The sequence below is a fragment of the Anomaloglossus baeobatrachus genome, chromosome 1, assembly GCF_048569485.1.
Source record: "Anomaloglossus baeobatrachus isolate aAnoBae1 chromosome 1, aAnoBae1.hap1, whole genome shotgun sequence".
Classification (NCBI taxonomy): Eukaryota; Metazoa; Chordata; class Amphibia; order Anura; family Aromobatidae; genus Anomaloglossus; species Anomaloglossus baeobatrachus.
The window spans coordinates 842,511,626-842,583,714 of NC_134353.1; the positions used below are offsets into that span (position 1 = coordinate 842,511,626).

Consider the following 72,089-nt stretch of genomic DNA (forward strand, 5'->3'; position numbering starts at 1 on the left):
GAGCCTTGGAGAAGGTGTTGAAAAGCTTGCAGGGCTCGTAGGACTGCTCTGATCTCCAAAACATTGATCGGGAGCCGGCTTTCCTGGTAGGACCACTGACCGTGAGCCGTGTGGTGCTGGAAGACCGCTCCCCAGCCTAGAAGGCTGGCATCGGTGGTGACCGTCTTCCAGTGCACTGGTAAGAACGACGTTCCTTTGACAAGATTCTGGCTGTTGGTCCACCAGCGCAGCGAGTGGCGGACTTTCGGGGACAAACGTATCTTGCGATCCAAGGTGAATAGAGACTTGTCCCAATTGTGTAGCAGGAATAGCTGAAGAGGGCGAAGGTGGAAGCGGGCAAACGGAACCGCCTCTATTGCCGCCACCATCCGACCTAGGGCCCTCATACCAAATCGTATGGACACCGCCCTGGAGTGGTGGAGCGTCTGGACGTCTTTCCGGAGGGAGACAATCTTTTCCTGTGGAAGGAACACGCGTCCTTGGATGGTATTGAACTCCATGCCTAGGAAGGTAATCCAGCGAGCCGGGGTCAACGAGGACTTCTTCCGATTGATGAGCCAACCGAGACGGGATAGAGTGTCGATGGTGACCTGGACACTTAGACGACAGTCGTTGAAAGAGGACCCTTTGATCAGTAAGTCGTCCAGGTATGGAATTACCAAAACACCTCTGGAGTGCAGGATCGACATGGCAGCGGCCATGACTTTCGTGAACACTCGAGGCGCGGAAGCAAGACCAAACGGTAGGGCAGTGAACTGATAATGATCGTGTGCTACGGCAAAGCGTAGGAATCTTTGGTGCTGGTGTGCAATTGGGATATGCAGATATGCGTCCTGTATGTCCAGAGAAGCGAGGAATTCGCCGACCTCCATGGAGGCAATCACCGATCGGAGGGACTCCATGCGAAATCTTCGGGTTCTGACGTACCTGTTGAGGATCTTGAGGTCGAGAACAGGGCGCACAGTGCCATCCTTCTTGGGGACAACGAAGAGGTTGGAGTAAACTCCTCTGAACCGCTCCGCATCTGGAACCGGAATCACGACCCCTGAGCGGTGCAGAGATTTGATGGCGCGAAAAAAGGGGCGAGCTCGCGCGTCCGACTCGAGAGGATGGGAAAGAAAGAAGCGGCTTGGAGGAATTGACGTAAATTCTATCTTGTAACCCGAGACTAGGATTTCTCTGACCCAAGCGTTTGTGATCAAAGGGAGCCAGACGTGTTGAAACAGAGAAAGGCGCCCCCCCACCTGGTCTGCGTTGACGCGCGAAGACCAGGAGTCATTTGGAGGAGTATCACTGAGATCTAGATGCTGGTTTGGCAGGCTGGCATGGTCTGGAACGCCAGGAGGGATTTGTTTTGAAAGACGGGTTCTTCCTGCTTCTCTGCGGGGATCTGTTCCTCTTAGGCTGTGCCGGAGAACTGAAGCTGCGAAAGGGGCGAAAACCTGAGGTCGGCTGGCGGCGTGGGAAATGCCTTGGTCTCAGCTGTGGAAGGGAGGTGCTCTTTCCTCCCGTAGCCTCGGCGATAATCTGATCGAGCCTGTCCCCAAACAGTCGGCCTCCTGCAAACGGCGGTAAGTGATTTCTTTGAAGCCGCGTCTGCATTCCAGGCTCTGAGCCAGACTGCCCGTCGGATTGCCACCGTGTTGCTGGCCGCTTGTGCTGCGCAATTGGCTGTAGACCGAGATGCGTTAATGATGTACTCACCCGCCAGGGCAATCTGTGCAGCCATGTTGACAAGCTCGGGATCGCCCGACTGCGAGCGAAGCCCTCTGCGGAGGGTGTCGGCCCAGGTCACCATGGCCTTAGCTACCCAGACGGTGGCGAAGGCCGGAGACAGTGCCGCGCCTGCCGCCTCAAAAGCCGAACGGGCGAATCTCTCGATGTTACGGTCTGTGGCATCACCGAGCGATGTTCCCTGCGGCAGAGATAGAACTGTATGCGAGGCCAGACGGGAGACCGGAGGGTTGACCACCGGTGAGCCCGCCCATTCCTTCCTGAGATCTTCGGGGAAGGGATAGTGTAAATCAATCGACTTACCGTTGTTGAACGTCTTGTCCGGTTGCTGTCTGTGCTTGCGTAAGATCTCAGCGAACTCCGGATGATCGCAGAAATACCTGTGAACACGCTTAAGTCGTTTGAAAGATACCTGTGAGCTCTGGGTGGTGGCAGAGTCAGGCTGTAGCTTCAGCGTCGTATTCACCGCGTCGACCAGGCTGTCCACCATACGCCTGACGTCGGCTGCCTGATCCGAGTCCATAAGGGAGGCTGCATCCGACTCTTCCTCTGGATCATCACACAGTCTCGGAGATGAGTGGCTCTCGGGCCTTGGAGGGGAGAGAGACCTCTGGGAGGAATCGGAAGACGAGACCGTGCGGGTCCGCTTCCGCGCTCCAGTAGTCGGTTCTGGGTCAGACCAACTGTCATCCTGCGACGGCTGGACCTGCGGGGCATGGCTGAGCGTAGGAAGCGACTGCAAAGCCTGCGCAATGGTCTGAGACGCCCTCGACAGGGAATCCACCGACTGGGAGAGAGAAGTCAGCCACTCCGGGGGAGGGAGCGCATTGGGGCTCGGTGCATCCTGTACTGCTGCAGTAGCGAGTGGGATGGGGGTGTCGGCGGCGTCTGGGGCAATCTGCGTGGACTGTGGGTCAGGGACGCAAGCTGCGCAGAGGGGGGTAGCCTGGCCTTGGGAGAATTTTTCGTTGCAGGACGAGCACGCAAAATGCATTATGAACGGGACCTGTTTGGATCGGGAAGACTTAGAGTTAGGCATGGCTGCTCAGGGGGCTCCTACTAGAGACACTAGGGAGGAGACAGGAGATAGGCAGGAAAAAAGTGAGAAGAAAAAAAGTTTAAGAAAAGTTGCTGGTCCTAATCAGAACCAGCACTCACCCAGGCCTGTGTCCTCCCCGGGTCAGCAGGAGGCTCAGAGTAGTGGGGACAGCCACCGGAAAATAGATGCTGCTGCTCAGTGGCCTGCCTGTGCTGAGGTGGGCCGTTTGCAAGAAAACGCGGGCTTTTGCCTCTTTTTTTTTTTTTACTGAGGGGGCGTGCTATGGATGATCTCTGCTGTTGCTGGGCAGAAAAGGCGGGGGGCGGGCCCGGAAGACGCGCGCGCAAACGGGGGGCGGAGAGCTCCGGCCTAATGGTAGGCCCGAAGCCAGAGACTAAATTTGTGTTCGGCGGCCGCCGGCAGCGCAGCGCTGCTCGCGGAGCAGGGCTTACCTGCGTCCCTGCGCGGTGTCCAGGTCCCTGGGTCCCATCCTGGCTGCTGAAGGCCCCCGGTGAGTGCAGGCTTGTGCTGGCAAGTGCCAGGGGAGGCTGCTGGGGGGGCTGTGTGGAAGACTGCAGAGCGCTCCTGCGCTGCAGTGTGTGATCCTTTGCCTGGGCCCAGTGAAACAGGGGAGAACGCTGGGGGAGGCCTGGTGCTGTGAGCGCTCCTGCGCTTGCGATGTTTCCTCGCCGTCTCCATCCGAAACACCCCTTGGGACGGTACCATAGGGGTCGACGGGGAGTGAGCCCATAAAAACATAGATGCGTGGGACCCCAATCAGCCCCTGGGGTGGTACCATGGGGCCGGAGGGGGATAAGGGCTGTGTCTCGAGTGGGGACGATACCCTGTCTGGAAAGAGCAGGCGAGGATACTCTCTGATGCAGGATCTTTAACCCTGCAGAAGAGATAAAAAGCGTAAAAAGGATGAGAACGCTGAGCGGCGCCGTATAGTTGAAAAAAAACAGAAAAAAAGAAATAGCCTAGGCTGAGGTTGGCCCACAGAGATATGGGCCCACATCAGCCTCCTACGACATTAAGCAAAAAAACTGGCATAGTACCGCCTCCGGCTCGGGGTGTACACTGCCAGGGAGGAGCTAACTTTTTTTATGCTCACTTAGTGTCAGCCTCCTAGTCACAGCAGCATACACCCATGGTCCTGTGTCCCCCAATGAAGGCGATAGAGAAAATGAGTTTATTGAGTATTTAATATACCGTATTTTTCGGACTATAAGACGCACCTGACCATAAGACGCACCCTGGTTTTAAAGGAGGAAAATAGGAAAATAAAATTTTAACCAAAAAATATGGTCATGACACACTGTTATGGGGCGAGGATCTGCTGCTGACACTGTTATGGGGGTAATGTCCCCAAATTCTCTACTAAGGTACCCCATTCTGATAAGGATCCTCCTGCCTTGTATATGATCCTGCTCATATACCCCCCATCCTGCTAATAATATACCCCCCATCCATCCTGCTAATAATATACCTTCCATCCATCCTGCTCATGATATACCCCCATCCATCCTGCTCATGATATGCCCCCATCCATCCTGCTCATGATATGCCCCCATCCATCCTGCTCATGATATGCCCCCATCCATCCTGCTCATGAAATGCCCCCATCCATCCTGCTCATGAAATGCCCCCATCCATCCTGCTCATGAAATGCCCCCATCCATCCTGCTCATGATATGCCCCCATCCATCCTGCTCATGATATGCCCCCATCCATCCTGCTCATGAAATACCCCCATCCTGGTAAATGGCGTGTATCCTGTGGCACAGGAAAAAAAAAATAAACGTTTATACTTACCCTTCCTCACTCCCTGAAGCACCGATCTCTGTCTCAGCTGCAGCGCCGCTGTGTGGAGCCGTCACCGTTGTCTGCAGCATCGCGTCTTCCTGTCTGTGCCGGCGGTAAGCTGATCGATTCTGGTGGATACTAGCGGCGCGCACAGCGATGACGTTATCGCGGTGCGCGCCGCTAGTGTCCAGATCAGCTGACCGCCGGCACAGACAGGAAGACGCGATGCTGCAGGGGGGCGGCTCCACACACGGTGACGGGTGAGTACACTGATTCACTGCACCCCGCGCTGATAATGATGCACGCGGGGCAGTGAATACAGCCGCACATGATCACTCCAGGCTGTAGTTGCCAGGGGTGATCACGGCCGGCTGCTAATTATGCACACCCCCCCTTCCCGCCCATCACCCCGCCCACCTGTCAGCGCCGGTTTCGCTGAGAGATGATGGGCGGGAGGATGGGCGTGCATATGTAATGAGCGGGCCCACGTGGTCACGGCAGGCTGCTATAGCCTGCTGGTGCCGCCGATGATCCGCTCCACCGCGGCACCCTCATTCCCCGCACCCGCAACCTTATAGTCAGATCATAAGACGCATCCCCCACTTTCCCCCAACATTTGGGGGGAAAAAAGTGCGTCTTATGGTCCGAAAAATACGGTAAACAGGAAAATTGCATAAAAGGATTAAAAGAGACTTTGGTGAGAGGACCAGCAGGTGGCGTACTCACTCCACAGCTCAGTAGTATTGTAAGAAGAAATAGAGTGAGACATAAAATTGCAGCTAGACAAAAGCACCATACAAAAATGTCCACCAGCCACCACTTACAAAGTTAAATGTAAAAGTCTACTGCCACATACCATAGAGATTAGGTATCCAAGGTAAAAAATTGTGGTATTTGGAGGACATGAAGCAGGTGCAATTGAAAGAAGAAAATAAAACTCAAATTCAGTAATACCGGTAATATAACATATACCTGAGTCGTGGAGTGAGAATCCAGGAAACCCCGACCTATAGGTTTCGATCCAATGCCTTCTTCCATTCTTAAGGAAGCTATGCACCACCAAATTAAGTACATGCGCCATGCAAGAGATGTGTGTCAAACCAGCTACACCCAGAGCTGCTACTAGATTTCGCCTATTATTGCACACCACCAGACCGGGCTTCAGGTTCAGTGTCAACAACCATTCGTCTGTCTTCTGTTTGATCCCTGGGATCCCTTTGATCCCTGGGATCCTCCTGAGATAATGACTTTTGGGTTTTCATTGGCTGTAAGCCATAATCATCAACATTAACAGAAATAAACACTTGAAATAGATCACTCTGTGTGTAATGACTCTATATAATATATAGGAATAGATCCCTCTGTGTGTAATGACTCTATATAATATATAGGAATAGATCCATCTGTGTGTAATGACTCTATATAATATATAGGAATAGATCCCTCTGTGTGTAATGACTATATAATATGTTTTCCTTTTTTGGACTGAATTACCTAAATAAATTAACTTTTCGGTGATATTCTAATTTATTGAGATGCACTAGGAATTTGAAAATTTCTTCATATATGGTGACTGCTTGTTTTTTTGCTTTTTTTGGTGTGGAGGGAGGATTGTGATTTCTATGTTTAACAGGCTTAGTTCAGGCTCCTGCTTAAAGCAATATTTTAGAACTAGCTCCCAAATTTTTACAAACTGTTTTGAACAAGAGTGTCATATTTTTAACCCCTTCACGACCCATGACGGATCTATCCGTCATGGATCGTGTGAGGTTAATCCCCGCCCCCTGCCGTGGGCAGGTCGCGGTGATCCGCGCACATATTAGCTGTTTTCAACAGCTGACATGTGTGCCTGCATGTTACGAGTGGAATCCCATTCCACCCGCAACATTTAACCCCTTACACCTTGCTGGCAAAGTCTGACAGCGAGATGTATATGCACGCAGCCATTATTTTCACTTACCGCCGCCCCAACCGGAAGTCACGTGCGTGATCACGTGACTTTCGGTGGTTGCCATGGTAGCACTGGGTCATGTGATGATGCCTGTAGCTATCATGAGTCACTTTCGGTTTCACTCGGCCCGGAGCCGAGTGAATCAGAAAGTGAACATATCTGCTGTTTACAGCTGTGTAGCTGTGATCAGCAGATAGGGCAGAGCGATCGCATTGCTGATCGCTATAGCCCCCTAGGGGGACTAGTAAAATAAAATAAAAAAAAAGTAAAAAAAAAAAGTTTTAAAAACAAAAAAAATAAAAAGTTCAAATCACCCCCCTTTCACCCCCATTAAAAATTAAAGGGTTAAAAAAATAAAAAATATACACATATTTGGTATCGCCGCGTTCAGAAATGCCCAGTCTATCAAAATATAAAATCAATTAATCCGATTGGTAAATGGCGTAGCGGCAAAACAATTCCAAACGCCAAAATTACGTCTTTTGGGCGCCGCAAGTTTTACGCAAAATCCAATAACAGGCGATCAAAACGTAGCATCTGCACAAAAATGGTACCATTTAAAAGGTCAGCTAGAGATGCAAAAAATAAGCCATCACTGAGCCATAGATCCCAAAAAATGAAAACGCTATGGGTTTCGGAAAATGGCGCAAAACGTACGCCACTTATTGGACAAGCTTGTGATTTTTTTTAAACCCCTTAGATAAAAGTAAACCTATTCATGTTTAATAAAGATGTATGAATCCAGCGCAGACTTATATTGAATAAAAAATAAAAAAGTTTTTTCTTTCTTTATTGGAATAATAGAATGAATAAAACATCCAGGGACATGCAAAAGTAAATTCTAGCCCCAGTTCAGAGCGACGCGTTTCAACAAGTTGTCTTAATCATGGTCTGAACCATGACTGAACAGATCCTTCTTAAAGAAGGCAGTCCACCCACTAATAAAGAAAGAAAAAAACTTTTTTATTCAATATAAGTCTGCGCTGGATTCATACATCTTTATTGCTATTGCTTGGTATTCCTAACCATCCGTGCGCTGGATCTCCACTGCGGGACTGCAATATTGGTGAGCTGAACAATTTATTTTGTTCCTATTCATGTTTGGTGTGTACAAACTCGCACCGACCTCAGGCATCACACTGACATCAGTTTTACCATAAAGTTAACACGGTGACAAAAACATCCCAAAAACCATTATGCGATCACACTTTTTTTTGCAGTTTTTCCACACTTGGAATTTTTTTTTGCTGTTTTCCAGTACACTATATGGTAAAACTTATGGTTTCATTTAAAAGTACAACTCATCCCGCAAAAAAACAAGCCCTCATATGGCAAGATTTACAGAAAAATAAAAGTTACGGCTCTCGGAAAAAGGGGAGCAAAAAGCAAAAACGGAAAGTGCCCGGGGACTGAAGGGGTTAAAATTATATCTTGCCCTCACTGCATAGCTGGTTTAGTTTTACAGAACAAACAAGACAGGTTTGTGTCTTCCACAGCTCGCATCTCCCAACCAGACTGTTTTGACATATTGCTGCAATCTAGCAGAGCTCAGCTCATGTGATATGAGGCATACAGGTGTGATTGTTCGCAACAGGCTCTAATTTGTATGGCAATATTAAAGAAAACCAACCCTTCGGTTTTTCTTATATAAAATAAAGCCATTGCTATAATGGCACTAGGATGCTGAATCTAAGCACGGGTTGCACCTGTCAATCAAATAGCAGTGCATTGCTGGAACTTTACTTGCATATACACTACAGTTCAAAAGTTTAGGGTCACCCAGACAATGTTATTTCCATAAAAATCATACTTTAATTTATCAATTGAGTTGCATAATGAATAGAAAATATAGTCCAGACATTGACGAGGTTAGAAATAAGAATTATTCTTACCGTTAATTTGGTTTCTAGGACCTTCCACGACAGCATAGGAGGTTGTCTCTCCACGCCCTAATTGGGACAGGAAGTACAAGAGGTTTAAAAGGACCCTCCCACCTCCCATAGCCAGTGTCTTACAAAGAACCCATAGCATATGAGAAGTACAACATATCCATGAATATATGAATACAAAGGGGAGGGAATTACCTGCTGTCGTGGAAGGTCCTAGAAACCGAATTAACGGTAAGAATAATTCTTATTTCTCTAGTCCCTTCCACGACAGCATAGGAGGAATACCAAAGAATTGATACCTAGGGGGGGGACCACAGCCTGCAGGACCTTCCTGCCAAAAGCCAAATCCCTGTTGGAATCCAGATCCAAACGATAATGCTTCGTGAAAGTATGGAGGGAAGACCACGTAGCCGCCTTGCATATCTGCTCAGGAGAAGCCCCTGCCCGTTCAGCCCAGGAGACAGAGGTAGCCCTGGTGGAGTGCGCCGTAAATCCGGTAGGCGGAGAGAGATGCTGAGCGAGGTAGGCGTCTCTAATTGCCCGCACAATCCAGTTGGCGACAGTACTCTTAGCCACCTTCCTGCCCTTATTGCGACCAAAGGGCTGGATAAACAGGTTATGATCAAGACGCCAAGAAGCAGTATCCTCCAGGTAGTGCAACACTGTCCGACGAACGTCCAAAGAATGAAACACTTCCTCACCCGGAGTCCGAGGATGCTGACAGAAGGAAGGTAGGATGATGGACTGAGAACGGTGAAAATCCGAAACCACCTTGGGAAGGAAGGAAGGATCCAGCTGAAAAACAATGCTGTCATCTCTGACGGTCAGGTAAGGTTCCCGAATAGACAAAGCCTGAAGTTCCCCGACTCTACGAGCAGACGTAATAGCCACAAGAAAGGCAGTCTTGTGAGAAAGAGAACGAATGTTACAAGAGGACAGTGGCTCAAAGGGTGACTGAGAAAGTCCGGTAAGGACCACATTGAGATCCCAGCGAGGCGTCAGGACCCTCTGACATGAACAGAGCCTACTAGCGGACACAAAGAACCGGCGGATCCAGCGATGATCTGCCAGAGCCGTGTCAAAGACTGCACTGAGTGCTGATACCTGAACCTTCAGGGTGCTAGGCCGAAGGCCTAAGTCCAATCCACTCTGGAGGAAGTCTAGAATCTGCGCAACATTAGGCCGGAGTGGGTCAGGAGGCCGAGAACCACACCAGGAGGAAAATCTCTTCCAGATTTTGTTGTAAATACTATTAGTCACTGGTTTACGGTTCTTCTGTAGGGTAGCCACAACTTTGTCAGATAGTCCCTGGGCCTTTAGTGCCCGGGCCTCAGAAGCCAGGCAGCCAATTTGAGATTCTGGGGATCCGGATGGAAAATCGGACCCTGGGATAGTAAACTGGGGTCTGAACCCAAGAGGACCGGAGCGTCTATCCCGAGAGTCATGATCAGGCTGTACCAACTCCTCCGAGGCCACAGCGGGGCTACCAGGATAGTTGTGACCCCATAGTCTCTGATCTTCCTCAGGGTCCGTGCGAGAAGAGGAAGAGGGGGGAAAGCGTAGGCGAGGCAAAAGGACCAATCGTGGCAGAAGGCGTCCACCCCCAACGCCTTGTCCCGAGGGTTCAGGGAGAAATATGTTGCGACCTTGCGATTTCCTGCTGAAGCAAAGAGGTCCACTTCTGGAGCACCCCACCTTGCCACCAGAGAGCAGAACACCGCCTGATTCAGACTCCATTCCCCCGGATGAACATCCCGACGACTCAGAAAATCTGCCTGAAGATTTAGTGAGCCCTTTAGATGGACTGCAGAAAGGGATAGCAGTGATTGTTCCGCCCATTGAAAGATCCGGGAGGACACCGACTTCAGGGCGCCTGATCGTGTACTGCCCTGATGGCGGAGATGTGCCACTGTTGTGACATTGTCTGAGTATACCAGGACGTGAGAGTCCCGGACGAGATCCTGAGCCGCAAGGAGGGCTTGCCTGACTGCCCTGAGCTCCCGGTAGTTGGAGGATTGGGAGCTGACATAAGAACTCCAGACCCCCTGAAATGGGGAGTTTGCCACCATAGCACCCCATCCCCGCAGGTTGGCATCTGTGGTCAGTGTAACCAGGGGTGCCTGAGTCCAGGCAACCCCCACCTGCAGGTTGTTGGGCCGCAGCCACCAGAGAAGGGATGAGGAGACGGGCCCCGAGAGGCGAAACCGTCTGTTTAGGGATGACGGGAGTCTGTCCCAATGCGCCAGGATATGATCCTGGAGACACCGAGAATGGGCCTGAGCCCACCTGACTGAGGGAATGCAGGATGTCATAGAACCCAGAGTCGACATAGCCGCTCGAAGCGTCGGGCGAGCCTGACTGCGAAGCTTTGATATTTTGGCTAACAGAGCTACCCTGTGGCCCTCCGGGAGAAAAGATGCCTGTCGGTCGGAGTCCAGCAGCACTCCGAGAAACTGCCGATTGGAGGAGGGGTTTAACTGTGATTTTTTGAGATTGGGAATCCATCCCAGGGACCGAAGGATTCCTAAAGACTTTTCCACATGGCTCCGGAGGGTCGGAGCAGAGGGAGCCATGAGAAGAAAGTCGTCCAAATATGGAACCAGACAGATACCTTGCAATCGTATGAAGGCGACCACCGCTGCCATGATCTTTGAAAAGATCCTTGGAGCCGAGGAGATCCCGAAGGGAAGTACATTGAATTGGAAATGAAGCACTTCCTCCCCGTGTAGAACTGCAAACCTGAGGTATTGCCTGTGACCCGGATGGACGGGCACATGGAAGTAGGCGTCCTTCAAGTCTATAGAGGCCATCTGGTGGTGTAGACCTATCAGGGGGATAGCCGATTTTACTGACTCCATCTTGAACCGCCGGTACCTGACCTGTCGGTTGAGACGCTTTAAATTGATTATTATCCGGACGTCGCCAGACGGCTTCTTGACAAGGAAGAGGCGAGAGTAGTGTCCAATCCCTTCTTCCTGACTCGGGACTGGGGAAACGACCCCCGAGTGCATTAGCTCTAGAATCTTTGCGTACAACAGAGCCTGTGAAACCTGCGACGCCAGAGCTGTGACTCGGAGACCCGGAAGAGGGGGGGAGATGAATTCTATTAGGAGACCCTCTGAGACGATCTTCAGAACCCATTGGCAGGAGGTTATGGACCGCCACTGGGGAAGAAACGCCGAGAGTCGTCCCCCCACCCGAGCCGAGTCAATGTTTGTCCTGCTGAGGACGTTGTTGATGTGGAGGGATGAGGATGTTTCTCCCTCTACCCTTAGGATAGCTCCACCGGCCCGCCTTCCCTTTTCCCCTGGGTTGGGAGGCCGGAGGCAGTGAGGGACGAAAGGACCGCTTCCTGGTGGGTCTAGGATCAGGTAAGGCCTTACGATCAGTCGCCTTGTCCAGAATATCATCCAGGGCACGCCCAAACACCAAATCCCCTTTAAACGGAAGGGAGCAAAGCCTCATTTTGGAGGTGGTCTCCACTCCAGGCCTTAAGCCAGAGGGCACGTCTGGCAGAGTTAGATAGAACCGAGGTCCTGGCCGCCAGGCGGACTGATTCCACCGAGGTATCTGCCAAAAAACTGGTAGCCTTCCTAAGTAAGGGAAGGGATTCCAGCAACTCCTCCCGAGGGGTACCTTGGGAAATATGAGCCTCCAACTGGTCTAACCACCTAAGTAGGGACCTGGATACACAAGTGGAGGCAATGTTAGCTTGAATGGAAGAAGACGATGCCTCCCAGGATCGCTTCATTAGGCCTTCTACCTTCCTATCCATCTGATCCTTAAGTTGGGAACTATCTTCAAAGGGAAGCGCCGTTTGTTTAGCTACCCTAGCCACCTGTACATCTACTTTTGGGACCTCCCAATGTAATCCAGAAGGTTCTAGAGGAAACCGGCATCTAGGGTCACTCCGTACCCGCCTCTCAGGAAATTCCCATTCCTGAGAGACAATATCCAGAATATTGGCATGAACTGGAAACCCTAATTGTTTGACTGTTTTCAGGCCAGCAAACATATCATCCTGGATAGAGGGAAGAGACTGTACTTCCTCTAACCCCATAGTACTCCGAACCGCCCCAATAAGATCCCCCAAATCTTTTGAGGGAAAAAGAAAGGACTGGTCAGACCTCCCAGAGGGAAATCCTTCAACAGGACCCTCTGAGGCGGAATCAGCGTCCTCCTGATCAGACGGGGCTGACTGGAGTTTCCTTTTCTTTGGAGAAGAGGGGCCAGGAGCAGGGAGGGAGGCTAGTGAGGCCTGAATCTCCTGCTTCATCATGGACCGCAACTTGTCTACCAGGGACGGTTGTTCGGCCCTAACCATCTGGTCCGTACACTGTTGGCAAAGCTTCTTATCCCAGACTGCAGGGAGCTTCCTTATACAGACTGGACATTTTTTAATCTTTTCATATCTGTCAGGTCTATCCGGTTTATCGGACTTCTCAGACTTCTCTGACTTTTCATTTTTGTCAAGTTTCTTAGTGGCCTTGTCCTCCTGGAAAACACAGACCAGAAAGCCATAAAATATCCGCCTGAGACCTATGCCTGAGGGACCATCCCCCTCCGTACTTACTGTGGCAGGGGGTACACTGGGCTCTGCAGATGCAGCTGCAGGGGAAGACATGACAGGGAGCACGGCCGAATCTCTTACCATGAATCTGACGTCTTCACGGCAGCCCTTATGCAGAAGGGCCTGCCCCCCCAGTGACAGCTAACGTTCCCCGCCTCCTGCATCCGGTCCCGGACAGGCCGAGTCAGTGTCGGCGTGTCCTCCACGCTGCCTCCGCGACCGGAAGTGCTCAAACCGGAAGTTCGCTAGACCGGAAGTCCCGCCCGCGGTAGCACTTCCGGATCGCTCCAGCAGCGTGCATGCAGGAAGCGGCCGGTGGCTCAGGGAGGACGCCGGCCGGGGAGCTCCACAGCCTGCATCACCCCAGAGGAGGTCCGGAAGGCTGGAGCAGCGGTCCCCCACAGCGTGAGGGAACAGCAAGGGAGGAGCGGCGAAGGCCCGACCGATACTGTCCGGCTTAAGGTAAGAGGGGAAAAAAAAAAAATTTTTTACTGTAGTTCGCCGGCCACCACAGCATAGGAGAAAAAGAAAAACCTCTCCATGCCCCATGGGGACAGGAAAGACACTGGCTATGGGAGGTGGGAGGGTCCTTTTAAACCTCTTGTACTTCCTGTCCCAATTAGGGCGTGGAGAGACAACCTCCTATGCTGTCGTGGAAGGGACTAGAGAAATAATGATTTTTACTTGATATAATAATTTTCTCCTTCAAACTTTGCTTTCGGCACAGAGTGCTCCTTTGCAGCAATTCCAGCTTTGCAGACCTTTGGCATTCTAGCTGTTAAATTGCAGAGGTAATCTGGAGATATTTCACCCCATGCTGCCCCCCTCCTACAAGTTGGATTGGCTTGATGGGCACTTTTTGCGTACCATACGGTCCAGCTACTCCCACAACAGCTCAATAGGGTTGAGATCTGGTGACTGGACTGGCCACTCCATTACAGTTAGGGAAGAAGCAGGCAGCTGGTATTCTAAGTAGTTCAGGCATAATTTGGAGGTGTGCTTTGGGTCATTGTCCTGTTGTAGAATGAAATTGGCTCCAATCTAGCGCTGTCCACAGGGTATGGCATGGCGTTGCAAAATGGAGTGATAGCCTTCCTTATTCAAAATCCCTTTTACCTTGTACAAATCTCCCACTTTACCAGCACTAAAGCAACCCCAGACCATCACATTACGTCCACCATGCTTGACAGATGGCGTCAGGCACTCTTCCAGCATCTTTTCAGTAGTTCTATGTCTCACAAATGGTCTTCTGTGTGATCGAAACACCTCAAACTTCGATTCGTCTGTCCATAACACTTTTTTCTAATCTTCCTCTGTTCAATGTCTGTGTTCTTTTGCCCATATGAAGCTTTTCCTTTTATTAGCCAGTCTCAGATATGGCTTTTTCTTTGCCACTCTGCCCTGAAGTCCAACATTCCGGAGTCGCCTCTTTACTATAAACGTTGACACTGGCGTTTTGCGGGTGCTATTTAATGAAGCTGCCAGTTGAGGACCTGTGAGGCGTCAATTCCTCAAACTAGAGACTCTAATGTACTTGTCTTGTTGCTCAGTTGTACAGCGCAGCCTCCCACTTCTCTTTCTACTCTGGTTAGAGCCTGTTTGTGCTCTCCTCTGAAGGGAGTAGTACACACAGTTGTAGGAAATCTTCAGTTTCTTGGCAATTTCTCCCATGAAATATCCTTCATTTGTAAGCACATGAAAGTTCTCTTTTGCTGGCCATTTTTGGAGTTTAATGGAACCAGCACATGTAATATTCCAAATTCTCAACTAGCTAAATTTTTAGCTCACATAATAAACATGAGTCCGGAAGTTTGGTTTGTACATTTTTAAGCATAAAGTGATATGTTCGAATTGAAACTTAAGTAATAAAGTAATTTGTTTCTCTTTTCCATTTCAGTACTGACTCAAACCTGCACAAGCAGAATAATGCTTCATAGTCAGATGTTGTCATTGACCCTCTGGGCAGAAGATAAGGATGAGGCCGGCCCATCAAATGCACCCCCAAGTGCCGAACGCTCAGTATCCGGCACTACTTAATAGGCCACAGCATCAAAACGCTACCCTGAACCTGCAGCATCTGACCAACCAACTTGTGAGGATGAAGGGGTGCCCCAAGAGGCTTTCATTTCGTTGAGGAGCTAACACAGAAGGGAACTCCCCAACATAAGCTCACAGCGCATGGTAGACACTGGCATTTTACAGTATCTTGCGTTCACCGTGAATGATAGGGAAGAAGCATTTGCACATAGTCTGGCTTGCTACTTAGAAGCAATCTCACGCAGTCAGGCTGTGTGCAAGTAACTGTATCCAAATTCTCCTGTACAGCCCCCAATAATCTTCATATAGTATTTAATTTTCTAGAGAGGTGGCAACTAAAGTGAAAACCAAGCTCCGCATGCCCAACACTGATGCGAAACAAACAGCCAAAAAGATACCTACTTCCCCAATTCCAGAATACCCAAAGCATAATCTTGGACCTCAGTCATCCACTGCTTACCAGATGCAACCATCTGGACCATGTGTTCAACCTCCTGTTGATCAGGGAAGTAATGGGTACAGGCACAGCACCATACAAGAGGAGGGCTCACAGCACGGCTGTTTTCGGCAGGGTTGCTTTGGATCTTGCCCAGCCAATTTTGGGGTGATGAGACTTTGGAGGGGAATTACCCCTATTCTTTGTTCCAATACCATGTGGCCCAGCAGCCACAACCAGCTTACCCTTACAACCCTCTTCCTAATGCCTTCTCCAGTTAAACTCCCATCCAAGCCCCCAGAAAAAGTCAGGGCCCCAGAGTCTCTGATCGTTTTTCTACCCCGCACCTACCTTTTTAAATATATAATGTTTATTATCTGTTTGCCTATTTTTGAGTTACGGGTACTGTTTAGAATTTAACTGTTTTTGGAAATTTGTTAAGTCCTAAAAACACAAAGACATATGGCAAAAATGTGTTTAATTAATAGGCAGTGGATTTAAAGTGTTTTCTTTAAAAATGTGGGGGTTTTTTTACACTTAAAAAAAGAATGGTTTACAACAACACATTACTGGTCCAACAGATAATGTACAATATTAGCATAACAAACTATGGTAAAACAACGGCAGCATCTTGCCAGGGAAAAGACTCCTCAGGTGAAACAAAACAAAAATTACAGAACTGGGTCCTAACTTAGTCCTGATGGCGGGAGACCTGACCTGGCCACAGGTGGTGCTGCAAGAAGGTCAGGTTCCTGTAAAGAATCTTGGGCTAGCATATCCGAACATTACCGTGTGTGGATGAGATTATGCAGGATGACAACAGCTTTGATAACCTAAACAACATTATCCTTACTTCGCTGGATATTTGAAAAAAAAAATCACCCTCCACTTTGCACACATTATGCCACATGCACATTGGGCCACTTGCCTTGCACGTATGAGATGGTAGCTGAATATGTGCCTGGCATAATTTAATGTGTGCCGTGGAAAGGGCCACTTTATATTTGTTTGCAACTGGAAGACATCATCCGCAACTATGACAAAAGGAACAGCATCACCACGGGTACCTGGGAGTGGCTGGGTATTGGGGACAAAGTATTATTTTGCATCCGCCAACCCATGACAGAGTGGTTGTACACTTCCGAGTCTCCAACTCCTCCACAGACCCCAGGGGAGGGCCCTTGGGTTGCTAATATGCTGCTTAAATGAAACTTTAATATGCCTTTAAATTGATGCGAGAAAAATCGCATCACATACGGATTCTATAGATTGCTCATGGAACACATTTTCTTGCGCTCGTCTGACTCTCCTGCATGAGAATCAGACCGAGCTTTCATATGCCAGTGTGACTCTAGCCTTAAAGAAAACCATAGCAGTTGGCAAGTGTTCTTCATCATTAGACAGACGAGAGGTGCTGCAGTGGACCGCTGACCATGTGAACCAGCCCTACCACGTCCTCAAGCTCTGGCATAAGTGGTTAGGCATCACTGCACTGTCTCTTCCACTTCTGGGCAAGGACAGGTGGATGGCCCATAAAAGCCCAACTAACAGAGTCATCAAAAATCAGAAGCGACTGCTGGGGCTCAGACCGCTTGGCCAATTTGCTTTGCTAAGGAACAGGCAGAGATGGAGGACGACCTCTTCTTCTAGCTGATACTCCAGCACCAATATATGCATCACTGCCACGAATATGTCCTCTCTTCACGCTTATTGGCAATGTTCACCAGGCTGCAATATAGCAAGCAAGTGGGGCTAAAATCACATTCCCTTCGGGCAGGTCTAAGCAGGGTGTTCCGACACTCCAAGTCCTCAACCACTTAAAATGGCAGTCAGTGTAACACTAATCCGGCCTTTATAAATGGCGGGTCACAGTCGTCCCAATACTTGGGATAGCTGTGATATGACAGGAAGTGATACAGTCATAAAGATTTGCGATTGGCTGCACTGCAGCTTTTCCACTGGTTACAGAGCAGCTGATCAAGACTATGAATATGCAGTGCCCACCATTGCTGACAGTGTCTGTGATTGGTTTCCATCACAGTAGCATCTGTGTGCCTATGGTACTGTAAAAATAAATTGCCGTGCAGTACCCCCATATTATGATACCCAGCACAGATAATACATACGTCTACAGGCTGCAGCCCCCAGCCATGCGCTTATCTTGGCTGTGTATCAAATTAAGAAGAAACACATGCAGCTTTTAAAATTTATTTCAAAAAATGAATATGGTGCAAAACTTTCATCACCAAATTTGCATTTCTAAGCCCAAAACTGCATAAAAACCAAAACCAAAACATATCTGCCAGGATGTGAAAGCATTTCAGCGCCAGATTTGCACCTCCTGGCAGAAAACTGCACTGAAATGGCATCAAAACCTTTTTTTATTTGCAGTTTTTGGACCAAGAGATGCAAATTTGGTGTTTAAATTTTTACACCATATTCATGTACCCAATCTACATCTCCTGGCAAAAAAAAAGGTTTGATACGGTAGTGATGCGATTTTTTTTTTGCCAGAGGATGTAGAATGGGTGCGAGAATATGGTATAAAAATTTCAGCACCAAATCTGCATCTCTTGGCAAAAAAAAAAAAATGCGGTTTTCTGCCAGGAAATGTAGGTGAACCTGCGTTTACAGAGGTCAGCTGACAGGTTACCTGAGATCACAAGTGGAGGACCGGAAGAACCTCCCGCTGCAACCGCAAATAACCTGAGTGACGTCACCGCTGATTGAGCGGTTCATTCCCTGCTGGAACCTCAGTATTTGGTCATGTACTATGATCGCACGCTGAGACTTCAGATATGTAACAGAGCTGGAATAGTCGTGGGACCTCATATGGATTACGTCAGACCTGCAGGGGTGTTTTGGGGGTTAATAAAGTGGTGAAATAGGGTGTTTTTTGTATTTTATTTCAAATAAAGGATTTTTTCGGTGTGTTTATTTCACAGATTAGTAATTGGGGGGGGGGGGGGTTCATAGAAGCCTCCCATCACTAATCTAATCTAGGGCTTAGGTGGCAGCTGTGGGCTGTTAAGTAAGCCATTATTACCCCAATTCCCACCGGACAAGTGAAAATCCTGGCTCTTCCCAAATTGCCCATCTAATGGATGCAACAATCTTGGGCGGCTACTATTTTAAGGCTGATGGTAGCGCAATAAGCATGAGCCTCCCTGGCCTGAGAATACCAGCCCCCAGATGTCAGGCTTTATCATGGCTGGGTATCAAAATTTATTGAGGGTGGGGGGGACGGATGGACTGCACAGTTTTTAAAAATTATGTAAATATTTTTTTTAAATTTTTTAAAGCCGCTTGCAGTACCTACTTTGATACACAGTCAAGATAAGCGCATGGCGGGACCCTACACCAAATATTTTATTTATTTATATACCACGATACTGACCCACACACAGCGGCTGTGGTTGGTTGCAGTAAAGCACTGTCACACAGGCCAGGAAGCGCGTCTGACTGAAACCAATCACAGATGCCAGGACGGCCGGTGGGTGGGGAAAGCAGTGCATATGGATGAGCAATAATGTGCTGCCCAGGAAATGAAGGAGAGGCTGCGGGAGCAGTTACAGCCACGCCAGTGCCTCTAAGTATGATGCGCTTGCTTTATTCTTAAATTATTTTCCCATGTTCCAGATCAATACCCAGAATTTAAGAAGGGAATTTTGTTTACTTACCGTAAATTCCTTTTCTTCTAGCTCCAATTGGGAGACCCAGACAATTGGGTGTATAGCTATTGCCTCCGGAGGCCACACAAAGTATTACACTTAAAAGTGTAAGGCCCCTCCCCTTCTGGCTATACACCCCCAGTGGGATCACTGGCTCACCAGTTTTAGTGCCAAAGCAAGAAGGAGGAAAGCCAATAACTGGTTTAAAGACCAATTCAATCCGAGGAAACATCGGAAAACTGAACCATACCACATGAACAACATGTGTACCCGAAAAAACAGAAAAACCCCGAGAAAACAGGGCGGGTGCTGGGTCTCCCAATTGGAGCTAGAAGAAAAGGAATTTACGGTAAGTAAACAAAATTCCCTTCTTTTTCGCTCCTAATTGGGAGACCCAGACAATTGGGACGTCCAAAAGCAGTCCCTGGGTGGGTAAAAGAATACCTCGTGATAGGGCCGTCAAACAGCCCTTTCCTACAGGTGGGCAATCGCCGCCTGAAGGACTTATCTACCTAGGCTGGCGTCTGCCGAAGCGTAGGTATGCACCTGAAAATGCTTGGTAAAAGTATGCAGACTCAATCAGGTAGGTGCCTGACACACCTGCTGAGCCGTATCCTGGTGCCGTAATGCCCAGGATGCACCCACGGCTCTGGTAGAATGGGCCTTCAGCCTTGAGAGAACCAGAAGCCCAGTAGAACTGTAGGTTTCAAGAATTGGTTCCTCGATCCCCCGAGCCAGGGTGGATTCAGAAGCTTGCGACTGTTTACGCCGACCAGCGACAAGGACAAAGAGTGCATCCGGGTGGCGCAGGAGCGCCATGCGGGAAGTAGAACCTGAGTGCTCTCACCAGAACCAACAGATGCAAATCCTTCTGAAATTGATGGACTGGACGAGGACACAAAGAAGGTGAGGTGATATCCTGATTGATATGAAAGTGGGATACCACCTTAGGGAGAAATTCCGGAATCGGACGCAGAACTACCCTGTCCTGGTGAAGGACCAGGAAGGGAGATTTGTATGAGAGCGTTGCTAGCTCGGAAACTCTCCTAAGAGACGAGACCGTTACTAGAAGGCCACGTCCCGAGAAAAGCGGGAAGGGAGACCTCTTTCAAAGGCTCGAAAGGCGGCATCTGGAGAGCAATTAGAACCTTGTTCAGATCCCAGGGCTCTAACGGCCGCTTGTACGGAGTGCTGAGACGACAAACTCCCCGTAGGAACGTGCGTACCTGAGGAAGTCGTTTCTGAAAAAATACAGATAGCGCTGAGACTTGTCCCTAAAGGGAACTGAGCGACAACCCTTTTTCCAACCTAGATTGCAGGAAGGAAGGAAACATAGACGATGCAACCGGCCAGGGAGAAACACCCTGCGCCGAGCACCGAGATAAGAATATCTTCCACGTCCTGTGGTCAATCTTGGCGGACGTTGGTATGCTAGCCTGTCTCATGGTGGCAACCACGTCCTGAGGTAATCCTGACGACACTAGGTTCCAGGACTCAATGCCACACCATCAGGTTGAGGGCCGTAGAATTCAAATGGAAGAATGGCCCTTGAGGCAGCCAGTCTGATTGGTCTGGTAGTGCCCCCGGTTAGCCTACCGTGAGGCACCACAGAACCGGGAACCACAACATCCTCGGCCAATCTGTAGCGACGAGGATGGCGCGGCCGCAGTCGGTCCTGATCTAGCGCAGCACTCTGGGCAACAATGCCAGAGGTGGCACATAAGGTAGCTGGAACTGCGACCAATGCTGAACTAAGGCGTCTGCCGCCAGAGCTCGATGATTGTGAAACCGTGCCATGAAGCTGGCACATTGTTGTTGTGCCGTGACGCCATTAGATCGACGTCCGGCCTCTGTCAGCGGCGCCAGATGTCCTGAAACCCGTCCGGGTGAAGAGACCATACCCTTTCGGCCACACCCCGGCGACTTAGGAAGTCAGCTTCCTAGTTTTCCACGCCTGGGATGTGAACTGTGGATATGGTGGATGCCGTGTCTTCCACCCACATCAGAACCTGCCGGACTTCCTGGAAGGCTTGCCGGTTGCGCGTTCTTCCTTGGTGGTTGATGTATGCCACCGCTGTGGAGTTGTCCGACTGAAGTCGGATTTGCTTGCTGTCCAGCTGCTGTTGGAAGGTTTGTAGGGCAAGATACACTGCTCTGTGTTCAAGAACATTGATCTGAAGGGTGGACTCTTGCTGAGTCCACGTACCCTGAGCGCTGTGGTGGAGAAAAACTGCTCCCCACCCTGATAGACTCGCGTCTGTCGTAACTATCGCCCAGGATGGGGATAGGAAGGACCTTCTTTTTGACCATGAGGTGGGAAGAAGCCACCACCGTAGAGATTCCTTGGCCGCCTGAGAAAGAAAGACGACTCTGTTGAGGGAGGTCGACTCCCCGTCCCATTGGCGGAGAATGTCACATTGTAGTGGACGCAGATGAAACTGCGCGAAAGAACTGCCTCCATTGCTACCATCTTACGTAGGAAGTGCATGAGGCGTCTCAATGTGTGCGACTGGTTCTTAAAGAAGAGATTGCAGCCCGTAGTGAATGCTGTTTGTCTAGCGGAAGCTTCACTATCGCTGAGAGAGTATGAAACTCCATGCCTAGATATGTTAGCGATAGGGTCGGGGTCGGATCTGACTTCAAAAAGTTGATGATCCACCCAAAACTCTAGAGAGTCTCCAGCGCAACGTTCGGGCAGTGTCGGCATGTTTCCTAAGAGAGTGCCTTGACAAGTAGATCGTCTAAATATGGGATCACAGAGTGACCCTGAGAGTGCAGGACTGTGACTACTGCTGCCCTGACCTTGGCGAAGACCAGTGGGACTGTCGCTAGCCGGAAGGTAGAGCTACGAACAGAAGGTGTTCGTCTGCTATAACGAAGCGTAGAAACGCTAGTGCTCTGGATCAATCGGCACGTGTGGATAAGCATCCTTGAAGCCTAATGATGCTAGGAAATCTCCTTGGGACATTGAGGCGATGACATGGCGGAGGGATTCCATCCGGAACCGCCTGGTGTCCACGAGCTTGCTGAGCAGTTTTAGATCCAGAACGGGACGGAACGGCCCGTTCTTATAGGCACCGCAAATAATTTGGGGTAAAAACCGTGACCTTGTTCCTGAAGAGGAACGGGGGTCATCACTCTTTCTGCCTATAGAGTGCACCCTGTTTGCAGAAGAGCAGCGGCTCGGCCGGGAGGTGGAGAAGTTCTGAAGAATCGAGTTGGAGGACGAGAAGTGAGCTCTATCCTGTACCCGTGAGACAGAATGTCCCACACCCAACGGTCATTGACCTATGGCAGCTAAATATCGCCAAGGCGGGTGAGCCTGCTACCGACCGAGGATGCGGAGAGAGGAGGCCGCAAGTCATGAGGAAGCCGCCTTGGAAGCGGGTTTTCAGACTGTCTCTTTTTTGGGCGTGACTGAGCCCGCCAAGAATCTGAGCTCCTCTGATCCTTTTGAGTCCACATTGGACGAGGAAAAATGGGACCTGCCCGAGCCTCGAAAAGACCGAAACCACGACTGCCTCCTGCTCTGTTGGGGTTTGTTGTGTCCGGGCTGAGGAAAGGATGAATCCTTACCCCTGGACTGTTTAATGGTTACATCCAAACGCTCACCAAACAGTCGGTCAGCAGAAAAAGGCAACTGGTTAAGCAACCTTTTTTGGAAGCAGAATCCGCCTTCCATTCACTTAACGAGCAGACCAGGCTCTGCTTAAAAACACGGAGCAGCGTAGGCTACTGCCGTACGGTTCGCAGAGTCTAGGGCAACCTGAATCGCGTAAGAAACAAATGCAGACATTTGAGAGGTTAAGGATGCCACCTGCGGCACAGATGTACGTGTAACCGTGTCAATCTGTGTAAGACAAGCTGAAATAGCTTGGAGTGCCCCAAGGGTGAATGCTGGGGCCAACGGTGCGCCGACAGTCTCATAGATGGATTTAGACCAGAGATCCATCTGTCTGTCAGTGGCATCTTTAAGTGCAGCTCCATCTCCCACTGCAACTATGGATCTAGCTACAAGCCTGGAGATTGGAGGATGCCGCTTGGGACACTGGGTCCAGTCCTTGACCACGTCAGGGGGCAGGGATAACGTGTATCCTAAGCCGTTTGGAGAAGCGCATATCTGGATAAGTGTGGTGTTCCTGGACTGCCTCTCTGAAGGCAGAGTGGTCCAGAAAAATACGTGAAGCTGACTCCTCCACTGGAGGAGCTGGGTGAGAAATAACCAACATTCTATTGATGGACGCTATAAGATTATTCACTATGGCGTCACCATTAGGTGTATCCAGATTGAGAGCGGTCTCAGGATCAGAATCCTGAGCCGCTACTTCCGCCTCATTACACAGAGAGTCCTTCTGCTAGGACCCTGATGAAACCGAGGGCCGCTCATAGTGAGCCCGCTTAGGCTGTCTGGGACTGACGTCTGTGCAGAGCCGTGACTCTGGGATGCGTGTGACATTCCCGGAGCTGTTAGTTGTTCACACTGAGGGGGGCCATGGATCAATGATTCAACAGTGCCCATGTTGTGAGAGACATGTCCGGACTGCTAGGCTTCTAGTATCATAGCCATAGTCTCAGAAAATCTGTCAGTAAATACTGCAGACACCGTCCTCATCCTCTGGCCATTAGCAGAGACTCCGGCTGAGTTAGACATAATGGGGGTCTATGTAACCTGCCGGCCGTATAGCCGTACAAGCTGTACCGGCTGCATAGAAAAACATGTGGTTCTGCACCTTTGTTTTACACAGAGAATATGCTGATAACTCCTCCGCACAATCCAGGAGGGTATATACAACGTGCGACCAAACAGTGCAATGTATATAGTACAAGCATATCTATAAGTGCACTTCTGCACTAGTGGGGTTAGCACCACAGGTGCTGCTTAACGCCTGTTGCAGCGATTGTGTGACTATCAGAATGCCAGGGTCTTCCACACTTGTCTCTGTATCGTACAGAAACTGACACTAATGGCTGCCGGTGTCCTTGTAGAGAAGGAAGCCGTGGGCGTGCCTGAGAAAGTGCGGGAATCCGGTTTCACAGTGCACACAGTGAGAGGGGTGGAGTATGCAAAACATACTCCAGCTCTCAGCGCTGCTGTGCTATGCAGCGTCACGCCCCTACCATGACTGTCAGGCCTGTGGGCGGTAACGAAGGGAGACTAGGCCCAGAAGCCGGGGACTCGAGTTAATAAGCGCGGCCGGCATATCAGTGCTGGCCGGCGCGGAAGTCCCCGGCGCACCACAAAACCCAGCGGCGCCTTAAATAAAAGTGGCAGCGGCGGTTAGCGCAGTAGTCACCCAAAACACTAACACACCCAGCAACGCTGTGGTGTGCGATGGCACTAGTGCGGACAGCGCCGCTGTCCCTGGCGCACTAACACACCCAGCAGTGCTGCCGTGTGTCTGCGCGGTCCCCACAGGGACACAGAGTACCTCCATGTAGCAGGGCCATGTCCCTGAAGATACTCCGCTCCATGTCCAGCAGATACCAGGGGCTGTGGATGGAGCACGGTCTCAGTGCCTGGAGACCGATAGAATCCCACTTCACCCAGAGCCCTGTAAAAAGGGATGGGGAAGGAAGCAGCATGTGGGCTCCAGCCTCCGTACCCGCAATGGGTACCTCAACCTTAACAAACACCTCCGACATGAAGTGGGGTGAGAAGGGAGCATGCTGGGAGCCCTGTATGGGCCCTCTTTTCTTCCATCCGACATAGTCAGCAGCTGCTGCTGACTAAACAGTGGAGCTATGCGTGGATGTGTTGCCTCCTTCGCACAAAGCACAAAACTGGTGAGCCAGTGATCCCACTGGGGGTGTATAGCCAGAAGGGGAGGGGCCTTACACTTTTAAGTGTAATACTTTGTGTGGCCTCCGGAGGCAATAGCTATACACCCAATTGTCTGGGTCTCCCAATTAGGAGCGAAAAAGAAAAGTTCATTGTCTGTATAAACCATTTATACTTGCATAGATCTCTGCTTGACACTTGTGTGTAGCCAGTCATCAAGGTGCTGTAAACTGGTGATATTGACATGGCACTTGCATATTACATAGTGGTGTACACAGATCTTTAGACCACGTCAGGTGTTGCCTTGTCCCTCGGGGAACATACTCAATGACCTATATCACACACATACTTTTAGACCGATACTGATGTGTTTGGAGAATCCCACGGACAACTGTCCTGACAATTATACAGATGTCACAAAAATCCATATTTAGTCTTCAGGTCTGAGTTTCATTCTCCAGTTCACTTGTAATTCAAATTTCAAGAATGAAGACAGTATCAGAAAGTGACAACTTTGGGCACTTTAGTTGGTACTCTCTTCACTTTTGTCTGTACTGGAACATCTTCATGATCTGCACTCATACCGCTGGACCACCGGCTGACTGTCATTTGGGCTAAAGAAAAGAAAAAAAAAAAACAACATTAAGTTAAATTGGCACAGAAAACACCAGCGCCATCAAAGCTATTTAATGGATGGAGACAAGTTGGATTCACACATTGTTGCAGCATGTTTTTTTTTGCTGGAATTTTCTGAAACGCAGTTTTGCAATAATTTTGGAATTTACAAAATCTTGCCTCACCTCTTTTGCAAAAAAAACAAACAAAAAAAAAAGTCTGACACTAATAGGGGTATTGGAACAATATATGGAATTACACCAGTGTATCTTATCTAAACGCTATGCAGTGCTCCCTAGCAGGTGACTCACAACGTGATGTTTATTATTGTGTTATATGGTGTTTTGCTCAAACACAATCTTAATGGATAGGACGGCAGTACGATTAGTTTATGTAATATTTTTCATATAGTCTGCATTCCTCTAAATATGCCTTTTTATTACACTTTTGCTGTTACTAATAGGCTTTGTCCCTTAGGTTTTTTTTTTTTTTTACAATTCTCCATGATTGTAAGGCTCAGTTGTAATGTAAGTGACAGAGGACGGCTTCTACTTCGATCTACAATTGTATATAAGTTTAAGGGAACCTGTCACATGGAAGACTCTGCCTGGCACCTGCACATTGAACGCCACTGCTGGGAGGAAATGAACCTTAATCCTCCCGGCAGCAATCAGATTTCAGTCATCGGGCTGGAGCAGGTTCAGACATCTTTGTGTATGGAGAGCGGCGGCAGTAACCTCGCCCCCTGAACTGACTGACCGCCTCTATACTTTAGAACAGACCATCAGTCAAGTGCAGGGGGCGAGGTTACAGCCAAGCCTCTCCATATACAAAGATTACTGAACCAGTGTCAGCCCGATAACTGAAATCAGAACGCTGCCAGGAAGATTCAGGTTCATTTCCTCCTGACAGCGGGGTTTAATGTGCAGGCACCAGGCAGGTTCAGAACACTATTAACCTGCAGATTAACCCCATATCTGCAGGTTAGTAGTATTTTTCCACATGACCGGTTTCCTTTAATACACTGGACATTGGTCAGTGCACTATTAATCATGAGTGAGTGCAGCACCAATTACTGCATGTATTTGTCAGGACTACTGAATAATTTCTCATTCTTACCACGGCTATTGTACTGACACTGTTTCAACAGCACGGTTTTACTTCCAATATTAGGACTCCCTGCGCCACTGCTCAACACCGAATTAATCACTGACTCACTTTACAGATTTCCCCTCCTAGAGCCCATGAGAGATACGTACGAACACAGAGCGGCCTGTAGGCTCCATATACAACCTTCATCCCTCCCTGCTGCTATCTCTAACACTGAGAGAAAGGAGGGAGAGCAGAGTGCTGTAAGATCTACATCAAAAGCAGCAGGTCAAACCGCTGCGGCTTATGACGGAGCGATAAAAATACTGCAGCTGCTAAATGGTTGGAAACCTTTAAAAAAAAGACTACTTAAAAATGCTGCGTAAACTGAGACGGCACAGGTCTCCGAGCCACAGTATTCTTGTGGAGACGCTATGCAAGAGAAATTACGTGGCATCCAGAATGCGAGGAAAGCTGATCATGGACACGTACCCTAGTAAGTGACACATTGCTGAAATCAGATTCTCAGTCCCTACCTTATGCTGCCCTCAGATCACAAGACAATCTGCTGTCCAGGTGATAGCGCAAAAAAAAAATGGACAATCCCTCTTCTACCAGAAGCCATAATTTTAAATTTTTGTGTCAACATACCCATTTCAAGGCTAATTTTTTGTGGTACGCAGTTGAGTTTTGATCACATTCATTTTATTAGTCAAAATACTGTAAAATGGACCTTTCAAAAGTGCAGTGAGATTGTGCAAAACCTCAATTGTTTTTTGGGTTTTGTGCTTCATTAAAAAAAAAAAAAAAAATTTAAAATCACCTGGCAGTATCGCCATAATTGTACTGACAAGGAGAATGATACTAACACCCCTTTTTTAAATGCGGTGGAAATTTGCAAAACATTTATAATTTTTATTACCATTTTGCAGAGACCCGCATAATTTTACGGCAGCTCTAGCTGGTCTCCGGCAATTTGTGACCTATCGGCAACTCCAGTGATTTATGGAGTGCATACAAGGTCACAACTCAATACAAGTCTATGAAAGCCTCGTTATGACTCTCAGACTTGTATTAACCCCACCTCCGGGCCATTTTCCATTTTTTTTTTGCTCCCCTTTGCCCGAGAGCAATAACTTTATTTTTCTGTAAATATTGCCATATGAGGGCTTGTTTTTTGAGGGATGAGTTGCACTTTTAAATGAAGCAATAAGTTTTACCATATAGTGTACTGGAAAAAAGCAAAACATTTCAAGTGTGGAAAAATTGCAAAAAAGAAGGGAATTTTGTTACTTACCGTAAATTCCTTTTCTTCTAGCTCCTATTGGGAGACCCAGACGATTGGGTGTATAGCTACTGCCTCCGGAGGCCACACAAAGCATTACACTAAAAAGTGTAAGGCCCCTCCCCTTCTGGCTATACACCCCCAGTGGGATCACTGGCTCACCAGTTTTAGTGCAAAAACAAAAAGGAGGAAAGCCAATAACTGGTTTAAACAAATTCACTCCGAGTAACATCGGAGAACTGAAAAACCGTTCAACATGAACAACATGTGTACCCGAAAAAACCCAAAAATCCCGAAGGACAACAGGGCGGGTGCTGGGTCTCCCAATAGGAGCTAGAAGAAAAGGAATTTACGGTAAGTAACAAAATTCCCTTCTTCTTCGGCGCTCCATTGGGAGACCCAGACGATTGGGACGTCCAAAAGCTGTCCCTGGGTGGGTAAAGAATACCTCATGATAGAGCTGCAAGACAGCCCTCCCCTATAGGGAGGCAACTGCCGCCTGCAGGACTCTTCTACCTAGGCTGGCGTCCGCCGAAGCATAGGTATGCACCTGATAATGTTTGGTGAAAGTGTGCAGACTCGACCAGGTAGCTGCCTGGCACACCTGTTGAGCCGTAGCCTGGTGTCGCAATGCCCAGGACGCACCCACGGCTCTGGTAGAATGGGCCTTCAGCCCTGATGGAACCGGAAGCCCAGCAGAACGGTAGGCTTCAAGAATTGGTTCTTTGATCCATCGAGCCAGGGTGGCCTTAGAAGCCTGCGACCCTTTGCGCTTACCAGCGACAAGGACAAAGAGTGCATCCGAACGGCGCAAGGGCGCCGTGCGGGAAATGTAGATTCTGAGTGCTCTCACCAGATCTAACAAATGTAAATCCTTCTCATACCGATGAACTGCATGAGGACAAAACGAAGGCAAAGAGATATCCTGATTAAGATGAAAAGAGGATACCACCTTCGGGAGAAACTCCTGAATGGGGCGCAGCACTACCTTGTCCTGGTGGAAGACCAGGAAGGGAGCCTTAGATGACAGCGCTGCCAGCTCAGACACTCTCCGAAGAGATGTGATCGCTACCAGAAAAGCCACTTTCTGTAGTCTAGAAAGTGAAACCTCCCTCAGAGGCTCGAAGGGCGGCTTCTGGAGGGCAACTAGTACCCTGTTCAGATCCCATGGATCTAACGGCCGCTTGTACGGGGGTACGATATGGCAAACCCCCTGTAGGGACGTGCGCACCTTAGGAAGGCGTGCCAAACGCCTCTGAAAAAATACGGATAGCGCCGAGACCTGACCTTTAGTGGAGCCGAGCGACAAACCTTTTTCTAACCCAGATTGCAGGAAAGATAGAAAGGTAGGCAATGCAAATGGCCAGGGAGACACTCCCTGAGCAGAGCACCAGGATAAGAATATCCTCCACGTTCTGTGGTAGATTTTAGCGGACGTGGGCTTCCTAGCCTGTCTCATGGTGGCAACGACCCCTTGGGATAATCCTGAAGACGCTAGGATCCAGGACTCAATGGCCACACAGTCAGGTTCAGGGCCGCAGAATTCCGATGGAAAAAACGGCCCTTGGGACAGTAAGTCTGGTCGGTCTGGTAGTGCCCACGGTTGGTCGACCGTGAGATGCCACAGATCCGGATACCACGCCCTCCTCGGCCAGCCTGGGGCGATGAGTATGACGCGGCTGCAATCGGATCTGATCTTGCGTAGCACTCTGAGCAAGAGTGCCAGAGGTGGAAACATAAGGGAGCCGGAACTGCGACCAATCTTGCACTAGGGCGTCTGCCGCCAGAGCTCTTTGATCGCGAGACCGTGCCATGAAGGTTGGGACCTTGTTGTTGTGCCGGGACGCCATTAGGTCGACGTCCGGCCTTCCCCATCGGCGACAGATTTCCTGAAACACGTCCGGGTGAAGGGACCATTCCCCTGCGTCCATGCCCTGGCGACTGAGGAAGTCTGCTTCCCAATTTTCTACGCCGGGGATGTGAACTGCGGATATGGTGGAGGCCGTGGCTTCCACCCACATCAGAATCCGCCGGACTGCCTGGAAGGCTTGCCGACTGCGTGTCCCCCCTTGGTGGTTGATGTATGCCACAGCTGTGGAGTTGTCCGACTGAATTCGGATCTGCCTTCCTTCCAGCCACTGCTGGAAGGCTAGTAGGGCAAGATACACTGCTCTGATTTCCAGAACATTGATCTGAAGGGTGGACTCCTGCTGAGTCCACGTACCCTGAGCCCTGTGGTGGAGAAAAACTGCTCTCCACCCTGACAGACTCGCGTCTGTCGTGACCACCGCCCAAGACGGTGGTAGGAAGGATCTTCCCTGTGATAATGAGGTGGGAAGAAGCCACCATTGCAGAGAGTCCTTGGCCGTCTGTGAAAGGGATACTTTCCTGTTCAGGGATGTTGACTTCCCGTCCCATTGGCGGAGAATGTCCCATTGAAGTGGACGCAGATGAAACTGCGTAAACGGAACCGCCTCCATTGCCGCCACCATCTTCCCGAGGAAGTGCATGAGGCGTCTTAAGGAGTGCGACTGACCTTGAAGGAGAGTCTGCACCCCAGTCTGTAGTGACCGCTGCTTGTCCAGCGGAAGCTTCACTAGCGCTGAGAGGGTATGAAACTCCATGCCAAGATACGTTAGTGATTGGGTCGGTGACAGGTTTGACTTTGAGAAGTTGATGATCCACCCGAACGTCTGGAGAGTCTCCAGCGCAACATTCAGGCTGAGTTGGCATGCCTCTTGAGAGAGTGCCTTGCCAAGTAGATCGTCCAAGTAAGGGATCACAGAGTGTCCCTGTGAGTGCAAGACTGCTACCCCTGCCGCCATGACCTTGGTGAACACCCGTGGGGCTGTCGCCAGACCGAATGGCAGAGCTACGAACTGAAGATGGTCGTAGAAAACATTGGTGCTCTGTAGCAATCGGCACGTGGAGATAAGCATCTTTGATGTCTATTGATGCTAGGAAATTTCCTTGAGACATTGAGGCAATGACGGAGCGGAGGGTTTCATCCGGAACCGCCTGGCCTCCACGTGCTTGTTGAGCAGTTTTAGGTCCAGCACGGAACGGAAAGAGCCATCCTTTTTTGGCACCACAACCAGATTGGAGGAAAACCGTGTCTTGTTCCTGAAGAGGAACAGGGATTACCACTCCTTCTGCCTGCAGAAGAGCATCGGCTCGGTGGGGAGGGTCTGAAGAATCGAGGCGGAGGACGAGAACAGAACTCTGTCCTGTGCACGTGGGCACAATGTCCCTCACCCACCGGTCTGTGACCTGTGGCAGCTAAATGTCGCCAAAGGCGAGCGAGTCTGCCATCAACCGCGGATGCGGAGAGATGAGAGAGCTGAGAGTCATGAGGAGACCGCCTTGGTAGCGGTTCCTCCGTCTGCCTTCCTTGGGCGTGATTGAGCCCGGCCGGAAGCTGAGCCCCTCTGAGGCTTTTCAGCCCTTTTGGACGAGGACAATTGGGACCTGCCCGAGTTTGGGAAGGACCGAAACCTCGACTGTCCTTCCAGGACAGCATTAATAGGGTAAGTCGCAATGCAGACATTGCGAGGTTACGGACGCCCCTGCGGCACAGATGTACATATGCTCAAGACCAGCTGCGCAAGAACAGCTGAAGCTTAGGGTGCCCATACGGCTGTGAATGCCGGAGCAACCGACACGCCGATAGCCTCATAGACAGATTTCAACCAGAGTCCATCTGTCAGACAATGGCATCTTTAAGTGAAGTCCCATCTCCACTGCAACTATGGCTCTAGCCGCAAGCCTGGAGATTGGAGAATCCACCTTTGGACCCTGGGTCCAGCGCTTGACCACGTCAGGGGGAAAGGGATAACGTGTATCCTTAATACGTTTGGAGAAAACGCTTATCTGGTAAGCGTGGTGTTCCTGGACTGCTTCTCTGAAGTCAGCGTGGCCAGAAAAATACTCAATATACGTTTGAGCTACTGAAATGGGACTTCTCCTGCTGTGAAGCTGACTCCTCCGCTGGGGGAGCTGAGGGAGAAAGATCCAACATTCCATTGATGGACGCTATAGGATCATTCCTTATGGCGTCACCATCCGGTGTATCCGGATTGAGAGTGGTGTCAGGATCAAAGTCCTGATGAGCTACGTCTGCCTCATCATACAGAGAGCCTCCTGGGACCCCCCCGGAGCCCGATTTTATTCCAAATGAGGGTGGCCAGGGAGCACTGATCCAGATTGCCCATGGCCTGTCCGGACTGCAAGTCTCTATCCCATTGCAACTCCGTCCCTGTCCTTGGACAGGGTTGACAGGTGGTTCCTTTGGCCACGTCTAGTAGAGACCCCGGCTGACCAAGTGCTACAGGGGAGCATTGCACACAATGGGGTTCAGTGCCGTGGAACAGTATCACATGCAGTAAAAACAGCATCGAAAGCCTGTGTTGCTTATATGCTGCTGCCGACTAGCCATCTAGGATATAGAGCCAAGAATGGCGACCGTACAGTGCAATGTATAGTATACAAGCATAAAGTACCAATGAACACTGCAGCACATGCAATACAAGCAGCATAGAAAGCCTATGCCTTGGCACCCCTGCTTTTCTGCTGCTGTAGACTAGCCATCTAGGGGAATATAGCCCAGAATAGTGACCATACAGTGCAATGTATAGCATACAAGCATAAGTACAAATGAACACTGCAACCCCTGCAATACAAGCAGCATAGAAAAAACCTGTGCCTCAGCACCTTTGCTTTTCTGCTGCTGTAGTCTAGTCATTCTAGGCGAAAATAGCCAAGACTAGCGACCGTACAGTGCAGTGTATAGCATACAAGCATAAATACACATGAACACTTCAGTACATGCAATACAAGCAGCATAGAAAGCCTGTGCCTTAGCACCCCTGCTTTCCTGCTGCTGATGTGTCGCCATCTAAGAGGGCATATAGCCAAAAATAGCGACCTATGCAGTGTAAGCATAAAATACAAATGGACAACTGCGGTATTTAGTGGGGTCAGCACTTCAGGTGCCGCTTACCGCCCGCCTATAAGCGGGTGTGTGGTCGCCCTAGTCCTGTGCCTGGTTGCCCAGAGTCCGTTCTCTCAGCTCGGACTGCAGGAATGGCTGCCGGCGTCCTTCTCCAGCTCGTGTGAGTAGGGGCGGGCCGTGGGCGTGCCCCAAGTCAGAGCGGGAAACCGGCGTCCCACAGTGTCCAGTGAGAGGGCTGGAGCATGTAAATAAGGCTCCAGCCCTCGGCGCTGCTGATTGTACAGTGTCTCTCCCCTACCCTGATTGACAGGGTGGGGGCGGGAACGAAGCGGAGCTAGGCCGCAAAAGCCGGGGACTGGATTTATAAGCGCCGCCGCCGTAAAAGCGCGGTCGGCGCTAAGTCCCCGACGCACTACAAGTCCCAGCCGCGCCGCCGCTCCCGGAGCGTCCGGCGCGGTAGTTCCCAATACATAAAGTCATTCAGCTAGGCTGCAGTGACTGTAACCCTTTACTGTCCCCGGCGCACTAGCACACCCAGCAAGTCTGGAGTGTGCTGTGCCTGTGTGTACGGGGACACAGAGTACCTGAATGGTGCAGGGCCATGTCCCTGAACGGTACCCAGCTCCGTATCCAGCAGGTTCAATGGGTCTGTGGATGGAGCCCGGCCTCAGGGCTTTGGGGCCGGTAAGATCCCACTTCCTCAGAGCCCCTCAGGGGGATGGGGAAGGAAAACAGCATGTGGGCTCCAGCCTCCGTACCAGCAATAGGTACCTCAACCTTACAAACCACACGCGGGGTGAGAAGGGAGCATGCTGGGGGCCCTATATGGGCTCTCTTTTCTTCCATCCGATATAGTCAGCAGCTACTGCTGACTAAACAGTGGAGCTATGCGTGGATGTCTGACCTCCTTCGCACAAAGCAGAAAACTGGTGAGCCAGTGATCCCACTGGGGGTGTATAGCCAGAAGGGGAGGGGCCTTACACTTTTTAGTGTAATGCTTTGTGTGGCCTCCGGAGGCAGTAGCTATACACCCAATCGTCTGGGTCTCCCAATGGAGCGCCGAAGAAACAATAGTTTTTGGGGTATTTTATTCACAGTGTTCACTATATGGTAAAATTGATGTGTCTGTGTGATGTCTGAGGTTAATTCATAGACCCCAAATGTATAGGTTTACTTTTATCTAACGGGTTAAAAAAAAATTCAGAGGTTTGAGCAAAAAAAAAGTGGCGCACTTCTTGCGTGAACTGTAGCAGTCTCATTTTTCGGGATCTGGGGCTCCCTGACTGCTTATTTTTTGCGTCTCGAGCTAACATTTTTTAATAGTACCATTTTTACGCAGATGTTATGTTTTAATCGCCTGTTGTACTTTGTGCAAAATTTGCAATGACCAAATGGAATTTTGACGCTACGCCGTTTACCAATCAGACTGATTTTATATTTTGACAGATGGGCATTTCTGAACGCAGTAATACCAAAATGTGCATATTTTTTTAAACGCTTTAATTTACAATGGGGCGATTTGAACTTTAGGGTTTTTTTTATTGTTAAAAAAACATTTTTTTTACTAGTCCCCCTAGGGGACTAAGGATCAGCATTCTGATCACTCATTCATTTGTAGCATCGCTATAGTAGCATCGCTGTGATCTGGAGAAATGCTGCTCTCCTGTTACAGCCGGCGCTCTGTCAGCTGTAATGTCATGATAGTGACAGGAGTCATCACATGTGCCGTCGCTACCATGGCAACCATCGGTTACCCATAATCGCGTCACAAGGCCTCCAATGGCGGCGGGGAAAGGCGATTTCCCCGCCGTGGCAGTTTACATTGCGCTGCCACATTTTGACAATATGATTTAAGGGATTAAGAGGCGCGAGTAGAGAGCCGCAAATGTCTGCTGTACAAATCAGCAGACATGTGCATGGATCGCCGCCAACTCACCGCAGCATCCAGTGGTGATCACAACTTCTTGATTTAGGGTGTACCATTACGTCCTATGTTGTGAAGGGGTTAAGCATATGACAATTTCTGACTTACAGACAGTAAGAAGTTAGTCACAAGACAGTGCCGTGGGACTGTAGTGTAGTGGCACCAAAACAAAGCATGAAACATGAAGGTGAGAATAGGACAGGGGGCTTAGATTTAAAGCTCACTTCAGAGCTGAAAATGAAAACCAAAAACACTGTAGTGGTGCTTTAACCCCTTCACTACACTGGTACATCAAAGGTAGTGTCCCTGTCTTTGATGAGGGCTCGCACGCCAAGACAACTTCTTTCCCTGCACAGGATAGCTGATTGAGTCAGGCATTATGTGCTTCTATCAGTCACAGGTGATTCAGAGATCCACACGCAGCTGTTAACCTTTGTGACAGCGGAATTTAACACATGATGGCGGGGGGGGGGCACCTCATTCCCCACTGCAATCGGTTCTTCTGTGACGCAATCTCGGGGTACCGATGGGTGGTTGTGACAGCTGGGGGGGAAGGAACTGAGTAGGGTTGATGGATTATGTATAACACAAGTGATTGGTCAGCTTCAAATCCCGTAAGTGAACTAACAAATACAATAAAAAGTGGGGAAAAAAAAAATTATATATGAAAAAATCCCACACAACAGTTCTCCCCTTTTGCCCCGTAAAAAAAACCCCAAAAACCAGAACACTTAGTATCAATGCAGTCTAAACTATCAAAAGAGAAAATAAATTAATCTTATTATTAAACTCTGTATTGAGGAAAAAAAACAAAACAGAATTACGTTTTTTGGGGTCTCTGCAACATTGCAATAAAAGGCAATCTAAACATTGTATCTGACCCAAAATGGTATCAGTACAATGTCAGTTAAAGGCACAAAAATACAAGCCCTCACAACCCCAGGTCCCGAAAAAATTCAGAATATTTTTTTGCCACTTAAAAAAAAATAAAAAAATAAAAAATCCACACAATACATGTTTGTCATCTGCATACTAGTACTGAACTGGAGAATCATATTGAGGAATTGCACTTTTTTGCAATTGTAACAAACTTTCCCATGCATCACGTCATAAAATGAAAGATGTGATTCAAAAGTACAATTTGTCCCGCAAAAAACAAGCCCTCATACAGCTATGAGGATGCAAAAATAAAATAGTTATGGCTCTTGGAAGCAGGGGGAAAAAAAAAAAAAAAAAAAAAAAAAAAAAAAAAAAAAAAGAAAAATCGCAAGGTTGTGAAGAGGTACCTTCTCTTCGGAGGTTACCTTAGGAAACTTGACCCCACGGTAGTCTGGTCGCTTTTACTACCATTCCACAGTATTGCAATATATAGTAAAATCACAGTTTTCGCATGAAGCTCGGCTTGGGACCAAGATGGCAGTCATTGAGTTCTTCCACAGGTCAGCAGCTGCCATGGACACCCATCGGTTCCTATAAATTGCGTCGGTGTGGATAGTCATTATTCAAATGCCACTGCCAGACTGACAGCGGTATTTCAGTGGTTAAATTACAGGGATCGGAACGCGCTTAGTCACTAGAGTTACAGGATGATGACCGCTATGAAACAGTCGGCCTCTGCCCGATATGGTGAACCATAAACAGCATTTCAGGGGGTGGATATGGCCAACGGAATGAAAAGTACGGGGTTTTTTTGGAGGGCGTTTGGAACAGCATCTGAAAACTTTTTACCCCCCAGTGTGAGCCATTCAAGACTACGAGTGGCTCTCACCGGTGTCGCTGCTCCCATCATTCACTGAAGCGAGCTGGCACTTTGTGTTCAGTGTTTCACGAATTACATCCGAGCGCACCCGAGCTGCCTAAAGCTTGATTAGGTACTGAGCAGCACGGAGCACACTCGCCCATAGTTACTGGTCACACATCAGATACTTTTCTACCTTTTTGCTAAGCTTGGTTAGGACAACTAAAATTTCAATACATTTTTAGTGATATTAGTGCATTAGTTGTGTGGTGCAAAGCGAAACTGAAGCTTAAACTTGAGCAAATCTCCTCCACTGGTTTAACACCTGAGGAAGATTGCAGTTTTCTGATCTCACCTGAGGTTTGATGCTCTGGACAGTCCCTTTGAAAATGCTCAACAGAACCACAAAGCCGACAGCCTCCACCTGCAAGGGAAAGACACGGAGTATTACAGGACAATTGACAATTTCCCACTGACAAATGCAAAGACACGATCTGCTATAACGTTACAAGGGTTTTCCAAAACGTCAGACAAATACCAGAATCCCAACACCCTGGGCAATGACCTCACAGATATCGCGTGCGTGCGTTTTAATACAATAAATATAAGCAGAGATTAAGAAGGGAATTTTGTTTACTTACCGTAAATTCCTTTTCTTCTAGCTCCAATTGGGAGACCCAGACAATTGGGTGTATAGCTATTGCCTCTGGAGGCCACACAAAGTATTACACTTAAAAGTGTAAGGCCCCTCCCCTTCTGGCTATACACCCCCAGTGGGATCACTGGCTCACCAGTTTTAGTGCCAAAGCAAGAAGGAGGAAAGCCAATAACTGGTTTAAAGACCAATTCAATCCGAGGAAACATCGGAGAACTGAACCATACCACATGAACAACATGTGTACCCGAAAAAACAGAAAAACCCCGAGAAAACAGGGCGGGTGCTGGGTCTCCCAATTGGAGCTAGAAGAAAAGGAATTTACGGTAAGTAAACAAAATTCCCTTCTTCTTTGTCGCTCCATTGGGAGACCCAGACAATTGGGATGTCCAAAAGCAATCCCTGGGTGGGTAAAAGAATACCTCATGATAGGGCCGTCAAACGGCCCTCTCCTACAGGTGGCCAACCGCCGCCTGAATGACTTATCTACCTAGGCTGGCGTCTGCCGAAGCGTAGGTATGCATCTGATAATGCTTGGTAATAGTAAGTAGACTCGACCAGGTGGGTGCCTGACACACCTGCTGAGCCGTAGCCTGGTGCCGTAATGCCCAGGATGCACCCACGGCTCTGGTAGAATGGGCCTTCGGCCTTGAGAGAACCAGAAGCCCAGTAGAACTGTAGGTTTCAAGAATAGGTTCCTCGATCCCCCGAGCAAGGGTGGATCTGGAAGCTTGCGACTGTTTACGCCGACCAGCGACAAGGACAAAGAGTGCATCCGGGTGGCGCAGGAGCGCCATGCGGGAAGTAGAACCTGAGTGCTCTCACCAGAACCAACAGATGCAAATCTTTCTGAAATTGATGGACTGGACGAGGACACAAAGAAGGTGAGGTGATATCCTGATTGATATGAAAATGGGATACCACCTTAGGGAGAAATTCCGGAACCGGACGCAGAACTACCCTGTCCTGGTGAAGGACCAGGAAGAGAGTTTGTATAAGAGCGTTGCTAGCTCGGAAACTCTCCTAAGAGACGAGAACGTTAGTAGAAGGCCACTTCCCGTGAAAAACGGGAAGGGAGACATCCTTCAAAGGCTCGAAAGGCGGCATCTGGAGAGCAATTAGAACCTTGTTCAGATCTCAGGGCTCAAACAGCCGCTTGTACGGAGTGCTGAGAAGACAAACTCCCCGTAGGAACGTGCGTACCTGAGGAAGTCGTCGTTTCTGAAAAAAATACAGATAGCGCTGAGACTTGTCCCTAAAGGGAACTGAGCGACAACCCATTTTCCTACCTAGATTGCAGGAAGGAAGGAAACATAGACGATGCAACCGGCCAGGGAGAAACACCCTGCGCCGAGCACCGAGATAAGAACATCTTCCACGTCCTGTGGTCAATCTTGGCGGACGTTGGTATGCTAGCCTGTCTCATGGTGGCAACCACGTCCAGAGGTAATCCTAACGACACTAGGTTCCAGGACTCAATGCCACACCATCCGGTTGAGAGCCGTAGAATTCAAATGGAAGAATGGCCCTTGAGACAGCCAGTCTGATTGGTCTGGTAGTGCCCCCGGTTAGCCTACCGTGAGGCACCACAGAACCGAGTACCACAACATCCTCGGCCAATTTGTAGCGACGAGGATGGCGCGGCCGCAGTCGGTCTTGATCTAGCGCAGTACTCTGGGCAACAATGCCAGAGATGGCACCTAAGGGAGCTGGAACTGCGACCAATGCTGAACTAAGGCGTTTGCCGCCAGAGCTCGATGATTGTGAAACCGTGCCATGAAGCTGGCACATTGTTGTTGTGCCGTGACGCCATTAGATCGACGTCCGGCCTCTGTCAGCGGCGCCAGATCTCCTGAAACCCGTCCGGGTGAGGAGACCATACTCTTTCGGCCACACCTCAGCGACTTAGAAAGTCAGCTTCCTAGTTTCCACACTTGGGATGTGAATTGTGGATATGGTGGATGCCGTGTCATCCACCCACATCAAACCTGCCGGACTTCCTGGAAGGCTTGCCGGTTGCGCGTTCTTCCTTGGTGGTTGATGTATGCCACCGCTGTGGAGCTGTCCGACTGAAGTCGGATATGCTTGCTTTCCAATTGCTGTTGGAAGGTTTGTAGGGCAAGATACACTGCTCTGTGTCAAGAACATTGATCTGAAGAGTGGACTCTTGCTGAGTCCACGTACCCTGAGCGCTGTAGTGGAGAAAAACTGCTCCCCACCCTGATAGACTCGCGTCTGTCGTAACTATCGCCCAGGACGGGGATAGAAAGGACCTTCTTTTTGACCAAGAGGTGAGAAGAAGCCACCACCGTAGAGATTCCTTGGCCGCCTGAGAAAGAACGACGACTCTGTTGAGGGACGTCGACTCCTTGACCCATTGGCGGAGAATGTCCCATTGTAGTGGACGCAGTAAAACTGCGCGAAAGGAACTGCCTCCATTGCTACCATCTTACGTAGGAAGTGCATGAGGCGTCTCAATGTGTGCGACTGGTTCTTAAAGAAGAGCTTGCAGCCCGTAGGAATGCTGTTTGTCTAGCGGCAGCTTCACTATCGCTGAGAGAGTAAGAAACTCTATGCCTAGATATGTTATCGATAGGGTCGGGGTCGGATCTGACTTTAAAAAGTTGATGATCCACCCAAAACTCTAGAGAGTCTCCAGCGCAACGTTCGGGCAGAGTTGGCATGTTTCCTAAGAGAGTGCCTTGACAAGTAGATCGTCTAAATACGGGACCACAGAGTGACCCTGAGAGTGCAGGACTGTGACTACTGCTGCCCTGACCTTGGCGAAGACCAGTTGGACTGTCGCTAGCCGGAAGGTAGAGCTACGAACAGAAGGTGTTCGTTTCCTATAACGAAGCGTAGAAACGCTAGTGCTCTGGATCAATCGGCACGTGTGGATAAGCATCCTTGATGCCTAACGATGCTAGGAAATATCCTTGGGACCTTGAGGCGATGACATGGCGGAGGGATTCCATCCGGAACCGCCTGGTGTCCACGAGCTTGCTGAGCATTTTTAGATCCAGAACGGGACGGAACGGCCCGTTGTTATAGGTACCGCAAAGAATTTGGGGTAAACCGTGACCTTGTTCCTGAAGAGGAACGGGGGACATCACTCTGTCTATAGAGTGCACCCTGTTTGCAGAAGAGCAGCGGCCCGGCCGGGAGGTGTCATTGACCTATGGCAGCTAAATATCGCCAAGGCGGGAGAGCCTGCTACCGACCGAGGCCGCAAGTCATGAGGACGCCGCCTTGGAAGCGGGTTTTCAGACTGTCGCTTTTTTGGGCGAGACTGAGCCCGCTAAGAATCTTAGCTCCTCTAATCCTTTTGAGTCCACATTGGACGAGGAAAAATGGGACCTGCCCGAGCCTCGAAAAAGCCGAAAACCCCGACTGCCTCTTGCTCTGTTGGGGTTTGTTGTGTCCGGGCTGAGGAAAGGATGAATCCTTACCTCTGGACTGTTTAATGGTTACATCCAACGCTCACCAAACAGTCGGTCAGCAGAAAAAGGCAACTGGTTAGGCAACCTTTTTTGGAAGCAGATCTGCCTTCCATTCACTTAACGCGTAGACCAGGCTCTGCTTAAAAACACGGAGTAGCGGAGGCTACCGCCGCACGGTTCGCAGAGTCCAGGACAACCTGAATCGCGTAAGAAACAAATGCAGACATTTGAGAGGTTAAGGATGCCACCTGCGGCACAGATGTACGTGTAACCGTATCAATCTGTGTAAGGCAAGCTGAAATAGCTTGGAGTGCCCCAAGGGAGAGAATGCCGGAGCCAACGCCGACAGCCTCATAGATGGCTTTCGACCAGAGATCCATCTGTCTGTCAGCAGCATCTTTGATTTTGCAGTTCCATCTCCCACTGCAACTATGGATCTAGCTACAAGCCTAGAGATTGGAGGATGCCGCTCGGGACATTGGGTCCAGTCCTTGACCAAGTCAGGGGACAGGGATAACATGTATCCTAAGCCGTTTGGGGAAGCGCATATCTGGATAAGCGTGGTGTTCCTGGACTGCCTCTCTGAAGGCAGAGTGGTCCAGAAAAATACGTGAAGCTGACTCCTCCACTGGAGGAGCTGTGAGAAATAACCCACATTCTATAGATGGACGCTATAAGATTATTTACTATGGCGTCACAATCAGGTGTATCCAGATTGAGAGCGGTCTCAGGATCAGAATCCTGAGCCGCTACTTCCGCCTCATTACACAGCGAGTCCTTCTGTTAGGACCCTGAGAAACCGAGGCCGCTGATAGCGAGCCCACTTAGGCTGTCTGGGGCTGACGTCCTTGCAGAGCCGTGACTCTGGGATGCGTGTGACATTCCCGGAGCTGTTAGTTATTCACACTGAGGGGGGCCATGGATCAGTGATTCAACAGTGCCCATATTGTGAGAGACATGTCCGGACTGCTAGGCTTCTAGTATCATAGCCATAGTCTCAGAAAAACTGTCAGTAAATACTGCAGACACCGTCCTCATCCCCTGGCCATTAGTGCATATAATGGGAGTCTATGTGACCTGCCGGCCGTATAGCCGTACATGCTGTACCAGCTGTATAGAAAAACATGTGGTTCTGCACTTTTGTTTTACACAGAGAATATGCTGATAACTCCTCCGCCTAATCCAGGAGGGTATATACAACGTGCGACCAAACAGTGCAATGTATATAGTACAAGCATATCTATAAGTGCACTTCTGCACTAGTGGGGTTAGCACCACAGGTGCTGCTTAACGCCTGTTACAGCGATTGTGTGACTATCAGAATGCCAGGGTCTTCCACACTTGTTTCTGTATCGTACAGAAACTGCACTAATGGCTGCCAGCGTCCTTGTAGAGAAGGAAGCCGTGGGCGTGCCTGAGAAAGTGCGGGAATCCGGATTCACAGTGCACACAGTGAGAGGGGTGGAGTATGCAAAACATACTCCAGCTCTCAGCGCTGCTCTACGCAGCGTCACGCCCCTACCCTGACTGTCAGGGCTGTGGGCGGTAACGAAGGGAGACTAGGCCCAGAAGCCGGGGACTCGAGTTAACAGCGCGGCCGCCGTAAAAGCGCGGGCCGCGCTGAAGTCCCCGGCGCACCACAAGTGCCAGCCGCGCCGCCGTTCCAGCGGCCGGCGCGACCGAGTCATAAAAGTGGCCAGCGTCCCGCCCCTCTCCTGACTGGCAGGTCTGGGGGCGGGAACGAACGGAAGCAGGCCGCAAAAGCCGGGGACTCTAGTTATCAGCGCGGCCGCCGTAAAAGCGCGGGCCGCGCTGAAGTCCCCGGCGCACCACAAGTGCCAGCCGCGCCGCTGCCAGCGGCCGGCGCGACCGATTACTGGAAGCGGCCAGCGTCCCGCCCCTCTCCTGACTGGCAGGTCTGGGGGCGGGAACGAACGGAAACAGGCCGCAAAAGCCGGGGACTCTAGTTATCAGCGCGGCCGCCGTAAAAGCGCAGGCCGCGCTGAAGTCCCCGGCGCACTACAAGTGCCAGCCGCGCCGCAGTCCCAGCGGCCGGCGCGACCAGTTCCCATAAATGAGCCTGCTTCAGCGAGGCTGAATGAGGCCATGGCACAGGCGCCGCAGCGCTGATGTCCCCTGGCGCACTACAACACCCAGCATGCTGCGGTGTGAGCGCCAAATGCACGGGGACACAGAGTACCTTGAGGAAGCAGGGCCATGTCCCTGATGTACTCCGCTCCATCCAGCATCTTCTCCAGGGGCTGTAGATGGAGCACGGTCTCAGTGCCTGGAGACCGGTAAATCCCACTTCACCCAGAGCCCTGTAAAAAGGGATGGGGAAGGAATCAGCATGTGGGCTCCTGCCGCCGTACCCGCAATGGGTACCTCAACCTTACAAACACCTCCGACACAGTGGGGTGAGAAGGGAGCATGCTGGGGACACTATATGTGTCCTCTTTTCTTCCATCCGACATAGTCAGCAGCTGCTGCTGACTAAAAAGTGGAGCTATGCGTGGATGTGTTGCCTCCTTCGCACAAAGCACAAAACTGGTGAGCCAGTGATCCCACTGGGGGTGTATAGCCAGAAGGGGAGGGGCCTTACACTTTTAAGTGTAATACTTTGTGTGGCCTCCAGAGGCAATAGCTATACACCCAATTGTCTGGGTCTCCCAATGGAGCGACAAAGAAAGCAGCTTTATTAGCAAAGGATAAACACAGCCGAAAAGAGGAATCTTATAATTGATGCACTACTGCACTTTAGCCTTTTTACACACTCATTTGATTACTTGCACTTAGCCACTTTTTTCCACACATATCAGTCAACACAACCATATACAAATCCCACATTTTACTTAAAGTATTCATATGATGGTAATCAGGAATTATAATTTTTTTTCAATAAAGAGAATTTTGTTTACTTACCGTAAATTCTTTTTCTTATAGTTCCGTATTGGGAGACCCAGACATTGGGTGTATAGCTTCTGCCTCCGGAGGACACACACTTGATCCCCGGCGGGGGAGGCACCTGAGAACACTGGTAGGCATCCGAAATGGTCGACCTAATCCAACGGGCTAAGGTCGGCTTAGAAGCAGAGAGGCCCTTACGCCGACCTGTGGTTAGCACAAAAAGAGAGGTGCACCGCCTAAGAGCAGCGGTGCGAGACACATAGATCCGGAGAGCACGCACCAGATCCAGAGTATGCAACACTTTTTCAAAGCGATGAACAGGAGCCGGGCAAAAAGGAAGGTAGGGTAATGTCCTGGTTAAGGTGGAAAGGAGAAACCACCTTAGGGAGAAAGTCCGGAGTCGGACAGAGAACCACCTTGTCTTGATGAAAAACCAAAAAAGGTGACTCCGAAGAGAGCGCAGCCAAATCGGAGACTCTCCTGAGGGAAGTTATGGCCACTAGAAAGACCACTTTCTGTGAAAGACGAAACAAAGAAACCTCCCCAAGAGGCTCAAAGGGGGGTTTCTGCAAAACCGTGAGAACCAAATTGAGGTCCCAGGGATCCAAGGGCCGCCGGTAAGGTGGAATGAAGTGAGACGCGCCCTGCATGAAGGTGCGGACCTGAGCCAGCCGGGCGATACGCCGCTGGAACAGCACTGACAGAGCCGAGACTTGTCCCTTGAGAGAGTTGAGGGACAGTCCCAGCTGCAGACCGGACTGTAGAAAGGACAGAAGGGTCGGCAAGGAAAAAGGCCAAGGAGGATGGTCGGTAGAGCGACACCAGGACAGGAAAATTTCCCAAGTCCTGTGATAGATCTTGACGGAGGAAGACTTACGGGCCCGAGTCATAGTAGAGATGACCTCAGGGAGGATACCAGAAGCCGTCAAGATCCAGGACTCAAGAGCCACGCCGTCAATCTGAGAGCCGCAGAATTCTAGCGGAAAAACTGACCTTGTGAGAGAAGGTCTGGACGGCCCGGAAGATGCCACGGCACCTCTACGGACAGATGGAGCAGGTCTGGGTACCAAGCGCGCCAGGGCCAGTCCGGAGCAATGAGAGACTCGACGGCCCTCCATTCTGATCATTAGGTCCACGTCCGGAGTGCCCCACTTGCGGCAGATTGACTGAAACACTGCCGGATGCAGGGACCACTCGCCACTGTCCACGGTTTGACGGCTGAGATAATCTGCCTCCCAGTTTTCCACGCCTGGGATGTGGACTGCGGATATGGTGGACTTGGAGTCCTCCGCCCATTGAAGGATGCGTTGCACCTCCAATTGATGTAGGCAACCGCTGTCGCGTTGTCTGACTGGACTCGGATGTGCTTGCCCGCCAATAGGTGGTGAAAAGCTAGGAGAGCCAGAAGCACGGCTCTGGTTTCCAGCACATTGATCGAGAGGGCTGACTCGGACGGAGTCCAAGTGCCCTGTGCTCGGTGGTGGAGACATACCGCTCCCCAGCCGGATAGACTGGCATCCGTGGTGAGGATCACCCAGGACGGGGCCAGGAAGGAGCGTCCCTGAGACAGAGAGAGGGGCTGAAGCCACCACTGAAGAGAGCTCCTGGTCTGTGGCGACAGAGCCACTAACCTGTGCAAGGAGGAAGGCCGCTTGTCCCAACAGCGGAGAATGTCCAGCTGCAGGGGACGCAGATGGAACTGGGCAAAGGGAACAGCCTCCATTGACGCCACCATCTGACCCAGCACCTGCATCAGATGCCTGATGGAATAACGGCGGGGCCTCAGCAGAGCGCACCGCCAGTTGGAGGGACTGCTGTTTGATTAAGGGCAACTTCACAAGTGCCGGCAGAGTCTCGAACTGCATCCCTAGGTACGTGAGCCTCTGGGTCGGAGTCAGAGTGGATTTGGGCAGATTGACAAGCCACCCGAATTGGGCTAGAGTGGCGAGAGTGAGCGAGACACTCCGCTGACAGTCTGCGCTGGATGAAGCCTTGACTAGAAGGTCGTCCAGGTAAGGAATCACTGCCAACCCCTGGAGGTGCAGAACCGCAACCACTGCTGCCATGACCTTGGTGAATACCCGAGGGGCCGTGGCTAACCCGAAGGGAAGAGCCACGAATTGGAAATGTTCCTCTCCGATTGCAAAACGTAGCCAACGCTGGTGTGAAACTGCAATTGGCACATGCAGATAGGCATCTCTGATGTCGATGGATGCCAGGAAATCCCCTTGGGTCATTGAGGCAATGACTGATCGCAGAGACTCCATGCGAAAATGCCGCACCTGAACATGCTTGTTGAGAAGCTTGAGATCCAGGATGGGCTGGAAGGAACCGTCCTTTTTGGGGACTAGGAAGAGATTTGAGTAGAAACCTCTGAACCGTTCCCGGGCGGGAACCGGTACAATTACTCCGTTGGCCTGCAAGGATGCCACGGCCTGAGAGAAGGCGGCGGCCTTGGAGCAGGGGGGAGTTGACAGAAAAAAATCTGTCTGGCGGGTTGGAAGAGAATTCTATCCTGTAGCCGTGGGAGATGATATCCCGCACCCACTGATCGGAGACGTGTTGAAACCACGCGTCGCCAAAGTGGGAGAGCCTGCCACCGACTAAGGACGTTGCTGGCGCGGACAGATAGTCAAGAGGCTGCCTTAGTGGTAGCAGCTCCTGCGGTCTTCTGTGGACGCGCTTTTGTGCGCCAGTTGGATTTTTGGTCCTTGGCTGAGTTAGTGGACGAGGCCGAGGGCTTAGAGGACGACCAGTTGGAGGAACGAAAGGAACAAAACCTCGACTGATTCCTACCCTGGACAGGTTTCCTGGTTTTGGTTTGTGGCATGGAAGTACTCTTCCCGCCAGTAGCTTCCTTAATAATTTCATCCAGCTGTTCTCCGAACAGCCGGGACCCAGCAAATGGGAGCCCAGCAAGGTACTTCTTTGAAGAAGCATCTGCCTTCCACTCTCGAAGCCACAAGATCCTGCGGATAGCAAGGGAATTAGCCGAAGCCACCAGCATGGCAGACATGGCATAGGATGCTGAAGCTTGGGAAGTTAAGGTAACCATTTCGGGCATAGATTCCCTGGCGAGGGAATGCATCTCCTCTAGAGAAGCAGAGATGGCTTTGAGAGCCCACACTGCTGCAAAAGTTGGGGAGAACGAGGTTCCTGCCGCCTCATATACAGATTTGGCCAGAAGGTCAACCTGGCGGTCAGTGGAATCCTTAAGAGAGGTGCCATCAGCCACTGATACAACGGTCCGGGCTGAGAGTCTAGACACCGGGGGGGTCTACCTTTGGTGAATTAGCCCACTCCTTGACCACCTCAGGTGGAAAGGGAAAACGGTCATCAGAACCACGCTTTGGGAAGCGTTTGTCAGGACAGGCCCTAGGCTTGGTCACAGCGGCCTGAAAACTGGAGTGGTTAAAGAACACACTCTTTGTCCTCTTAGGCGAGGTAAACTGGTGCTTTTCTGCCAGAGAGGGTTGCTCCTCTGATACTGGCGGATTGAGATCCAGTACTGAATTAATGGACGCAATCAAATCACTAACATCTGAGTCACTTTCGGACAGATCAATGGGGCACATGGAGTTAACCTCCGAGCCCCCTGTAAAGGCATCCTCCTCGTCCTGCGAGTCAGCTTCTGAAAAAGACGCGGGACGAGGAAGGAGAGGGAGCCTGCGTCTCCTCTTAGGAGGACGGGGTCTGGGACCAGATGATGAATCCTCTGTGAGCTCCGGTCCTGAGAAAACCCTAGCAGCAGAGGCACCCTGTGAAGGGGGCTGATGCATGTTCAGCAACGTCCTGGACAGCTGTCCCATGGAGTCGGCAAAAGACTGGGAGATAGACCTAGAAAGGATTCTACCCAAGCCGGGGGTTCAGCCACAGTAGCCGGAGAGACCACTGGGGGTGCGATTCCAGGCTGAGGCATCGTCAGGTTAGATCAGGTATCACAATGTGGATAGGTGCTCGGTTCAGGCAGTAGGAGCTTACATGCAGTGCATACTGAATACAGCTTTGGAGCCTTGCTCCTCGTGTGAGACATGCTGCTGGAGTGGGGGCTCTGCCAGAGAATGACCCCCAGACAGTATATACAGAGGTCCACAACCAGAGGTTGTGGCTTACCTGACCGCTGGAGCGGTGTTGTATGCCCTCCAGATCCCGAAGCCCGGACCCCCAAGCACCTCAGCAGGGATGCTGCAGACCAGTGCTGATCGCAGGGAAAAACGCTGAGAAAATGGCCGCCGGAGCGAAGAGAGGGGGCGGAACTCACTCTGGGAGCGGGATCTGGAGGGCCATAGAGACTTACAGGGGAGGAGACATGTACCCAGTGAGGAGTGTCCCTCCCCTATGCAGAACGGCCGCTGGGCGGAGCCGCGCTGTCCCTCTGCATGAATGACATGCGAGGGCAGTGAAACCGAAAGTAGGTCTCCGGCGAAGCCAGGGCCTAAATTTGAGCGGTGTGGCCGGCGCGCAGGCACCATCGGCGCGGTTCTCAGGCGACAGCCAGAGAACCCGCCGGAAATGTCATAAAACTAACTCAGCACACTCTCCCACAACAATAAAGTACAGGGACCCCCAAAATATAAACGTCTCAGGTACTTAGCTTGCTGAGACGCCGGGTTCCAAGTCCCTGGGGATGAGTGCTCCGGTCCAGCAGGATCCTGAAGGGCTGCGGATGGAGACCGGTCTCCTGCCAAGCATGGAGAACCGTGCTGGCTCCCACTTCAAGCCAGAGCCCAGGAGGGATGGTGAAGGAGCACGGCATGCAAGGCTCCAGCCTTGGAAATCAACCTTAACAGCACCGCCGACACAGTGGGGTGAGAAGGGACATGCCGGGGGTCCAGGCTTGGACCCGCTTTTCTTCAAACTCTTTCCAAAAATCAAAAATCAGATGAGAATGCATGTGTGGATGTATGCCTCCTGAACACAAAGCGATAAACTGGCTAGATCTGGTTCTCCAGGGGGTGTATAACCTCAGAGGGAGGAGCTACACTTTTGAGTGTAGTACTTTGTGTGTCCTCCGGAGGCAGAAGCTATTACACCCAATGTCTGGGTTTCCCATAGGAACGATAAAGAAATATAAATTCACTAAAAAGGTACCACTCCATCACAACCCCTCTGGGGAAAGAAAAAAAAAAAAAAAAACTAAAAAAACAAAAAACAAAACACAGAACAAAACTTAGACATATGTAGTCAGTGATCAGAATATATCAATATACTGCAGGATGCAGTCAGGCCCTAGTAATGCATGATTAAGGCAGCACAGGTACAAAAGACTGATGGACAACTACTCACAGACCTATCATCCAGGGGCAGGAGAGGAAGGATCACGGGCATAATGACCTAAACCATGCTGATGCCAGCACCTATTTCAGTTTTCCATCCAACAGCATTCAAATATGGTGCTCCCCCAAGTACATTCATGCAATCATCCGAAAACAGAAGAAAAAAATCCAAGTGGCACTCGCCAAATTGTTAAAGAATCTTCTTTAGGCCGGGGCCACACGGGGACTACTGCGATCCTCGCATGACACTTGGCTCACGCTGGCAGCACAGCAGGAGAAGAGTGTTATTGCGACTGAGGTCCGATCATGTGATCGGACAACAGCTGCAGGGGGCGGGCCGGCACTGAGGAGGGACAGGCCGGTGCTGCGGAGGGGAGGCAGTGTGATTTTCCTCTCGCCCCATAGACTTGAATGGGTGTGAGAGAAACTTGGATCACATTACACCTGCAGCATGCTGCAATTGTTTTCTCGGTTCGATTAGGGTTGAGAAAATAATCGCTCATGTGCGCTGGCACACAGGCTAATATTGGTTTGAGTGGAATGCGATGTTTTATCACACTCCACTTGCTCCGACTTGTGTGTCTTAGCCCTTATTCTTCAGTATATAAAAATGTGCAAGGCACAAGGGAGAGATGTAGGAGATGTCTGGACGAGAGCCGTTTTGTGCTGGAATGCACTTCAGAAGCTGAAGACGTGCATTCCAGAGGAATAAAGTACAGTAAAAGTATTAGCAATTCAGTGAGTGTCACTTAAGATTTTTTTTCTGTTCTCGGATGATTACAGGTCACTATAGTCACAAGGGGCACATACTACTCCACCCCCCCCTTGAAAGAATTGTTTTTAGTACATTATATTTACCCTATTATGATGTCTTTGATGAGAGTGTTCTGCACTTGCCATGTAGTGTTCGTTCGTGCTTAAATAGAATCTTAACAAGTTGTTTTGCCATGTAATCTGAGGACAGCATGCTGTGAGGGTTAAGTCTCAGAGTTCAGTGATGTGTCACTTATCAATCTCCCATCTGTTTACTTGCAATGATTGTTTTAGCACCAGGAGCGTATCATTGTTTGGACTATATTTCCTAGTGCATGGTAGTACGGAACACGCTGTGCTGTGATTAGCAGCTCACTGTCTATAGACACTGTAAATACAGAGCCTGGTGTGGGTAGAGGCAATTTTCTCAGCTCTGCTGAATATTTAAATCTGAAAACTACAATTGTGTCAGAATGGCAGCACCCAGTAAACTACGTGATACATAGTTGGTTTCACGGTCTCTTGCCTATGTCATGCTGTTCACTGATGTGGTAACAGAAACCTGCTGACGAATTTCCTTTAAGGTGCCCAATATAATTTTATATAGTGTCAACATATCCACACCACTTTACAATTAAGCGGGACATGCACAGACCATAAAGAAATTACAGAGTAACCCAGTTAAGAGTTACAGGAGGAACGAGGACCCTGCCCTGCTCACAATCTATGCCCAATGTCAGTACAAAGTATTGTTTTTATAGTATTCAGATGCAAATTTTGCAAGCAAACGGAAAAAAAAAATACACAAAATCCTACCTTCTGCATACAGGCCTTTGGGATTGTCTGGGCACGACCTTGACAAGTGGCCCATCTCCCCACATATGAAACATTTCGCAAATGGAAATTCTCCTGAAATGTAAAATGAGAACAAAATTGTTATTTTCACCAACTTCATAACACCCAACGTCCGGCACTTCCCACCATCCACACATTCTGCACACGTCATACAAGTAACACCGATTGCCTATTAGGGCTGATGGACGTCAGAGCAAGAAGGAGGCGCATTCCTCAGACACGTGGATCCATTCATATCAGTGGCCTCAATCTCAGACTGCTCACATCAGCAATTATAGCGCCACATTCACCACTGTATAGAGCGGCCCCTATATATCCCACGGCCGGAGATCAGTGTGACCGAGCTCTTCTCTTCTCACTGAGATCATTAGCGTTATTCACAGACTACATATTTGGGACGTTCTCACATGTACCGAGTGCTGGATCCACTTTGGCTCTGCATTTGTTGACTTCATGCTCTGTGGATCCACAGCGGAAACATATTCCTGTCCCCACGTCCTGACACCTCAGGGCTTCCAAGCAATCAGCCATGCCGTGCCCAGGTTTTCGACAGTGAAAGCAGACCTGTAAGATACCAAGAAGAATCATCAGCTCCGCCTCCTCAGCAGCAGCGCACCCTCCACAACACAATCAGGGCCTGCTGCATCCTGACCTGCGGGGCTGTGCGTTTTCTCCACTGGAGACCGCAGCTGCTCATGCCCACGATCCAGGCTCGGGCAGTTGCGGTCTCTCTTCTGTTCTCCCTGCGGAGAACACTTGCGACTTCGCAGCAAAGAATTGCCATGCTTGCCGCTCAAAGCCACACCGCAGGGCAGTTTACACTGTGAGTTGCGCATGCACAGCGGGCAGGATACTTCTAGAAATCCCATCCACAGTGGTTGTACTGTATATCGCAGCGTTTTGGATGCAGCTGAACCACCCTGCGTACAAAGCGCTGAGAACCGTGATCATGGCCACAGAGCATAAAACATAACATTGGAAAGTCAAGATATTATAAGAAAAACTCCCAGAAGCCACCCTGCTCCAGCTCTGACAATCTCCACTGGAACAGGACGCACTGACCACCGAGCATCTGCGCAGCAGCCAATCAGGGGCCTCGGTGGTCAGTGCTGATAGCTGCCTATTTATTTTTTTTAATGGCTGATGTTAAAGGGAAACTCATGTCCACAAACACCGGTCCTCTACAGGTTAATCACATTACAAAGCGATCAAAGAGCAGTATTTTAGCGCATGCAGTGTACATACATTACTGATCACTGATGGGGAAATAAAGAAAACAACAAATCACTGGGATGATCCTTTACGGCTACCATCAGGGACGAGGTGTGGGCTGCCACTAGGGGTGGAGGGCTGCCACTGGAGGTGGTGGAGGGCTGCCACTGGAGGTGGTGGAGGGCTGCCACTGGAGGTGGTGGAGGGCTGCCACTGGAGGGGGTGGTGGGCTGCCACTGGAGGTGGTGGAGGGCTGCCACTGGAGGGGGTGGAGGGCTGCCACTGGAGGGGGTGGTGGGCTGCCACTGGAGGGGGTGGTGGGCTGCCACTGGAGGGGGTGGTGGGCTGCCACTGGAGGGGGTGGTGGGCTGCCACTGGAGGGGGTGGTGGGCTGCCACTGGAGGGGGTGGTGGGCTGCCACTGGAGGGGGTGGTGGGCTGCCACTGGAGGGGGTGGTGGGCTGCCACTGGAGGGGGTGGTGGGCTGCCACTGGAGGGGGTGGTGGGCTGCCACTGGAGGGGGTGGTGGGCTGCCACTGGAGGGGGTGGAGGGCTGCCACTGGAGGGGGTGGAGGGCTGCCACTGGAGGGGGTGGAGGGCTGCCACTGGAGGGGGTGGAGGGCTGCCACTGGAGGGCTGCCACTGGAGGGGGTGGAGGGCTGCCACTGGAGGGGGTGGAGGGCTGCCACTGGAGGGGGTGGAGGGCTGCCACTGGAGGGGGTGGAGGGCTGCCACTAGGGGTGGAGGGCTGCCACTAGGGGTGGAGGGCTGCCACTAGGGGTGGAGGGCTGCCACTAGGGGTGGAGGGGAGGAGGGCTACGGCCGCTACCGGAGGAGCCCTTGTGTGAATTGTAACAACACCCGCCGTCCTCTCCGCACTGCTCCCAGGCTCTGTACCGGCGCAGTCTGGAGGTGATGCGGCCGTACAGTGCAGGCGGCTGCTGCGGATGGACCGTGCTGTGTGGCCGGCGGCTGCCTTCCCTGGCCCATGCACTGCGGCTGCGCGCTGTGTCCGTACACGGCTCCGGCGTCCTCACCATCTTGTCCTTCTTGCCCTGCTGCCGCCTCTGCCTCCTGCCCTCGCTGCGCTGCACCTTCCTGAGCTGCTCCTCCTGCATCGCCTTGAACCCATTTACGTCTTCATCCACATAGGCCGCCTTCTTCTTCTTTTTCGGGGGCGCCCTCTTGGCCTGTCCGGCTCCCGCCGGCTTCCTGTGCAGCTCTTCCCATGGAGTGGCCGCACACACCTTGCGGTTCCGAGCTGCGGTATTATTACTCTGCCCCGGACGAGCCCAGCGAGTCATCTCACCGTGTGCCCCAGACACTGACAAACACGCTGGCACTACTCCGGATATTACGTCACGACTGAACCGGAAGCACTGTGAACTTTCGTGAGTCAGCGGCCATCTTTATTACTGGAAAGGGAATACACAAATCCGACACATTTTTACTTCCCAGAGGCTGGAAGCTGTCACGTGGTGTTATCTCATGAGACCTAAAGCTCCAGGCACCAAGGAAGGGCTCTTCTGTACAATACAAGCAGACATAACATGGGTATCTACTGAAGGCTAGGGGAAACATAGAGGTGCTGCATTTTACCATTGGGGCGGTTGTATATGTCCTTCACTGCCACAAAAGCTGCAGCTAGGTTTTAGCTTGAAGTCAACAGGAAAATATGAAATACAATAGAAAGCGGGTTTTTTTTACTCTAGAAAAGTCTGTGGGGGAAAAACTCATGAAAAATACACCTAGATCATAGTGCTTTCTACTAAGCCCCATATAGAATGACTGGAGCCGGGCGGCGATCCAATCCAACAGGGATAAAGTGCCCCATTCTGCTGATCAGTGCAGATCCCAGAGGTCGGCCCCTCACCCATCCGCAAGTTATGACATATTCTATGGATAAGTGATATCTTATTTTCACCTTTCATCCCTATATCCAGTTCTGGACCAGGACGCCCATAGACTTTAAGCATCCGGGCAGTCCAGCCTTTACTCTGCACTGACATTGTAAAACGCCAATACTGAATACGCTGCTTGCACAAGATTGTACAGCTGGGGGGGTGGGGGGGAAGTCGTCTTTCATTGAGGGATGGAGTTCTCATTGAGAAGGCAGAGAGGGGTTATTACTATCTCTGCCTTCCTGATCATTGTGAATACAGCATAGGAAGCATTGATGAAAACATAAATAAATTAAAAAACTCTGCTAGTCCAAATCACCATTTCTAGCCTCACCCTTCAACAAAAAAAAAAAGAAATATATCCAGAATATAAAAGTAATTCTACAGAAAGGGGAACACAATTTTACACGTGTTTCATTGGTCCGATGTGGTCGTAAGAGGCATTGAAAGCCTATGTACAGTGGGTACAGAAAGTATTCAGACCCCTTTAAGTTTTTCCCCTCTGTTTTATTGCAGCCATTTGGTAAATTCAAAAAAGTTCATTTGTTTTTCTCATTAATATACACTCTGCACCCCAGCTTGACAGAAAAAAAAGAGATGTAGAAATTTTTGCAAATTTATAAAACAAGAAAAACTGAAATCACATGATCATAAGTATTCAGACCCTTTGCACACTATGACTAGAAGCCCCCTTTTGAGCTAGTACAGCCATGAGTCTACTTGAGAATGATGCAACAAGGTTTTCACCCCTGGATTTGGGGATCCTCTGCCATTTTTCCTTGCAGATCCTCTTCAGTTCCGTGAATTGTGCACTGGGAGACCCAGGATGAGCCGCACTGGCAATGTTTCCTTCTCTGCTCAGCATGGGCCTCCTGGTGCATGAATCGTGCATCAGGAGGCCCAGAATGAGCAGCGCCGGCGATGACCTGCAGACAGCGTCTGTGAGTGGAAGCAGTCAGACGCTGTCACAAAGGCTGGGGGCGCGTCTGACTGCACCAATCACAGACACCAGGCCAGCCGGTGTGCGGGGAAATGAGCGGCACAGGGCGGCAGGAGGAGCAGCGTACAGCTGGGCCGGAACCTAGGTAAGTATGAAGTTCCTGCTTCATTCTTATTTTCTTTATTTTTCCTATATTATTTTTTATTTTCTCGAGTGCCGGATCCGGATCAAACATCCGGAATCCCAGGTCCAGCACTCGGGCAACTTTGAAACTGAGCGGATCCGGACATCTATAGTTCAGGTCCACTCAGCCCTAGTAATAAATTCATTAATTAACTGACACTACCCATGTAGTTTAATTAAATATAATACTATTTACATAAGCTGTACAACTCAAACTTAAATATGGGTGATCTACGGCTTTATTATTTGCTAGATCGATATTATGTTGAGAAACTATGTTTCTCTCAAATACCTTATCTTGGCAATAGTGCCTGTGAGAGGCGGTATTGCAGTCCACTCTTCCCCATTGCTTGACCCCCAGGCTCTGTGATCTCGGGGATCCGGTGATGTCACGTCAACTTCCTGATCACATGACATCACCACGGCCGGCCACTGAGTCACTGGGCTGTGGGCGGTGTTTCACCGCTCGTCACAGCCTAGCGTGTCTCCTGCTTACAGCGCTTTGCTGTGAGTCAGCAGGGAGCTGATGGGCTGTCACGCTGGGCTGTGCTGAGCGGTGAAACACCGCCCACAGCCAATCACTCACGGAGACTGCGGCTGGCCGCGGTGATGTCAGGTCAGCAGGAAGTTGACGTGACATCACCGGATCCCCAAGGTCACGGAGCCCGGGGGTCAGGCGATAGGGAACAGCGGTCCGCAATAGTGCCACTCACAGGCACTATTGCCAATATAAGGTATTTGAGAGAAACATTGTTTCTCAACAAAATATCTATCTAGCAAATAATAAATATGGGTGAACCACCCCTTTAAAGTCAGGATTGACACATCGCAGATATTAAAAAGAAAAAAAAAAATTAACACATCGGGGGCAGCAATGGGGAACTGGATGCTTTCAGATTTATTGGTTTCCAAATAAACGTAAACGTGGAGGTGACTGGAGGAAAACCATACTTAAGAGAGAAGCACTGTGGATACTAAAATGTAATACAAAAATTGTTTTTGGATTGAACTTCCGTCATGAATTTGATGTATACATTTTGAATGTGATATATAATCACACATATACAGCTCTGCCAAAACTTAAGAGACCACTGCAAAAATGTCAGTTTTTCTGATTTTTCTCTTTATAGGTATATTTTTAAGTAAAATGTAAAATATTCTTTTATTCTATAAACTACTGACAACATGTCTCCGAACTTCCAAGCAATATGTTTTGTATTTATTCTCTGAAAATGAGAAATAGTCAAAATAATAAAAAATGCATTGCTTTCAGACCTCAAATAATAAATTCATATTCCTTTACAAACAACATTACTAATAATGTTTAAGCTCAGGAAGAGTTCAGAAATCAATATTTTGTGGAATAACCATGATATTTGATCCCAGCTTTCATGCGTCTTGGCATGCCTTCCACCAGTCTTTCACACTGCTTTTGGGTGACCTTATGCCACTCCTGGTGCAAAAATGTAAGCAGTTTTTTTTTGTTCTTTTTTCCTCCTCACAATTCATTATATGGCCTTAATAGCATCCCTCCCACCCCAGAATTCATTATCTGGCCCTGATAGCATTCTCTCCGACCCCACAATCTATTATAAGGCCCTGATTGTGTTTTCTCCTTCCTCAAATTCATTATGAAGCTTTCAGGGACTTATAATGAATTGTAGGGGAGGATACAGGACAGGGAATAAGGCAATGTGCACATGTTCAAAATTTGCTGCAAAAAATTCTGCTGAAAATCCTGTTGCATTGGCAGGAAGAAAAAATACTACTACTTAAATACTACTTAAATTACGCATTTTTTTACATGCGTTTTTGTTGCATATTTTTCCCAACCCATTAGGATGGGCGAAATACGCTGCAATAATTGACATGCTGCAGTTCCAAATCTGCTGAAAATCTGCAATGATAAAAACAATGTGTCCATGAGATTATTATTATTATTTATTATTATAGCGTCATTTATTCCATGGCGCTTTACAAGTGAAAGAGGGTATACGTACAACAATCATTAACAGTACATAACAGACTGGTATAGGAGGAGAGAGGACCCTGCCCGCGAGGGCTCACAGTCTACAGGGAATGGGTGATGGTACAATAGGTGAGGACAGAGCTGGTTGCGCAGTAGTCTACTGGACTGAGGGTTATTGTAGGTTGTAGGCTTGTTGGAAGAGGTGGGTCTTGATGTTCCTCTTGAAGCTTTCCACGGTAGGGGAGCATCTGATATGCTGAGGTAAAGCGTTCCAGAGTATGGGGGAGGCACGGGAGAAATCTAGTAAGCGATTGTGGGAAGAGGAAATAAGAGAGGAGTAGAGAAGGAGATCTTGTGAGGATCTGAGGTTGCGTGTAGGTAGGTACCGGGAGACTAGATCACAGATGTAAGGAGGAGACAGGTTGTGGATGGCTTTGTATGTCATGGTTAATGTTTTGAACTGGAGTCGTTGGCCGATGGGAAGCCAGTGAAGGGATTGGCAGAGTGGCGAGGCTGGGGAATAGCGGGGGGAGAGGTGGATTAAGCGGGCCGCACAGTTTAGGATAGATATGATGAGATTTCCCTCACTCAATTTGCTTGTACTATAAAACACTATTTTCTGCTTGTACTGTAAAACGCTATTTTCCACAACAAAAATGCAACATGTGCACATAGTCTTAAAATTAATTGGGGGGATAGTCACAGAGACAGATTCATTTATATTTATTGTGTGGCAGAGACTATAATGGGGTGCGTATTGCCTGCTTACTTATCACTTTATATTTTGAATGGTGGGTGTCTAATTGTATATCAATGGTAGGTACATAATTGTAGTCAGGGGAGCAGAGTGGGGGATTTTTTTATTAAGGAGGCAAATATATGTATACAATATGTGACATTGTTATTTTCAGGGTTGTAGTAGTGTTCAGTGTGAGAAGAGTCGTGGCTGGAAGATGTGGGCATGAAGGTCTGACCAGATGGAGAAAAAAAACAGAAAACTAAATCAGACGAGACGTCAGCGGTAAGTCACTGAATGGAAATATTTATTTTAGACTGTATGACTTGGAGTTATACTGATATTTGTTATATCCCATAGGCCACATTCGCATATGTGAAAATGAGATCTGCGAGATTCAGAGCATGTCCTTTTCTGACTCGATGAGGAATAGGACATACTCAATGGGTCTGTGCGCTGTCCAAGAAAAAAAATCAGGCAGCACACTGACACTGCATATGGATGCAGGAATGTAACCTTATGTATAGCACAGTCCATTAATATTTAGTGTACCTGACCCTGGGGGTTGGTCAGAAAACAAAAAGGGGAATAAAATAAAAAGGGGATTTGTATTGACTACGCCACTTGCGGTTTGCGGCCAGATTTGGGGGCCGCCGCTGCAGAGTTCTGCTGTGGCTAATGTAATATGCAGCTCTGATGATTTGGGCCCTCCGCAAGTAGGGATTTCCCCCAGCAGGTGATGATGGTGGTAGAAGTGTTTGGAGCTGGTGTTGCGGTGCAGTGGGCTGGCAATGATTCAGTCCACACAAGTGCTGCGGTTGATGTCACTTTACTCACGGTAAAAGATTGCAGCCGCATGGTACTGTCTTCTACCAAGGTGGACTCCAGGGAATCCCTTCTTTGCAGACTCCCATGCCACTACGGTGTGAGATGAACCCTTCCTGCACCTTTAGCTTCACCAGCGGTTAACAGACAGAACCTGGGCTGAGCTCCAGTTTCCAGCCCCTGTCTACACCCAGGTGCTCAAGCAGCTTCGGGCCCTGCCAGCTCTGAGGCTGCCGCACCACCAGACCAACTGGCCTCTCCGGCTCCTCACTGCTCTTGTACCGCCCCGCGGCCTCAGCTGCGACTGCCGAGCCGCTCGGGTCCGGGCTCGTGTGTGTCGGTGGCTCAAGCGCCTCCGGACCCGGGGGTCACGCCACTCTGGAAGGGTGTAGTGGCGGTGCACGCAGGGGTTGTGGGGGTGGTAGTGTTGTAAAGTTCGTGACGCCACCCACGGGTTGTGGTGATGGTGGACACCACCGCTGCGGTAAAGGTGCGGGGAATCCCGGGAGCGGTGTAGGGGCGCAGCTAGGTGTTGACCCCTCCGTGGGTAGGGGATGTTGGTCCCGGGGCCCGGTAGTGAGGGCCGGGGTGCAGGGGCAGTATTGCGGTGTGGTGCCTGATGGCACTGGTGTACTCACGATTAAACCACACAGAGTCACTGGTAAACCAAACGGGGTGACGAACGGGGCCCGCAGCCGGCTGCAGTTTCTCCAGATAGGTTGGTAATGTCCGCCTTTCTCCTGCACCTGTATGTGATCTTGGCTACCGTGCCTGGGCACTGGTAGCCCGCTCCCCGGCGTATAGGTGTCGTAGGAGCCCGCTTGCCCGCAGACGCTGGCCCTTGGATCTCTGGCCTCTGGCGGTGGCTACTATCCGGACGGGTTGGGCTGCTGCCTTCAATCGGGACTTAGGTGGGAATGAACCCCTGAGGTACAGACCGCAATCAGTTGATTTGACTTTGGTGGTGGCTTATAGCCTAGTTCGGGGTCTGAGTACCCTGCCTGGTGCTCCGGTATCCAGTTAGCTCCCCGGTTCGGTTCCAGCAGGCCACTACCCTGTCCCGGTCCCTTACGGTTCCGCTGGTCGTATTCCCAGTCTCCTGCAGGAGGCCACTACCGTCTGCCTGCCTGACTAATCTGGGGTCCTAGGCTCCAACCCAGGCCCCACACAGAACTGAGCTCCTCTCTCTCGACTCCTCTCCTCTAACTCCTAACTTAATCTCCTTGTGTTTTCCTGCCTCAGGCCAGCAGACTCCTCGGAGGGTGTGTCTTTCCGCCAGACTCCGCCCACCTGGTGTGCCTGTCTGACTCTGAAGGAGACAATCAGGTCCTTTGGTTGACTGGTGGTACCTTACTGGGGTGGGGATGTATGGGGTGAGTGTAATGACCTGTGACCCCTGGGGTGTCCAGGGCGTCACACTCTCTTGTCCTCTGCTTCTCTCTGACTACTCCTCTGGTCCACCCGACACCGGTGGCCAGGCGGACCGCAGTCCTCACATCGCCCAGACTGCGGGTCCCACAGAACTCTCCCTTCAGCCTTCTGTTCCTCTCACACCTCACTCCAGACTCAGACTGACTTCCCTCCTTCCTGTGCTGTGAACTGAAATCCCTAGCTTCTCCCCCCTCCAAGGCTCCTGACTAGTGGATAGATGTGCCCATAAAGTGACTAACCATCCCTATTATCCTACTCTAGCCCAGTAACCCAGTCAGGCCCAGGGGGAACTAGTGTGTTTTTGTGTGCTATTAGTGGCTTTTATCGGCACAGGAGTCCTTAGAATCCAAGATGGGTATCACACCTCCAGGAGATACATTACCCTGTGGCAACCTGGTGTCTCAGGGGCGCCACATACTCACTATGTAAAGCACCCCCCGGCAATTTTCAGTTTTTGTTTTTTTTTGCTCCCCGTCTTCTGAGAGCCGTAACTTTTGTATTTTTCTATCAATCTTGTTATATATGGGCTTGTTTTTTCCAGGTTGTACTTTTAAATTAAACCATGAGTTTTAGCATATAGTGTACTGGAAAACGACAAAAAAAAAATTCCAAGTGCTCAAAAATTGCGGAAAAAAAAGTGGGATTGCACAATTGTTTTTGGGGTATTTTATTCACAGTGTTCACTAAATAGTAAAATTGATGTGTCGGTGTGATGCCTCAAGTCGGTACAAGTTCGTAGACACCAAACATGTATAGGTATAGTGTAGCGCCCCTGAAGCCATCAGGGTACTACAAGGTTCTGCATCCCCACAAGGATGCAGGGCCTACCCCCTAGGGACCCGGAGAACCAGTGTCGGTAACATCAAAAACCCAGGTAATCCCAGTTTTCCCCCAACAATTCCCCATACAATGGTACTTAGCTAGGGTCGGACCAATGGATGGCCGCCTAGAGGTGGAGCCAGACCAGTCCACTAGTTGACCAGGTGGGAGGGGCAGACTGTGGAGAGTAGTCAGACAGTACAGAGTAGAAGAGTAAAGGTGGAAGCGAAGCGACGTCCTGACTCGGGTTAATAATAACCTAGTACCCAGGGAAATAGTTGCTGGTGGAGTACTCCCAGAACTACGCACCAACGGAATACAGGACCCTAGGACAGTTAAAAGCCCCAAGCCGACCTGCACAGCGAGGGGACCATCAAGGACTTCGCTGACCCTAAGGGTATGTGCGCACGTTGCTTTTTACCTGCTTTTTACCTGCTTTTTTGCTGCTTTTTCTTCTGCGCTGTTTAATGCCAAAATGGATGTGTTCTTCTATTCAAGCAAAGTCTATGGGAATTTGGGTTTCTTGTTCACACTATGTTGTTCAAAATGCTGCCTTTTTGAGGCAGAACTTTGGTCAAAAACTCAGCTTTTCAAAGAAGCAACATGTCAATTGTTTTTGCCATTTGGGTTTTGCACTGCAAAGCTGAGTTTTTGACCAAAGTTCTGCCACAAAAAGGCAGCATTTTGAACAACATAGTGTGAACAAGAAACCCAAATTCCCATAGACTTTGCTTGAATAGAAGAACACATCCATTTTGGCATTAAACAGCGCAGAAGAAAAAGCAGCAAAAAAGCAGGTAAAAAGCAGGTAAAAAGCAACGTGCGCACATACCCTAATAATCTGAAGACTCAGTAGCAAAGGGAGAACCGGGGAAAAGACCAGAGACTCCAACCCCACAGGGTTCACGCTACCGTCAGGCGGACAGAAGTGGACAAATCACCGGACGAGGACCTCAGTGGCTCTATGCCATTTACCAGAGACAGGTGCAGGAGAAGAAGGTACCAGAGTACTGAACTGGGACGAAGGGGACCTGGAGGTGAAACCAGCCTGCCTCGGGTCACCTGTTACCATCAACCAGCAGTGAGTAAAAACTAGCTGCACTATACCTCTGTGTGGACTACCTTATTCCAACACCCGTCACAACACCCATCTTCTGGGGCCCGGCCCTGCTTGCGGAGGGCCTACCCGCCAGGCTGAAATTAACACAAGCCTCAGTAGTGACATTTTGCAGCGGCAGCTCCACATATATAGCCGCAACACCGCAAGTGGCGTCACGTATGAACAGTAATCTAAATCCCCTGTAAATACACCCCATTACAAGAAGGGCCCAGGGCACGGAACCGGGCATCGGCCACCACTGTGACATTCCCAAGACATATACCGCCCGGGACTGAGTACCCCATATCCCTGGGCACGACAACCCTTTTTCCTGGCGTCACGAACAGGATTGAACTGGACCCAGTCAAACCGGGTGGCGTATGCCTTAAAGACTGTGTTTTATGGACTGTACTTTATTGTTTGAAAAAACGCCGCCATTTTTGCTGTGAAAAATAACCCCGCCCACGACTCCTGTAAGTGCGGGCGGAAGAAGGCAGTAACCTGACCCGAAGGTTCCCAGAGGTGCTCGAGTCCCACGAAAGAGTGGTGAGAAACACCAAGGGGGAACGGAAAAAAATGCAAGCACCTGATAGCGGGAACGCAGCGGGTCCTGCTCCGGTAAATCAAGCTGCCGCACCCGGAGCCAGCGTGGTGGTACCGATCATGCCGATCACTCTGCCGTATGTCCCCAGAGCGGCGTGGCTTCCCCAGTATGATGGCAAACCGGACGCCTTACCCGGTTTTAAAAAGAAAATATGCACCGTGTTGGACATGTATTCAATGACCGGTAAGCAGCGGGCGTCTGTTGTGCTGCGACAGTTGACGGGTGCAGCAGAACTGGAGGTGGAAACCTGGTCCGATATAGATCGGGAGTCTGTACCCACCATTTTGAAAAATTAAAGATTGCCTTTGAAACCCGCACAGAAGCAGAGCTGCGGATGGACTTTTATAATTGCAGGCAGCGACCCCAGGATAACATCAGAGACTATGCGTTAAGATTGCAAGCTGCGCTACGGGCTTTCAAACACATAGACCCCATTGATGACCAGGCAGGAAACAAAATGGTTAAACAATTCCTGCAGGGGTTACAATCCGTAGAGGAACGCAAACAGCTACGCCTGTGGGTCCTGGAACACCCAAACTTGGACTTTGATGTTTTAAAAGACCGAGTTATAAAAGCCCTGCAGTCCACTGCAATCACAGACTCTGTTTCCCAGTCCTGGCAAACCAGTACCTCGCCTGTGCAGATGGAACCCCCTTCCTCAACCGCAGCTAATGAGCAGGCTGGGCCCCATGGTGTTCCAATTGACTTGTGTTCTCAGATACAGCAGCTGAGCAAGGACGTTGCTATGATCTTGAAAGTGATACAGATCCCGCCAGAATCCAAGCCGTTTGAAAAGATACAATTAGCTGATTGCCCTGAGGACATCCCCTGGATACAAGTAGGAGAATCCTATCATCCAGAGGGAGGAGCAGCGACCGCTACGACTCATCTGGACAACCCACCTGCCATCGTTGCAACAAGGCTGGACATTTTGCACTCAGGTGTCCTTGAAACCGGCAAACCCTGGGGCCAAGGGCCAACCCCTAGGATTAAGGAGATAATGCCCAGCTGACTGCCAAGACCGGTATGTAGGAGGACGACCGATTCTGTCCATCACCTTGGCCGGGATCCCCACTTCAGCATTGCTGGATACCAGTTCCCAGGTAACCACCATACCATATGTACTGTACAAAAGGTTTTGGCCTGAGGCTGAACTTACCCGTCCAGACTCGGGCCTCACTATTTATGCTGTGAATGGACTACCAGTAACTCAGGTTGGGTTTAAGGAAGTAACCATAAAAGTGGGGAGGGTAGATTTAAAAGGCTTAAGCCCACTTTACACGCTGCAATGTATCTTACAATGTGTCGGCGGGATCACGTCGTAAGTGACGCACATTCGGCATCGTAAGGTACATTGCAGTGTGTGACAGGTACGTGCGATTGCGATTGAACGGTAAAACGTTCATCGCACGCACATCGTTCATTTCTCTAGAATTGAACGTCAGATTGTTCATCGTACCCGGGGTAGCACACATCGCAGTGTGTGACACCCCGGGAACGATGAACAGATCTTTCCTGCGTCCTGCAGCTCCCGGCCAACAATGCGGAAGGAAGGAGGTGGGCGGGATGTTTACGTCCCGCTCAGCTCCGCCCCTCCACTTCTATTGGCCGGCTGCCGCGTGACGTCGCAGTGACGCCAAACGTCCCTCCCACTCCAGGAAGTGGACGTTCGCCGCCCACATCGAGGTCGTATGGACGGGTAAGTACGTGTGACGGGGGTTAATCGTTTGTGCGGCACGTTTAACAAATTGAACATGCGGCACATACGTTGGGGGCGGTTACGATCGCATACGATATCATATGCTTAATTGTAAGGTGTAAAGCAGGCTTAAGGCTTAATTGTGGTGGAAACTGATGTAAATGACAGGAATCCGCAGGTGATTCTAGGCACTAATGTAATTGAAAACTGTTTAGGAGAAGTGTTGTTTTCACTCCAACAGATTGCTGAAACTGCAGGTGCTGGACAGCAGAGGGTTCTGCAGAGAGAAATCCGATCCCTCCTGCAAAGACAACAGGTAACCCTCTCTGGTGGAGAAATTGGTAATGTACGGGTAATAAACCCTGGCCCCTTAGTGATACCTCCCAGAAGTGAAATGATGATTTGGTGTCAGGCGGCCATAGGCTTATGGGGCAGGACTACCAGGCGGTAGTGGAGCCCATCTATTCAGAAAATTGGGCCACAATTCTGACAGCCAAGGGAGTGGTTGATGTCCGCCGGGGAAGAGTATCCGTGCGAGTAGTAAATTGTGGGGAGGAGGAAACGAAATTACCCAGGTACGCCACCAATGCCAAATTGTTCACCGTAGCAGAGGACTCCATACAGACAGTGGAATCCCTGGTGCCACCAGAGCCAGCGGAGGTTGACAACCCCCAAAAACAGCTAGAGGATTGGTGTCAGGAGTTTCATGTAGGCACCGATTCTACACTTACCTACCAGAAACACAGGGCTCACAGGGTAGTGCAGGAATACGAGCAAGTCTTTAGTAAACACCCACTAAACTTTGGGAGAATCAAGAGTAGACCATCACATACCCACAGGGAATCACCCTCCCATTAAAGAAAGGTACCGACCTATACCACATCAACATTGCAAATGTGCCAAAGAAATGCTAAGGAACATGAAGGAGGCTGGGGTCATCAGATACAGTTGTAGCCCCTGGGCAGCTCCATTGGTTCTGGTGAAAAAGAAGGATGGCACTATGAGGATGTGTGTGGACTATAGGCAGATAAACCAGATAACACACAAAGACACCTATCCACTACCCCATATAGAAGAATCCCTGGCTGCATCAAAGCCTGCTAACTACTTTTCCACCTTAGATCTCACCAGTGGCTATTGGCAAGTCTGTCGCAGAAGAGGACTGGGAGAAAACTGCATTTGCCAACCCGATGGGATTGTGTGAGTTTAATAGCATGCCCTTTGGACTCTGCAACGCACCTGGAACGTTTCAAAGGTTGATGCAATATTGTCTGGGACACCGCAACTTCGAGACAGTACTGCTGTACCTGGACGACGTGATCGCCTACTCGAAGACCTATGAGGACCATCTGGAACATCTGGCTGAGGTTTTGAGGCACTATCCAGGTAAGGAATGAAGTTGAAACCATCAAAGTGTCACCTCTTGAAACCCAGGGTGCAATACCTTGGACACATTGTCAGTGCAGAAGGAGTGGCGCCAGACCCAGAAAAGGTGACCGCCATCAAAAACTGGCCACGACCAACCACTGTCAAAGAAGTCCGTCAGTTCCTGGGCCTGGTAGGATACTACAGGAGATTCATCAAAGGCTACACAAAGATGGCAGCGCCTTTACAAGAACTCCTGGTTGGTCAGACCAAAAAGGGGAAGACTTCTGGTCCTCCATTCGAATTAGGTGAGGGAGGAGAAAACTCCTTCAGATAGATGAAGTTGGCCCTGACTGGTAACGAGATCCTAGCATACCCTGACTACAATCTACCCTTTGTGCTGTACACAGATGCCAGCAACGTGGGAGTAGGAGCTTTGTTGTCCCAGGTACAAAACGGTAAAGAGAGAGTGATTGCCTACGCAAGCAGGAAGCTTCGTCCTACAGAGAGGAACCCGGAGAATTACAGCTCCTTCAAGTTGGAGTTCCAGGCGTTGGTCTGGGCTGTCACCGAGCAGTTCAAACATTACCTGGCAGCCGCGAAGTTTACTGTGTTCACAGATAACAACCCTCTGACCCACCTGAATACAGCAAAATTGGGTGCATTGGAGCAGCGGTGGGTGGCTCAACTAGCAAATTACAATTTCACCATCAAATATTGTGCCAATCCAGATGCATTATCCAGGATGCCTCACCTGCCGGAGGAGGGAGAAGATGTATATGACTTGGAAGAAATAGAGTTACCAGCTTTCCACCGCCCTAGTGCCTCCCAATACTAACAAGTCTACAACAAACATCAAAAAGGCTGCATTAAATCCGTTATTTCATCATGGTTGGAAAGATACCCAGGATGGTGACCCGGCTGTGAAGATGGTCAAGGCACTGATTACTCAACCAGATTCACACCTAGGACCTGGTGCTCCACCTGAAGCTCAACAATTGTCGAAAGAAAGAAGATTATGCATCCACAGAGGTAAACTATGCAGAAGTGTTACCAACCCAAAGACTCATGAAAGAGTGTGTCAAGTGGTAATACCCAGAAGCCACATCCAGATGGTGTTAGAGGCCTACCATGATCGAACAGGACACTTTAGCTGGAAGAAATTGGAAGCATTGCTGTGGGACAGATTCTATTGGATTGGAGTGAGGAATTCCATAGAAAACTGGTACAGGAACTGTGTCCCTTGTGCATTAAGAAGAAAGGATTGTGACAGTCAAAAGGCACCACTGCAGCCCATTGGTACCAAACAGCATTTGGAACTTGTAGCCCTGGATCATGTAAAATGGACAACCAGTTGAACTGGCTACACCTATGCACTAACCATAGTGGATCATTACTCCAGGTTCTTAGTGGTCATCCCAGTTAATGACTTAACAGCGAAAACAGCAGCAAAAGCCTTTCAAGCGCATTTCTGCAGACCACATGGATACCCTGAACAGGTATTAACAGACCAAGGACCTGCATTTGAGGCTGAGATATTTCAGGAGTTCTGCAACCTGTACAGATGCAAGAAGATTCGTACCACTCCTTACCATACACAAACCAATGGTATGTGTGAAAGAATGAATCAAATTGTCATTGAATTGCTGAAGACTCTCCCACTAGAGGAAAGAAACCTGTGGCCTGAGAAGCTACCAGACCTAGTTGATATCTACAATAACATCCCAGTAAGCTCAACACACTGTACGCCAGCCTCTCATGAGAGTGAAACCTGGGAACTACCAGTTGATTTAGAAATGGAAGTCATCATGCCAGAACTGGATTCATCAGAGCCTGATTGGAATACTACTCATCAAGCACAGTACAAGAAGTTACAAGAATGCGTTGAGAACAGCTTGAACCAGAGTCAGGAGAAACAGTAAAAAGACTTTAACAAGAAAGCAAAAGCTACTCCCTTCGTACCAGGAGAAATAGTACTGAAAAGAAAGAGAAGAGTTCACAAACTCGATGATCAATGGGAAGCAGAACCTTACACAGTGCTACCTTCTAACAAGGACAACAAGACAACCTGTGTAATTACTAAAGATCAAGGGAAAACTACATCTACAGTGTCCAGAGACCATTTGAAGAAATGTCCAGAACAACTAAAACCTCAAGAAGAGATTCCCTGTATCCCTGAAGTGCAAGAGCCAAAAGAAAAGGTGATACACACAATACTTGGAGATTTTCCTGAGAACTGGCCTCAGTACAACAGAGCCATTATTGTACCAGTGATTACATTCCCGCAAGCAGTGGAAGAAGTTGTTCAAGAAGAAGTAACCCCAGCTCCAGAAGAAATATCTGCTGTAGTAACACCAGAGGAGCCCACAAATAGTACACTCAGAGACAATCAAACCAGAAGACTGAGAACTGATAGGCAAACACTTAGTTCATTTAAAGGCACTAGAGCGACAGAGACACCAGATACCAGAGCATTACAAAGGCAAGTTGACATACCAGGGTTACCTAGATCAGACCGTTGCAACCTAGGTCAACCTCCGCTCAGGTACAGAAAATAAAAGTATATGACATAAAATTTAAATACATAAAAATGTAAATGTTGATTTAAACTGCTTAAAAATGGACAATTGCTGAAAAATTGAAAAGTTACCAGTTAAGTGTTGATAAACATAGACCCCAGGCTGCAGGACTGGCAACAGCCAAAAACTCTTAACCTGTAAAAAGTTGCACCAGTTGTGCATCACCAGAGTACCACCAGTGGACCCTGTTTAAGCACAACCACCAAGGAGAGGTTGGGTGCAGGAAAGGTCCGGGACAGAGATGGTCTTGACATGGTCACCAAGGGAACCGGTGACCTGCCTCCTTAGAGGGTTCTGGGACCAGGATCTCTGGGTGGTGGGTGCAGGGAGGGTTACTCCAGTTGAAACATTTAAGTAATGAACCTCCCCTGTGTGGGAAAAACTGCTATGTTTAAATATAAAAAAAATAAAAATGTAACCAGTTTCATTTGCAGCCCGAGGATGTGCTGGAATTAACCAAGGGGGAATGTAACGCCCCTGAAGCTATCAGGATGCTACAAGGTTCTGCATCCCCACAAGGATGCAGGGCCTACCCCCTAGGGACCCGGAGACCCTGTGCCGGTAACACCAAAAACCGAGGTAATCCCAGTTTTTCCTCAACAATCCCCCATACAATGGTACTTAGCTAGGGTCGGACCAATGGATGGCCGACTAGAGGTGGAGCCAGACCAGTCCACTAGTTGACCAGGTGGGAGGGGCAGACCTTGGAGAGCAGTTAGACAGTACAGAGTAGGAGAAGAGTGAAGCTGGAAGCGAAGCGACGTCCTGACTCGGGTTAACGGTAACCTGGTACCCAGGAGAGTAGTTGCTGGTGGAGTACTCCCGTCACTACGCACCGACGGGGTACAGGACCATAGGACAGGAAAGAGCTCCAAGCCGACCTGTTAACACCTGCACAGCGAGTGGACCATCAAGGACCTCGCTGACCCTAAAAATCTAAAATCGGGGACAGGACCAGAGACTCCAACCCCACAGGGTTCACGCTACCGTCAGGCGGACAGAAGTGGACAAACCACCGGACAGGGACCCCCAGTTTCTCTATGCCAAGGGGACCCATTTACCAGAGACGGGTGCAGGGGAAAAAGGTACCAGAGTACTGAAGTGGCACTGGGACGAAGGGAACCTGGAAGTGAAACCAGCCGGCCTCAGGTAACCTGTTACCATCAACCAGCAGTGAGTAAAAACCAGTTGCACTATACCTCTGTGTGGACTACCTTCTTCCAACACCCGTAACAACACCCATCCTCTGGGGCCCGGCCCTGCTTGCGGAGGGCCTACCATCCAGGCTGCAATTAACACCAGCCCCAGTAGTGACATTCTGCAGTGGCGGCTCCACATATATAGCCGTAACACCGCAAGTGGCGTCACGTATGAACACTAATCTAAATCCCCTGTAAATACACGCCATTACAAAAAGGGCCCAGGCACGGAACTGGGCATCAGCTGCCACCATGACATTCCCAAGACATATACCGCCGGGAACCGAGTACCCCATATCCCTGGGCGCGACAATAGTTTATCTAAGGGGTTAAAAAAAATTCAGACGTTTGTCGAAAAAAGTGGGGGAACTTTTTGTGCCATATTCTGTGACCTGTAGTGTTCTCAGTTTTTGGGATATGGGGCTCAGTGACATCTTATTTTTTGCATCTTGAGCTGACTTTTTTTAATGGTACCAATTTTGCGCAGGTGCAAAATTTGCGACAAACAAAAAACATAATTTTGGTGTTTGGATTTTTTTTGCCGCTACGCCGTTTACCGATCAGATTAATTGATTTTATATTTTCATAGATCGGGCATTTCTGAACACGGCAATACCAAATATGGGTATACTTTTTATTTTTTTTAACCCTTTAACTTTCAATGGGGCGAATTGGGGGTGATTTGAACGGTTAGGTTTTTTATATTTTTTTATAACGTTATAACTTTTCATTTATTTTACTAGTTCTCCTAGGGGACTAAGGATCAGCAGTCTGATCGTTTGTACATTTCTGCTGATCATAGCTGCACAGCTCAGATCAGCATAAATGGTCGTCTTCTGTTTCAGCCGCTGCTCTGCCGGCTATAACAGGAAGTGAGTCATGATAGTGACAGGAGTCATCATATGACCCTGTGCTACCATGGCAACCATCTGCTCCCCATGGTCAGGTCACGGGGTCTCCGATGGTGGCGGGTAAGTGCGCGTTAGCCACTGCGGTGCGATCTAAGGGGTGAATAGGCACAGGTGGATCACAGATCCACCTGCACTAGCCATGTGCGGGACTCACTGCCAGCTCACTGCAGCAGCCAGCAGTGATTACACTGACATGAGCCATGACATACCCAGTATGTCCAATGTTGGTAAAAGGTACATTACATAGTTTCCTTTTTTATTATGTATAATACTGTCCTCTTTTAGCATTGTCTAGGTCTGTATGGCGCCGTCCCATAGTGTCCTCTCGTTATGTATAGCACTGTACCTTACATAATGTATGCTCGTAATTTTTGTTACAGTACTTTGTTATATAAACCTCTAGTTACATATACTGTATAATAAGCAGCAGCTGATCAGAAGACCAGTCCATCAGTTTACAAGTTTAACCATGTTCAGCAATTATGTCATTTTATATCTAACAAGGGAGGACACTATGAGATAAAGACAGAGCACTATAAATAACAAGAGAATCCAATATGTACGGGACAGTGCTGCAGATAACAAGAGAGGGCAAAATATATACCTAGATCTGTAGCTTTGTTGCCATAAAAGGAGGCTGGACCAGGCACAATTTCTTGCACAGGGGCCCCAGGCTGTCAGTATCCTCCCTTGCTGTCATGGGTTGTACAGCAGAGGATCACAGCATGTATTTGCATCTTCTTGTAGACATGCCATAGTCATGAAGACTGTGTACAGGCATAGATTCTTAGTGAAGAGGGGAGTGAAAAGGCAGGCAAAGCATAAATAGAATGACACTGACTGCTACTAGAAGGGAGTATGTCCTCTGTTCTTGTACTGAATACAGGCAGATAACAGAGGCAGCTAGGAAACCGCATCTGCAAGCCATGCTCCCTGATATGTGATGTAATATCCCAGAAGGGAGGAGGAAGCACTAAGTAGATTTACAGTTACACTGAGTTACAGGTAAAGAAACAGCACTGTGCTTCTCCTCTTTATAATTTATGTGAACAGAGACAGTAAAAAAAGTTTCTCCCCCAGAGTACTCATTTAAGGACACACTGGGGGTTATATCATTCCTGCAATACAAATGTATATTGGGCTGACCTGACAGAATTGATGTATCATATACTGCTGGTGCCTCTGGTGCTGAATTCATGTATGAATGATGGAACTGGTTATATACTCATGTACTGATGATGGTTCTGGTGACATATTCATGTACTAATTGAAGTTGTGGTGCTGTACTCCTTTACTGATGGTGGTTTTTGTGACCTGTTCATGTCCTCCTCATGGTGGTTCAGATGATGTCTTCATGTATTAATAGTGGTCCTGGTGATGTATTCATCTACTAATGGTGGTTCTGCTGTTTTCATATACTGATGGTGATTCATTCATGTAATGATATTTGCATATATGTGCACATCTGTGTGTGTGCATGTCAGCGTTCATGTCTGTGTATCTGAAATTAATGTATTTTTGTAAAATGCATGAATGTAGTAGTGTACTGTATTGTGGTGTGTAAAAACATTCATATGTTTCAGGCACATTTACTAAATTTATAAGCGCTTATTCACATCTCTGTTGGGGATTTCCATTTGTCTTTCCAAGTTTAGGAACAGGCAATTGAAATGATCCCCTTTGAGAACCTTATCATAACCAAGTCACCATAGAAATGTGTGCTTATGGAGCGGGTTCAGATGCTGAGTCCACTCCATACCAGGCAGACATCAGGTGTAATACATAGCAGGCATCTGCGTCTCACTACAGTGATCATAGCTAGGTTTGCTGTTGTTTTAAGTATTTAAATGCACTGGTCAATCACTGGCAGCAGCATTAGATAAGTGCATGCATTCACCAGCTCTGCCGTCAGCTTCCATGTGCTGACGCAGTTGCTGGTTTTTGATGGGTAGCCATGTGTTGCTGGCATGTTGGTTGGGCTTCTTGGAAGATATCACAATTAGTGATGGGCAAACCTGCAGATGTCCAAAATCACAAAAAAATAAATAAATCTGATTTGGGACCAGAATTAATTCCAGATATCTGCCCAGATGCCAATCCCCATGAAAATCTATGGGAACCCAAATAATGCACTTTAAAATAGTGTCAGAAAGGGCAAGGAGGATTAAAGCAGGGGCGTTATACTTACCAAGTCTCCCGCTCGGCTGAAACAATACTT

General features: G+C 49.5%; 1 protein-coding gene across 1 annotated transcript; it reads right to left on the reverse strand.

Annotated features, from left to right (window-relative positions):
• Positions 1-24,811: 24,811 nt before the first annotated feature.
• Positions 24,812-52,965, reverse strand: ZCCHC9 (zinc finger CCHC-type containing 9). Its single transcript, XM_075342042.1, has 5 exons — positions 52,649-52,965; positions 50,814-50,964; positions 50,362-50,454; positions 36,870-36,938; positions 24,812-25,526 (listed from the first exon to the last, which is right to left on the reverse strand). The coding sequence occupies exons 1-5, from the start codon at positions 52,913-52,915 to the stop codon at positions 25,411-25,413; spliced, it is 696 nt and encodes a 231-aa protein (XP_075198157.1). The 5' UTR covers positions 52,916-52,965; the 3' UTR covers positions 24,812-25,410.
• Between the last annotated feature and the right edge of the window lie 19,124 nt (positions 52,966-72,089).

Coding starts and splice junctions, on each gene's coding strand:
- ZCCHC9 (XM_075342042.1), bottom strand. CDS start 52,915: ATGACTCGCTGGGCTCGTCCGGGGCAGAGTAATAATACCGCAGCTCGG. Junction 50,965..52,648: donor AGGGCAAGAAGGACAAGATG/GTGAGGACGCCG, acceptor GGTATCTTACAG/GTCTGCTTTCACTGTCGAAA. Junction 50,455..50,813: donor CAAAGTGGATCCAGCACTCG/GTACATGTGAGA, acceptor TTTACATTTCAG/GAGAATTTCCATTTGCGAAA.